This window comes from Empidonax traillii, unplaced genomic scaffold, assembly GCF_003031625.1.
Source record: "Empidonax traillii isolate 1590-97213 ecotype Southwest subspecies unplaced genomic scaffold, ASM303162v1 scaffold226:size936269, whole genome shotgun sequence".
In the NCBI taxonomy this organism is placed as follows: domain Eukaryota; kingdom Metazoa; phylum Chordata; class Aves; order Passeriformes; family Tyrannidae; genus Empidonax; species Empidonax traillii.
Genome location: NW_020955419.1, coordinates 697,443 through 767,358, shown reverse-complemented (window position 1 = coordinate 767,358; position 69,916 = coordinate 697,443). Strand labels below are relative to the sequence as shown.

The 69,916-nt window shown below is 41.8% G+C and overlaps 5 protein-coding genes across 11 annotated transcripts in view; 3 read left to right on the top strand and 2 right to left on the bottom strand.

The window, feature by feature from the left end:
• The window catches only part of LAMP3 (lysosomal associated membrane protein 3), a 16,602-nt gene extending 6,422 nt beyond the window's left edge, over positions 1–10,180 (top strand). The window contains exons 2-6 of the mRNA XM_027887984.1: positions 1–393; positions 1,641–1,763; positions 4,595–4,652; positions 5,893–6,060; positions 8,730–10,180. The exon at positions 1–393 is cut by the window's left edge and continues 335 nt beyond it. Coding sequence (XP_027743785.1) covers positions 1–393; positions 1,641–1,763; positions 4,595–4,652; positions 5,893–6,060; positions 8,730–8,869 — 882 coding nt within the window. The 3' untranslated portion in view covers positions 8,870–10,180. The remainder of the gene's footprint in view (positions 394–1,640; positions 1,764–4,594; positions 4,653–5,892; positions 6,061–8,729) is intronic.
• Positions 10,181–16,141: 5,961 nt separating this feature from the next.
• On the top strand, positions 16,142–35,769 carry MCCC1 (methylcrotonoyl-CoA carboxylase 1). 2 transcript variants are annotated; one of them, XM_027887982.1, is made up of 19 exons: positions 16,142–16,225; positions 17,216–17,262; positions 17,943–18,082; positions 18,503–18,598; positions 18,751–18,872; positions 19,847–19,994; positions 20,790–20,911; positions 22,028–22,139; positions 22,460–22,541; positions 23,281–23,408; positions 25,142–25,325; positions 25,824–25,933; positions 27,234–27,450; positions 28,168–28,254; positions 28,841–28,890; positions 31,056–31,193; positions 32,503–32,610; positions 33,629–33,700; positions 34,866–35,769. In XM_027887982.1, exons 1-19 carry the CDS (start codon positions 16,167–16,169, stop codon positions 34,983–34,985), a joined length of 2,142 nt encoding a protein of 713 aa, XP_027743783.1. In that variant the 5' UTR covers positions 16,142–16,166; the 3' UTR covers positions 34,986–35,769. The 2 variants fall into 2 exon arrangements, with proteins under 2 accessions (XP_027743783.1, XP_027743784.1); XM_027887983.1 differs by lacking the exons at positions 31,056–31,193; positions 32,503–32,610; positions 33,629–33,700; positions 34,866–35,769 and adding an exon at positions 29,243–29,545.
• Positions 35,770–37,406: 1,637 nt separating this feature from the next.
• On the top strand, positions 37,407–61,859 carry DCUN1D1 (defective in cullin neddylation 1 domain containing 1). 2 transcript variants are annotated; one of them, XM_027887989.1, is made up of 7 exons: positions 37,407–37,819; positions 52,539–52,755; positions 54,008–54,176; positions 54,700–54,830; positions 59,304–59,386; positions 59,624–59,720; positions 61,212–61,859. In XM_027887989.1, the coding sequence occupies exons 2-7, from the start codon at positions 52,581–52,583 to the stop codon at positions 61,289–61,291; spliced, it is 735 nt and encodes a 244-aa protein (XP_027743790.1). In that variant the 5' UTR covers positions 37,407–37,819; positions 52,539–52,580; the 3' UTR covers positions 61,292–61,859. The 2 variants fall into 2 exon arrangements, with proteins under 2 accessions (XP_027743790.1, XP_027743789.1); XM_027887988.1 differs by lacking the exon at positions 37,407–37,819 and adding an exon at positions 44,384–44,493.
• LOC114059474 (keratin, type II cytoskeletal 2 epidermal-like) lies at positions 39,502–44,492 on the bottom strand. Its single transcript, XM_027887953.1, has 3 exons — positions 44,235–44,492; positions 43,855–44,184; positions 39,502–39,842 (listed from the first exon to the last, which is right to left on the bottom strand). The coding sequence occupies exons 1-3, from the start codon at positions 44,490–44,492 to the stop codon at positions 39,831–39,833; spliced, it is 600 nt and encodes a 199-aa protein (XP_027743754.1). The 3' UTR covers positions 39,502–39,830.
• Positions 61,860–65,144: 3,285 nt separating the features above from the next.
• Positions 65,145–69,916, bottom strand: part of ATP11B (ATPase phospholipid transporting 11B (putative)) — a 66,501-nt gene continuing 61,729 nt past the window's right edge. For 2 of the 5 annotated variants that reach the window (XM_027887977.1, XM_027887978.1), the window contains one exon: positions 65,145–67,628. Coding sequence is in view for 2 of the 5 variants with exons in the window: in XM_027887978.1 (XP_027743779.1) it covers positions 67,595–67,628 (34 nt within the window). In the remaining 3 variants the exon portion in view is untranslated. Of the gene's footprint in view, positions 67,629–69,498 lie in introns of those variants that run through there. The other 3 variants (XM_027887974.1, XM_027887973.1, XM_027887979.1) reach the window with 2 other exon arrangements.

The window sequence follows — 69,916 nt, the reverse complement described above, 5'->3', positions numbered from 1 at the left end:
ACACCTACAGTGAAGAACACAACCACACCCCCTGTGTCCTACGCACGTGTGGGCATAGCGGTGACAGCCACCAACACGTCCCTAAAACACACGACAGCAAATACTGCTGCCAACACCTCTACAGCCGCCACCATGCAGACAGTCAGAGCCACCACACAGTCAGGAAAACAAACAACAGCGACCAGAAACTCAACAGCCACAGCCATGATCAACACAACAACCACCCGTCCAGGGACCCAAACAGCCACCCCATCTACCGTGGTGACAGTGAGAACCACTCCTGCCCCGCAGCCTTCTGCCATCCCCACCGGCACTTACACCGTCTCCAGTGGGAACAGGACCTGCATCAAAGCAGTCATGGGTTTGCAGCTGATGGGTCAAAATGCACAAAAGGTTAGGTGGGAGCTGAGCTTTGTAATGACTGTTTCTTCACTAGCTGGAATTTATTCTTCTCTCCAAGGCATTGTCAGAAGTTAGTTCTATGATTAAGATAAGTGGTTTGCTGCCAGTAAGGCCCTTCATGTGCCCCAGCATCTCAGCTGCTGAACTTTGGCTTGTATGATGATGCCAGGGGGACATACACGTGCTTTCTTATTTCAGTGATGTACATGTGGGAGCAATTTGGAGTGGCAGATCAGCCTGAAACATTACCTGTGTTTCTTAGAATGGAAGACTAATTAAAATCTGAACTGACCTCAGTGAAGGGCTTCACATTCTGAGTTACAATGAAGGCAAGAAATTGCCAGTTCACAGGCTGGGATTCAGAAGTGGGTTGTCTTGATACTGATGCACTGAGACTTTAGGAACAGAGAAACTTCCAGGTCCTAGGGAGCTGGTACCCTCTCCTAGAAGTGATCCACTGAGAATGATTCAGCAAAAGGTGTCATGCAACCTGAAATAGTGATTATGTCCCTCAGACTTGTGGTTTTGTAGCCTTCCATTAATACAATATGTGCGGTTACATCCTCAGGCTCTGGAGTTCATATACTTTGAGCCATCCCCATTACAAATCCAAATAATCTTGTTAGAGTCTGGATATTTCTAAAGTGGGATGAGTAATGCTGGTAAAAGCAATTTTCATCCCTCATCCTGGCAGAAGCCAGGTAGGGAGCATGATTGCCAACCTCAGCAGACCACAGTCAGATGTTTCTAACACAAAGTGTGTTTGAGATGAGACTGAGAGAGCAAAGCTCCATTCAGGGCTGCAGAGCTCTCCTTTCAGACTGCAGTATGGGTTGTGCAGGACCTAATGAGGAGGGTGGGGTGATATGTGGAGCCAAACTAACCCCTGCCTGCTCCTCTCTTGATCTTTGCCTTCAGGCACAAGTTTCCACTGCTCCCTCCTTATAAATTACCACTTGTACTCATCTGACACTGCTCTGAATCTTATCAGTCCACTGAATGAACAGAAACCAAATATTTTCATATTTTCACAGTTCAGTGATGTGTCAGATGCTGGTTTATGAGTGGGGAATGACCCTGGCAGGCAGCAATTCAGCTGCCACCACCACTGGCCTGTTCATTTGGCCACAGAGAGCCTGTCTGGGGGGGGAAAGGAAAGCAGACATAAATCTCTGTGTGTTCTTACAACGTTTCCCTTCTCTTCATCAGCAGCCCTGCAATGTCTCTTCTCTCTACAGGAGCAGATGGAGTCCGTGGTTGTCAACCCCAATGTGACACAGACATCTGGAAGCTGTGGGATGGTGCAGTCTGAGCTGAACTTAACTTTCAGTGGAGGATTTGTGAACTTCACCTTTGTAAAGGTAATTGCTGCCTTTAGAGAGAAGGAGTGTTTAGGATGGGGGAGCTATAACTTAGGCTCCCTTTGATCCATCTCATCTCTCTCCATGCTTGTTTTCCACCTGTATATAAGGCACTAGTACTCCTGTCCTTCCTAAAGGGGTACACCATAGAACCACAGATTAGTTCAGGTTAAAAAAGACCCGGTCCAACATCCTGCTCAAAGCAGGTCTTGTCTGTTTGAACTTTCAGCTTGGAAAGGTTCATACCTGCAGTGAAGGGTAAGTCTGGTGCCTTGCCATCCCATGACAGAAAGTTCTAGAGAGCAGTGTTAAAGCTCCCCATCAAGCAACACAAAGTCTTCAAATGGCCTTGAGCAAAATCTGAGTCCCTTTTTTTACATAGGTAAATGCCAGGTCTGCTGTTTGCACTGGAGTGGGACAGAGAGAAAGGGTTTGGGACTGGAGTCCCTGCACAGGAACAGGGTGTGTGTGCAGGGAGCTCTGACTCACTGTCAAGATGCTCTTAGTCATTTGCTTCCCAGAAAAGCCAGCTGGGGTTGTTAAATTCGAAGGACAGCCTGTGCAGCTTTAAGTGCCCAGGAGCCACAACACATCCACAGCTGAAGGAGCCTCATTTCATCTAATTTCTGACGGGAAAATTCCAAACGAGTGAACTGCAACAACAAAATTGTAAATAAGTGCCCTTGAAATGCACCACACCTGGGAGACCTACACGTATGCACAGAAACATGGGCAGGGAGGAAAACAGGGTTGGATCCCATCAGATTCTGATGAGTGCAATGTGCATCAAGGCCATGTCCTCGAGCTCCAGAGCTGCATCTGGCCATCACTGCTGATCCAAGCCTTTCAATTAATCAAGCCAAAGTGTCAATCTTACAGCCTGGCTCCAAGCTCAAATTAGAGATAATTAAGAAAAGTACAAATGCTTAGTAATTGTCATAGACAGTCCAAGAGGGAAGAGCAAATTATACCACACATGAGCCATTAATTCTTGAACAGAGACCATATTTCAATTAATAATCATCTTGATTTTAGTTTATGGAAAAAAGCTTTCTGAAAGCCACAGAGGAAAAGCGAGGTAAAAAATGAAGGAGCTGTTTTTAAACAAAGGCTCCGTTCAGACCATGAGTATTTGCTTTAAATGTGTGCTTCCCACAACAAGGGGAGCATTCTGGTGTTACAAGAATCCTTAGAGAAAGGCTGGGGATTCAAGTACCTATGAAAGCCCCAGCCTGCAGCAGTGCTAAGGAGAGTGATGTAACCTTTAGGAGGTGCTTGACCTGTCTTGCCCTGAAAAAGGTGGGTTTGGCACAGCATTAGACAGCTTGCCCTTCACTTAAAGATAAGCCTCAAGAGCCCAGCAGGGCTCGGCTTGGACTGCTTTGAAATTCGGGTTAATAAGAAATCCTGTTGCTGCTGGTTTTTATGTGTTTGGCCCCCACAGCCTCTCTCAGTGCTTTGAACCAGGAGTGCTGCAGCAGTGACACTTCTGGCTGTCCCCATTGCAGAGGACCTGGGTCAGGGGTGGCAGAGGAGAGTGGCAGGTTTGGTGCTCGCCACTGCCAGGGCCTCCAGGAGAGATTGAAATGAGGAAGTTGTGTAACCCACCCACAAGAAGTGAAGTAGGAGCAGGTGTTTTCCCAAGCAAAGTTTTTATCTGTGGCCAAACAGAACATTGTGCTACCTCCCCAAAATGGTCATATTTGACCTATTTTATGTCTTGAAGTTGGAATAATGCTGAGAACCTCTTTGGTGTATTTCTTTCTTAAATTTTCCTACTCCATCCAACCAGTTTTTAAACTGGATGCACAGGAGACATTTGCCTGCTGCCAGTTATGCACCAGCTGCACTCACCAGTCCCTGTGTGCTCACAGCTGGAATTAGGCTGGGTAGTAGGGCTGCTATATATAGACTCACATTATATTCCAACACTGTGACCAGAGAGAAGCTCCCAGGGCTGGCTCTCGCTTTGTCACAGCCCAGGGCAGGACAGTATTCAGGCTGCACCGGTGGCAGGGCACAAGCAGGCAGGACACCTGGCTGGAAATTTTGCTCTGCGTTGTACCAGGTGCTTTCCATGTCAGCAGTCTGCAGGCATATGAAAACAAGCCAGCCAGAACCAACACTGTCAGCAGGGTGGAAAGAACAGTTATTTCTCCCCTACCTGTCCAGGTTGCTGTTTTATGTAGTGACCCTGGTTGGCAGACAAAATAGGAAATGATTGGTACAAGCATGAGATGAGCTCCTGGCTCTCAGCTTGTTGCTGACCTCTCCCAGCTCAAACCAGTGATGGGCACAGAAGTGCTGCTGCTTTGTGCAGTGAGCTCACGGGAGGGGGAATCTGTGCATAAAATACACAGCTCCTGAGAACTTCTTGAAGGTGTGGGGTGGGTCCCTCAGGCAGTCACACTGCAGGGCAGCACGGCTGAATTCAGTGCAGGATTACTCAGGAGAGCACTGTAGGGGCTCTCCATGGATGTGAATAAAGGTAAAATGGCCTTAGCTCATGCCTGTTAATTTGCAATATATACTGTTTATTGGACTTCTTCCTACTTTTGGTTACCACAAATATCTCACAAATGTCCAGCTTGAGCAGCTTGTGTAAAATGATACCTGCATGGTCCTGTGTCACTGAACTGAGCAGAATTTGTGATGCAGCTGAGATCTGGAAAAGAAAAACACATCCAGAAGAGTTGGTCCTTGCGTCTTGCAGGTGATGCTTTGAAATGTGTTTCTTTGGGAAACTGTGACCATTTTTCTGTGGTGAACTGTATTTTTTCCCCTGCAACTATGAGTATGTATTATTAATAAAGATATATCTTCTTTTGCAGCAAGCTCCAAGTTACTTTGTCAGTAACATTGAGAGCAGAATACCGTTATCTCCTGAAGGTCAGTGATTTTACACTGTCTTCATTTCATATCAAGCTGTACTGAATGTGGGATAAGCTTTCATATCTTTTAAAACACTGTCTTTTGCAAACAGGTGCTTTATCTAGTTTTCAACGTGTCATTCATCTAAACCTTAGGGTATGAAAAGGGAAGAGAAGGGACCAGGCTGCAGTTACATCAGTATTGTTACATTTTCCTTTTGACCTCAAAAACTTTCCCTGCCCCACCTTTTTCAGAGCAGAGATTACTTCAAACCTAAATTTAAGATACAAAACAGTTTTTATCTGCATACACACAAAAATGCTGGGACTCCAGTGCAGGTGTCTTTCCAATCTGATCAGCAAAGTGAATGAATACAGTACCTGGATCACACAAACTAATCAGTTTAATCATATGTTTTAAACCCCTCAGCTATACTTTGTGTCCCCCAGAGTGGTGCTGACAAGAGACACTGCTCTCCCTGGCTGTCACTGCCTCTCTGCCAGATGCTGCCATTTCACAGCCCACCAGCTGGATTTTTGCAGTGAGCAAGTCCCTAATTTTCCTAATATAAAAATGACTGAATTAATTGTACCAGCAGACACTGGTGTACTGATTTTGACTGAAGAGGACCAAGAGTATGCACATGATGTGCTGGCAAGATGTGGTTGAGATACACTGAAGCAGAGATGGTGATAGGGATGATTTTGTCTTAAACTGGCCTATCTGCTCTCAAAGGAGAATGTGCACAAAGGATATGCCCAGGTCACAAAATCTTTCCATGCTTGGAGCTTGAGCCATATTTTTCATAAAGTACTGTGACACTTGACACTAAAATATATTTAAAAACATATTTAATACATAAAGTAATACAGACTAGTTATGTTAAATTCCATGCTGGAGATGGTATCTCTTTTTTTGTCTGGAAATAGCTATGCTGGAGACCTAAGGTAGCTGCCTGCTCCTGAGAGGATTATAACCCCTTTGTAGACTCAAGTTGTTAAAACTTGATTTGGAGAAGCGTCTGAAATTTTATCCACTTTGTTAGACACAACCTCAACTGAGTCACCCATTGATACTTAAAGCACTCATTTAAACTTGGAAAAATATAAATTACACTTTATGGGGAAAATATCCATGCTTTAGTCACATCAGTGACTGCTGCTCTGCCAAAGCAACTGGGGACCCTCCCTTTTATCTCAGAAAGGTGTTGCTTCCAACAGTCAGCGTGGATTCTCACTTGCCTCTTTCTGGCCTCCAGGTATGTTTTACTATGCAGCCCTAAATGAGAAGCTGTTTACAACAAAGCTGGGGAATTCCTTTAAGTGTGCCAGCAGGCAAACCTTCACCTTGGAGAAGAATTTCCAGATTCTCTTTGTTCACATGCAGCTGCAGGCGTTCGAGATTGTTGGTAACCAGTTTGGGAAAGGTGAGTAGAAAGATACTTTTCCACCCTTCCAAGATCTACCTGTCAGCACTCAGGTAGCCTGATAGATATAATCTGCTAAATTATACCCATACACATGGGATGATCCTGCTATAGCATAATCACAGTTTTGTATTTGTTCCCAAATAATGTAACCTGTCCCCTGCTGTACTCTCAGCCTTTTCTGAGTCACTTCCAACACAGTGCTAATACTTGTGCAGGATGGAAAAGTATCTTTCCCTCCTGTATTCAGTACCTTCTATCTCACCTTCTCATGAAAAGTGTTCAACTCTACAGCCAGAATTTTATTCTTCACTCATTTCCTCCCAGAGCAAGCAGAGGTGTGTTCACCACCAGTGCACTGCCCAAACCCCCAACCTTACAGTTCAGTCTCAGGTCACTGTTCTCAATATAGTCAGATTTTAGCTATTTTTAAAAGCTCCTGACACTCAGGTTGTCTCACAGCTGCAGCAGCGAAACTGCCAACTAATAAGGGATATTTGTGAATGCAGGATGATACTTTCAGAGCAGCTGTGTCTAGACATGACAAAATGTGCTTCTGAGGAGGATCACAATTGGCACAGTCACGGATTCAGAATTAAATGTGATGCTCATCTCTGCAATTTGTCTCTTTTTGGAGAAGCACCACAAAGAGACAACCAGATCTCTTAGTAAAAGGCAGACCAGAAAGGTGGACTAGGTGGAACCTTGTGGTCTCTTTCAAATTGTACATCTTCTCATTTTTGCGACTTCCTCTCAGGGTGTTTCCATTCAAGAACTCAGGTGAACTCAGGGTTTGCCAGCTCTCCAGCCCTTCAGATGCACTAAAGAAACAATCCCTCTTCTGACACTTGCCTCTCCCTCTACATGCTTACAAAATATTGCCCCTGTATTCTTCTTTTTACTTTAGATCTGTCTTTTGACTCACTTTGGCTGTGCTTGATCAGTTCTTCTTTTAGGTCACCATTTTCTAGAAGGAATATAATGGGAAATGACACGTGGGGCTGTTTTAATACACTGGCCTTTTAAAAGCCACACTGAGAACCCAATTTATGCTCTCATTTTCATGAAGAATTTTTTCATGGGATAGCACTGAGCTGGAGCAATTCCTGATATCCCATCTGGTCTCCACATTCCCATTCAGATTTGTACAATGAGTGATTTCAGTTGTGGCATTCGGTATGGCCTCACCTCTATCAAAGACTGAGCTGAGAAAGATGTTCTCTCTCTGTCTCCAACATCAGACTGATCTCTGCTAACCAATACCATATATCAATTTAAATTAGTTTTGCTCTTAATCAGAGAGCTGAGCAATCAGTTATCACTTCTGAAATAACTCCCTAGTGGCCGTGAAATAGCCATGAAACTGTTACATACCTTGGCAGATATGCAGATTTTGATGGACAAAATCCCCAGTGAAAGAATGACTCTAAATACATCACCAGCCACCTCCCTTGGGTATCTCAAGACTCATAGTTTCACTTCTGCTGGTCCTGGTGTGCTTATCTTTAAAAGGGGGAAGAAAAAGAAAACATTAATCGTCACTGGTTTCAAGTTCCTTACAATTTTGCACGGACTGCAGCAGTGTTACATCAGTAGCTTGGCCTGTTTGAGTCTGGAAAGCTTAAAAGTGCCTTCTGAATGGTATTTCAGTATATCAGAAACAATTCCTAGAGTTCATAGCCCAAGGTTTCATCACATAAAAATGGCCAGTTCAAACATCTCTGGCTTTTACAGTACTTAAATGCAAATATTTTTCATCTCATTTAACAGCAGGTTACATTAACCAGACAAAGCTTTTAAAAGGCAACATCTAGTAGAGTGTTGATGCCTTTGGCTTTGTGGCATCACCACCTGGATTAGAGGAGAAGAGGATCAGATTTCGGGAAGAGCCATGTGGAGGCTCTGGAGCTGTGACATGATGTCATGCACTCCACATGCTCCCTGGGCAAAATGCCCACCGTCAGTGTAAAGATTCCCATGGTGGAGAAGCCCAAGCCAAGCCACAGTCTGTGCCAGCATAGTCACTGGAATAACAACAGGGGCTTTTGTCTCAGAGTGCTGTCAAAACCTGCCTTGGAATAGTCACAGGGAGCGAGAAGGGCAGAGGGTGTTGGATCCACAAATATTCTGAATTAACTGGGAGAATAATTACAATTTGATTTTTCTCAGGAAACACTGACTTAATGAGGATCCTTGCTGAGCTAGTGACTTGGACTATGGGCTCCCTTCTCTGGCCTGATCCTTTTTACTGGGCAGATTAGATTAGATGCCACATAGGAGCAGTTTTTGACCATGCAGGATGTGTCCTGCTCTTTATTTTTAGACTGGCATTTTGTAGTGTGATGCTCCCCATCTGCTACCAGCAAGAAAGCTCCTGCTGTGTGTGTGTGCTGAGTGTTAAAACAATTCCTACAGACATGAGGGAGCAGGGTCACTCTCTAGTGAAGCGTGGAGCTACTGTGAAAGGGGCAAGGATGGTTTTCTTGAGATAAAGTTCACCACAAATAAAAATATCTTAAGTATAGCTCAGGAAAAAGAAAGATAAAACCAAAGGAAATCAACGTTTTGAGAACATTTACCTTGTATTGGCTAACTTTTCTGAAATACAGATGTACTGTCTCGGAGCATGGTGCTCTGCTGTAACACATTCTCTCATCTTTTCCTTCCAGAAGAAGAATGTTTTCCTGATAGAAACAGCAGAGCAGCTCCCGTCGCAGTGGGCCTGAGTATCCTGGGCTTGTTTGTCATTGTGTTTGTCACCTTCCTGATTTCCAGGAGGAAGCCACATAGAGGATACGAACGCATCTGAGGTGCCCTTGTACTTCCAAATGTGTGTAGCAAGCAGAGAAGTCACAGGAGTTTTAGCTTCTGCCTGGCAATCTCACTGCCCTGAAGCCACATTTTTAAGTGAGATGACACCAAGTGTTTAAATGTAATGAATATTTCTGGAAGTTGTTTCTTTAGAGTAGGAAGGAGGCAACTCATACCCTCTACTTTAGGCTATTGTTAGCATCTAATTTAGATGTAGCCCAGATGACCAAAATGAGGAGCCTAAATTCTCTGTGTTATCAACAAAAGAGTTAATTCAGACCACCTAAGTCAGATTCCTAGCGATAGCTTAAAGCAGTAGTGGTATCCCCAAGAAAATCCAGAAGGTTTGTTAATGATAATGTTTAGATTCATTAAAATACATAATTCTGGTGATATGCAAATTAATAAAGCAGAGGTCCAGAGTACACACAATCCTGTTTAAACTAGAGCTTGTGGGAACACTGTGGGTGCCAAAATCACAGGGTAAGTGTCAGTGTGACTCCATTCACAAGCAAGTTCTCACCAGTCCTACAACAGAGTTACACTTCCTAAGTGCTTGGGTTTTTTCCTATTAAGCCCTTTGCAAAGACACAGTGGTAATGTGTGACCCTTACTCTGGAGCTGAATATGTCACAGTCCTGTGAGAGCTCACGAATCACACACGTCCTGTTCAGACATGGACCTGTTACAGTGATCACCACTGAGCCAGTAACTGCCCCTCTACTGAGATGGCAGCACTGGGATCTCTGAATCTGGGAAGATGCCACACTCACTGGAAGTGCCTGGGATTCAGTGAGCACCATTGTGGCAGACCTGCACAAGGTCCATGAGAAATGGAAACCCACCGACACTGTATGTTCAAGGCTTCTATGAGAACTAAAAGCTTGCACAGTCCTTGCACAAACTCTCTGTCCAAAAGGGAATATTCTCCAGCGTGCTTACAGCTGAGCAGCTGGATTTTCATGTGGAAATAATTTGGAGTTGCTTTAAGGCACATTAATTGATACACTCTGCATTCTATTTCCTGCTAAACCAATGATGAAGGCATGAGAGTAGTAATTGCTTTTGAGGTTAAGTCCAGCTCATGTTCTTTGTTGTAACAAGGAAAAGCTCCTTGTCACAAAAGATGTACAAAGCTAACCATGTGCTCAAATGTGCACAGACCCACACACATGCGTGGTGCACACACCACACAATCTGCTCACTGAAGCCAATGACGTCCAAACAATAAGAAATAATGTACGAAACCATTTGCAAAAGAGAAAATAACAGTAAATAAGAGCACATTTTCCCCTAAGGAATCAGGGTAATGGCTGTGGAAATAATTAACTCTCCAAAAATGTTTCCTTTGAATCTGAATGAATCTGAATGAACCAATAAATGAGAAAGATAAAGACAATTCTGAAGCACTTCTGCACTTGGAGAAACATCAGAGAGAAGTCAGAACCAGCTGTGAGCACAGGGGCAGCTGAATACATTTTTAAGGCATATAAAGAAATGGGATACCAAGCACAAGAAATAGGATACCAAACTTTCCAACCTTTAATACAGACACAGTGATTTAACTGTTTTCAGTTTAAAGCTCAGAATGGTCTGACCCTAAGCTGTTCTGCCCAGTGATGAATAAACCTCTCCCACTCAAAGCTGAGTTGTATTTCACATGTTCTTTGGATTGCTGGGTTGCATAATCTGTACAGTGTGTTACTTCTGCTGACAAAGAATATTTGCTTGTTCTGTTCTGTTAATATTCAGTCTTTTAAAATCTGATAATCAGGATGAGGAGTGAAAACTGTTCCTAATGACTGCTAATTCTATGTTCAATCTTGTGACACCCTCTGGCATTACCAGAGATTGCAAGATTAACGTTTTTCCCCTCCACCTTTTTATTTCTACACTGAATTAACCTGGTAGCATTGAACAATGTTTGATTCAGGTTTACCTGATTTGTTCTTATGATTTTTATTGCTATTGTTTGCTATTTTTATGAATCTGCATAGACCTTTCTAGATGAATGATACCCTGGGCTTGCTCTAAATGTCCCAGGGGAAGTGCACAAACCGATGAAACATCTGGATGCTCCCAGGAAACGCTGCCAACATGCAGCAAAATTAATCCAGTGGAGTTAGTGCTTTACAGTAGTAGAAGATCCATTTGAGAATTCCTTACTGCATCAGGAGATCCCAGCCCCAAGTGCAACCTTTCTCCCACCTGTGGCCCAATGTGCATTCCCATCACCTCTCTTCCTGATCACAAAATACAAGCAGCCTGCAGCAGGGATGTGTGTCAGCACACCAGCATAGCAGGGAATGCTGCCTCTTCAAATTTAATGCTGAATTAGAATTAGACAGCCCAGCTGCTCCCTGAGCTGCCAACTGCAGCTTTAAAAGCTGATGCCTGTATTGATTTTCTGCCAGAGTTTAGGTAGATGTTTAGCTGGTACTTTTTTATCTAATGGAGTTGCCTTGAGCTCTTCCTCCCATTGGGAAGATTCTACAGGGTTCATGGGCCTTGTTCTTGCCAGACTTGCTCCTTTAAATATCTTGTCTGAGGAAACATTTTGAGCAAAAAGTCCCTGAAAGAGCACAATATGAAAAGAGCTCTTATGATAAACTAGCTGGACCCTAGGTGGGCCATAACAGTCATACTGTGGGCAGAAGGACACGGTTTCATCTGCTGTGGGAGGGGACAAGGCTGCAGAGGGTCCCAGAGTGACCAGGGCTGGTCTCAGTTTATTTCTTCTCCCAGCTGCAGACTCAGATCAGCCCATCCCTGAACCAGAAGATGCTGATCAGGATGACAAGATGCACCAGGGCAGCAAAGTTTAACTTCTGTGCACACATGTGCTGGTCAGGAGACAGGAATTAGGGGGGTGAGCACATCCCCACATCCCGATAGCTCCTGGTGCTCTGCTGCAGCTCCCACTCCAGACCATCCACCGTGGCCTCTTGTACACCCAAGGCAGACACAAGGGCATCCCATCAGCATGATGATGTCACACTTAGCCAAATATCCAAGGAGTTTACAACAAGGTTTAATTTCTTTCAGTGCTTTTTGTTCTCTGATAGACAAGTCCAGATTAAGGAACAGCTGTTAATTCAGCTGAAAGAGGAAGGGAGATGTAGATCAGCATCTGAAGTGTCTGAAGGTGGTTTGGTTGATCACTTTTGGCTTGCCATAATGTATGGTTGCTAAAAATAACTTGCTATGAGAAGTAAGATATGCTCTTTATTTTTCTATTATTGGTGTTTCTATAATAAAGGTTGTATTTAGTCATTAGAGTGTGCATTGCTGTGGAATTAATTTATCTTTTGAGTGCTGTTTCACTTGAACTGTTTAAAATACAAGTACAAGCTAACAAACAGGGAGGATCCTCTGGGCTCTGGTCACAAACCACTGACACAGTTATGCTTATATCCTAACCATAACTTTGATGATTATTTCTTCTGTGGCTTGGGCAGCTCCTCTGACATTTCTATAATTGTTTTATCAGAATTATTTTTAAAAAGGCATTGAAAATATTACATGATTTTCTGTTAATCTCCTCACAACTTCTAGAGAACCTGAATTCACTGTTTCTTTATACAACCAGATCTCTTCTTTCCTATTGATCCAATAAAAACAGACCATAACTCCACAGCAAAATGAGATGGATGCTTGTTACTTCATGTTTAAACTGTTTTCACAGATAATAATCTTAAAGATTATGGTATGAGTCTTTTGAGAAGAATGCATCCTTTCAGCATGCAGTTATGGAAAGTGGAGGAAATAAATTGCTTGGAAAATACCACACATAAACTTGAAAACTCAGCAGCTTCTATTGTGGTAAAAGGAATTTCCCAAGGGAGACAGGCTGGACAAGATCATCCTTAAAGGTCTTTTCCAGCCCAAACCAGTCTATGATTCTTTGTGACTTTGCTGTGATTTTGCTGATTGTCACATCAATGGGCAGCTTAAAATATTGTAACTGCATGAGGTAAACTTCTCAGTAAAAGGGGGCACTCAAAAATTTTTCAGCTTCATCTTTAAAGATTTTTTGGAGGAACTTCAAACCAAATCTTTCCAGATCTGCATCTGGTGAACAACTGCAGCCAGAGCCAGTTTGGGGTGCAGGTTCCTGTAATGCCTCTAAGGCTGTTGGGGGGTTGTCACATCCTAGATCTGGGTGGAAGAGGACAATACCTTGTCAGTGGTGAGCAAGGTGAGGCTCCAAAATGGCTGAGGGAGTCTCTCTCACATGTCGTGCTCTTCATGGCTAAGGAAGCAAAGGTTGTAGATGGACTGCAGGAAAGCAGAAGATGTGGTAAAGATAGTGGAGAAAACCCCATCTCTCTGCTGTTGGCAGCTGATTGAGGAACTTGGCTGTTGGAGAAGGGCCAGTGAGGGCAGCAAAGGGACCGTAACTTCCCCCAGGGATAAAATATCAGAATTCTGTTTCACTGGTCATTTCTGATGTCAGTCCACATCCCCCCATGATAGAAAACTTATGGCTACAGGCCACAGGTTGAAAACTTCACAAGCCCCTTGATTTGTCCCTCAGCAGAAAAGCAGGGCTATCTGGAGATCAGGGGCAGTTTGCTCTGCTCTCTGGCACTTGCTTGGTCTGGTACAATATTAAATTTGGTGCCAGGTTTACACTTATTTAGTGGACAAGGTTCCTCGCTTATTCGTGTCACTTTTAAAAGCTGGCACTGGTGTGTGTGAAGTAGACCCTCAAGGGCTGCTGGATGTCTCAGAATTCTCTTTCTTGACAAAGTTTAGTGGCAGATGAAGGACGAGTCAACCATTTTTACTTTTAAGGCAAAAAGCCCCCATCTTGTGTCCAAGAAGCACAAAAGTTTGGAATTCATTGAAGAAACCTTTACATGAGAGAGTCTAGAAGAAAACAGGAAGAGTATTTATTGAAGCATCAGTTTGAGCAACATAAGAGTGAGGAGAGAAAGATTTCTAAGGAGTTAGCCTTTCACGACAAAGGTGACAAGACACTTGCAGAGACTACACTTCCTTTCTCACAACCATCAGAACTGCACGCTAACAAGGCAGGGGCATGTGTGTCTGAAGGTTATCAGCCACAACAACATAACACTCCTGGGCTTTCATGAGCGGCTGGGCTTTCCCAGCTGGTCACAAAATGTCACAAAGCCCACATTTCTCCTTTTCTGCAAGTGTTATTGCCTATGAAGTTGGTAGATCCCAAGTACTTTATTAAATAATAATCTAATTGGCTTGGTTTGTTACTTAACTCTTTCTTCACAATTTTAAAAAGGAGTAGGTTGCATTTCCAACATGCAAACCCAAAATAAATGGCTGTTGTAAAAAGGAAAATGTTCAATCTGAGGCAGAGTATCTGTGTTTATTAGAGACACAGATCTTGGTTTTGAAACTCAGTTTTGCTGGGGCTTTCCTATACCACAAAAATTTTTGAAGATTATGCATCATGAGTCCAGCCAAAGTTTAACCTCGTTTATTTTGGCATGGAATGACATTTTTTTCATTTGCTTAAGGAGAATTATTTCATATTTCAAATTACAGTTTACGCGATCTGCTCATGGAAGAAAATGATAATGAGAACACTACTCATATTAGTAATCAAAGCAGCTCTCAAAATATGCCAAACTTCCACAGTAGAATTTAAAATGTTGCCCATCCAACCTACATGCATCACTAGGTTTCATCACAGTGCTTCTGTCTACGTATGTGCACATTAAGCATATTACCGGTGTCAGTGAGAATATTATTATTCCTGCACTTCGATGTTATTACACTGCACTTTCAAACATCTGCATGTACAATCTGGTGATTCCACTTGACTTTGCAAGCCCTAAAAGCCACGCTTGCAGAATGCCTTCCATGAGCAGATTTGCAATATAAATGAGTTTGTCACTTCCATTAGGTCTGTGAAAAGAATCAACTCCTCCACCATCTCTGATTCAGGTATTGTAAAATATCTGTAGCTCTTCCCAATATTCAATAGTTAAGCTACATAAAATGCTGCCATCTTGTGTTTAGAGATAAATATGCAACTTTAAAAATCTGGATTTTGAAAGACAAAAGTGGGATTTACAGTGTCAGCACATTATGTGAAAAAGATTGAAGTGAACGAATTATGAAAAAGTGGAAGCTTCACTTAATAATTTAGCTTTTAAAATTTAATCCTTAGAGCAAGTGCTGAGCCCAACACCTCTTGCAGTCAGGTCCAAGGGACTGCACAATTTCTCCAAGCTGATCTGGTGTCTGTTTAACCTACTTGAACCACCCAGTCCATGGTGTGAGGGGCCACCAAGGAAAATTAAAATTAGCAAGAGTGAAACAAGCAGAGATTGCTTGCATATGAAGAATGGTCCTTATGTAAAAAGCTTTGTTGATGCTTCAGGCTACAGAGAACACATAAGACATGTGAAACGCTGTCACTATTTCAATTAATAGCTTGTGTATTCCTTTTGTGACAAAGCACGGCTGCTTTGCCATTTGTGAACAACAACTAGAAATACTTATTTTGACTGTGCTGGGGCTGGCCAGGTTTAGCAAGGCCTGCAGTGGGGTGAGCTGGGCCTTAAACTAACAGATATTGGGAAGAAATTCTACCCTGTGAGGGTGGTGAGGCCCTGGCACAGGTTGCCCAGAGAAGCTGTGGATGCCCCATCCCTTAAAGTATCCAAGGCCAGGCTGGACAGGGCTCCGAGCAACCTGGTCTAGTGGAAGGTGTCCTTGCCCACGGCAGGGGATTGGAACTGGATGATCTTTGATGTCCCTTCCCACTCAAATCTATGAACTGCAAAGCTCCGAGGCCTGAGGGAGCAGAACGGACCCAGCCGGCTTTGTGTCCATGAGCAGGTGGGATGAGCTGATCCCTCCACTCCGAGACCCGCCCCATCCACACGGCGCAGTTCTGATCCAGGGATCCGGGCCTGAGCACAGGGATGCTGTGGAGCCCTGGGATCCCCGTGCCCTTCCCAACAACCCCCACGTGCCGCTATTCCACCACAACCCCGGATGTCGTTCCCGCCGGAGCGCGCTCAGCCCGCGCACCCATCAACTCGGCAGTCCTTGGGCGGCGCGCATCGCTTCGCGTTTGTAGGAGATTTATTCTGTCTGCTGTCTGAGCGCCCACTTCCTCGGCGTCACCCAACCCCGCCTCCCGCCAGCCATTTCCTCGCTGTCCCGGAGCGGGCACCGGCCGGGCTCGGATCCCCTCCCCGTGACGAGCCCCGCTCTCCCCTGAGGGCTCTCCCCGGACCCGCCCCCGCCGCTCAGCCACTGCGGGCCGGGCAGGGCCGCGCACACCCCCCGCCCACAACATGGCGCTGGCGGCGGCGGCCGAGCGGGGCCGCGGCGGCCTCGGGGCGCTGAGGCGGCTGTGAGTGCGGGCCGGGGGCGGGAAGGGCCGGCGGGAGCCGCCCACAGCGAGCCCCGAGCTGGGCTGCCCGGGGAGGAAGGGAAGGGCGCTCGGCTGGGCGTGTGGGGGTTCACCGGCGCCCCGGGCTGCTCTGTGGGAAGGAGGAGCGGGGAAACCCCCCCGCGGTTCGAAGGGATCGCGGTCGCCGCTGCCGCGGGTGCCGTGAAGCTGCCCCGGCGCTCCGGGGTCCGTCCGCAGCCCCTGCTCACCTGCGTGGTATAAGTTGGGGAAGGGAGAAGTTTGGGAAGTGCGCGAAAATCCCTCTCTCGTTGCTAAAACCGAGGTTTAGTTGGGTGGTGCCTTTTTGCGCCGGCAGCGCTTCAGAATTGGCTGGACTTGATCCCAGATTCCAGAGTTGATTTATGTGCTAATTAAAACAGCCCCGGGAATTCGCCGTCACAGTTTCATCCAGCCGCTTCACCTTGGCTACGCCTCTTTATTAGCATTAGTCGTTTGAGGTTAAGGTTTCTGAAAGTCTCCACAGCTTTTCTCTCTTGCTGCTTTTCACATTTTTTCTCCTGCACTTTTTCTCTATTGAAACATTTCCTATTGCCATTTTGAGCTTTTCTGTTTTGTGGTTATCCACATCTTCTTTCTCGAATACTTTAGATTGGCCTCTCTGGTAAATGCCAGATGTTGGCTGTTCTGTCCACTAAAAGAGTTTTTTTTTTTTTTTTTTTAAGAAAAAAAACTTTAAAACGAACTGTTTCTGTTTTAATGCCGCTAAAATAACAAGGGGATAATTTTTATTTTGTCTAAATGAAAGCACTTGAGGAGCCATCTGGTGAAGTCTGCACAACTTTCCTTGTTGTACCTGAGTATATAAACAGCTGTATCAAAAGCTTCAGAGCTATTCCAGTGCTGTCTTTCTCTCACCTGAAAATAAAAGTAGCTCAGCTGCCACTTCTTCATATGCATTTGTAACACTTCTGTGTGTTTATAATTGTACAGGCAATGGAACCAAGTACAGAGATTTGTGAAATGGGCCTCAACGATAGGTATGAAATTTAATTTCTTTGGCTGCTAGGTTAAACTGCTATGTAATGTGAATGGTTTAACAATTAGTTTTGGAGCATTAGTTGCTGAAAAACTGTAGGGTTTTTTAATAAATATTCATATCTTTGTAGTTTTTTAAAAAAGTAGCCTGTAGCTAACCTTGCAGAAATCATCTTTAATGTTCAAACAACATTTTGAATAGTTTTAGCTGTCATATTTAGGTAAACTGAACTTAATGAAAACTATTTGGTTTTGTGATATTTGCCTTTGCTGATGCAAGTGTTGCAAACTCTGTGAGAATTTGTTTCTTAGGCATAATGGCATTTAAACAAAATATAAAGGAGAATAAAAGTTAGTTAGTCCAGGGAGTACACAACAAAAATATAAGCATCAACTTTTATGTTTAAATGTTATTTTAGGGTTAAAATGTATTTATTGGATTCTAAAAAGGAAATTTTTTTAAAAAGGCTTAAACACACTTCTCCATAAGGACTTTAGGGAAAAAATTCCAAGAGTAGCATGGAAATGCGTTAGGGTGAAGTTTTGAGTGAAACAACTTCATTGTTGGAAGAAGTGCATAAAAACTATAAATTATGAAAAAAAGTCATAATTTAAAAATTGCTGTGTTTCCAGGAATTTTTTTAAGGATCTCTTTCTTACTGTGCTTCATCCTTTTAAACAGGAGGTCACAGCATAGGGAAGATTCTCATCGCAAACCGAGGAGAAATCGCCTGCAGAGTGATGCGAACGGCGAAGAAAATGGGTGTGAAGTCTGTGGCAGTTTATAGTGAAGCAGACAGAAATTCCATGCACGTAGCAATGGTGAAGTATATTCGTTGTGCTTATGCCTTATGTCCACTCACTACAGTATTTTCCATTGACAAATTCCACGTGAAAGCAGATTTGGGTGCTGGTGCAGTTGAGTTTCACCTCTGTGGAGTTACTGCCAAGTTTTCCTTGAGTTGGTGAAAAGTTTGCCTGGTTTCTGCCTCAACACCTGACAGCTTTACAGGAAGGGCATTAAATTTTGGCTCTCAAACTCCAGAGCAGCCGAGAGTTAGACAATGGACTCTGATTTTGGAAAGAAAGAATTTGTTTCACTCAGCTGAGCCTTTCCATGAGGAGAGGCAGCGATGTAAACTGCTGTGTGCCAGCAGTCTGATAAATAATATAATGATCTCAAGAAACTCAGTTAAATTTGCTAATAAACAGTCTGTGCCCTGTGTATTTCTTCTAAAACAGGCAGATGAAGCGTATTGCATTGGTCCAGCACCCTCACAGCAGAGCTACTTGGCCATGGAGAAAATACTGCAGGTGGCCAAGGTGTCAGCAGCACAGGTGAGCAGATCAGGACCTTCTGTTTTCTCTTACTTTCATGTCTTTAGTTCTTTATTTTTACCCATCTTGAGTTTCCTTGACACTACTGAAGTTTCTGAGTTTTCTAAGCTAAACTGATACAAAAATAGGCTGGTAACATTATTCTATTTTAGGCTGTTCATCCAGGTTATGGTTTCCTCTCAGAAAACACAGAGTTTGCAGAGCTGTGCAAGCAACAGGGAATCATCTTCATAGGTCCACCTTCATCTGCTATCAGAGATATGGGTATTAAGAGGTATCTGTTTCTGATTTGTTAATGCAATTTACAGCTTGGCAAAGCTAATTTTGTTAACAAATGACCAGTGTCATAATTGTTCTATTTTGTCAGTTTTCACTGTATTTTATTTTTATGGCTCTCTTCAAAGGAATAAACTCTGTGTCTATAGATATGGGATTCCAACAGACACAGAGACAGTCGAACTTGTTCAGTTATTAGGATTTCAGTAATTAAATAAGTAATGATTCTGCTTTTGCGTAACTGGGGCACTCAGCAGTCAGACTGGATGTTTTGTATATTAGTCAAAAGAGCAGTGGAAAAGAAACACTGTATCATTGGGGTTATTGTGGCTCATGTAAAATGGAGTGGTAAGTTTAGTTCATCACAGAGGACATTATTCTTAGTTACTTAGATCAAAGAAATGCTTTTAGGGTAGGAAGTGTAAATCAAGAATGTGGAAATGAGGTTGTTACTAACACATGAGCTGTATAATAGTAATTTGAGAGAATTAATTTTTTATCACTTTGTAATGTGAGAGTAAATTACCTCTGTAATTTAACAAGCTCTGCATGAGTATTTGAAGTTAGAGTTGTTACACTGTTTGATGTGTGGTGTGAATCCAGCTGTATCATGAAAAGTGTTTTGCCTTTGTACAACTTCAGGTATAATTTTGGCAGGATACGGTGTCGTAGTTTGAAAATTTTAGGGTTTGGCCTCTACAAGGTGGGTCAAAAGACAGGGAAGAACAGTAGAACTGAACCTTACTCCTGCTTTTATGTGGAGGGCTTGGAGAAAAAAGAAATCCCTGTTTGAAGCGGTGATTAATTACAGTCCAGTCCTACATAACCCAACTATGCCAGTAGTCCTGTCGAGGTCTACTGTGGAACTGCTTTCAGGGAGAGAGTTACCATTGGGAACAGTTACAGGCTCGGAGCTTAAAGTAAGAAAAAAAATATTATTGCCATTCTAAATATCAAACTGTTCTGTCAAAGCACTTCCAAAGCTATAATGTCTGCTGCTGGCGTTCCTGTTGTTGAAGGTTATCACGGGGAAGATCAATCAGATGGGTGTCTAAAGGAACAGGCCAAGAGGATCGGATACCCAGTGATGATTAAAGCTGTTCGTGGGGGTGGAGGAAAGGTAAGGAGCTAATCTGCTCATCACGTGCCATAAAGTGGTCGTGTCTCAGTGTCTGAATATTCTAAAAGAAATCTGAAAACAAAGAAACTGGAAAAGGGCTTTTTGTTAAAATTCGTTATTGATGTCCAGTCTAGCGCTATGAAATCTCATTTCCTTTTGTTGTGCAGTCAGGCGTAAGGTAAGGAGCTGGAATAAACTAGAAGAGTTTGTTTGTTTCAGTGGATCTCCAGTAATTCACATAAGCAGAAAAGTTGTCCTATGGATTTGTGTGACAGTAGATAACTTTGCTACTTTGTGATAACTTCTGTTACTTCTTTTGTTACCAGTTTTAAATTCTGTGTAAGAAGTGATTAGAAATACCATTTAAATATTTTTGTCTGGACACTTTTTAAGGTGTGGTGAACTCCCAGTCTAAATCTGATTTTACTCTGAAATGTCTATAAAATGACATGTAGAGAATTTTAATTATTTTCAAAATAGCTGTATTTGTTTTGTAATAAATGAGTTTTTCTTTGCCCAACTTAGAAAATTCCTTTTATATCTGAGAGTAAAATTGAATTTTGTACTCACCCGTATCAGTGGAATGATATATCTATTTTTCACACTTTTTATGGCACTTTCAGGGGGACTTAGAAGGGTTGTATTACTGGAAGCTGATACACAATTTTGGTAAAGTTGAAGAAAGGAGGGAAAAGAGTTATTGTTAAGCTCATTTCTTGCTGTTTGTGTGCCACAAGGATTTTCATTGTATACCCTATTTTTAGACATTAAGAAAGGCTTTTTTGTGTATTTTAGGGCATGAGAATTGCTCATTCAGAAAAGGAGTTTCTGGACCAACTAGAATCAGCAAGGAGAGAAGCAAAGAAGTCTTTCAATGATGATGCAATGCTGATTGAGAAATTTGTAGATAATCCAAGGTGAGAAACAGATGAATTTCAAGATTAACACTGCAATGTTTATTCTGTGGTTAAACAAACATAACTGGTTTAGGAGCAGGATGAAAATTGGTCTTGTATGTTTTATTTGCACTATGGCAGTTTGTTAATTTGGTCAAATCTTTTTATAATGCATTGAGTTTCTTGTAGTGACTTTGTTTTGAATTATAGGAATTACAGTACAGTACAGTGCGTGAGCTTTCTAAACTTGATTTACATCTAGGAAAAAAAAATCACTTTATAATCTTCAACTACAGACCTGAGTCAAGCTGATGTTTCTGCTGCCCTCAGGTGTCCTAAACCAGTTATTTAATCTTGCTTTATTCTGATATTTAAAACAGAAGGGATAGTTTTTATCTCATGTCTGGCCTGTGAAACTAAGCTAATTTATTTTTCATAAAGACCTTCTCACAGAGGTCTGTTTGATAATCTGGCACTTTACATCTGTTTTTCTTGAAACATCACTATAAAGAAAGCATTTAAAGAAACTGAGGGCCTGCTTATGCTGTCAGGTGGGCATGAGAAAAATCTCATTCCTGGGGGATTTCTTTCACCAGTATCAGAGGATTGTCACAATGATGACTTTTTTTTTAGCTTTACACACAGAACAAAATTCTGCCACCTAATAGTTGTCCTTTGAAGTGGTGTGTTGAAATAAACACACCACACAAATGTTATTCCTGAGCTGGGGCTGCTGCTGCCTCTTGTGCGTTGCTACACAGTAAATGTGGGGAAATCATCACTATCAAATAACAGTGAAGTGCTTTTACTTTGATAATAATAACTAAGAAAACAGAGGCAGCCTTCAGATATGTACCTTGTTTATCCCCCAACATACAAGATTTCAATGCAGTAGCTGGCATTTAGAATCCTGTTTCATTTGGGACATCAAGGAAGTCTAAAACAATTGAAATCTTGCCTAATGGCATCCTCACCTCTATATTTTCAGCATTTCTTTGAGGGCAGACACTTAAACCTTTGAGGAGTCCTCCTGGAGTGTACAAGGCCACATAAAAGTTCTGAGTCTGTCTGAGTGAAATCAGTCCCAGGATTGGGGTTTTACTGAAATACATTGAAACATTTATGTTTATGGAACAGGCACGTTGAAGTCCAAGTATTTGGTGACCAGCATGGCAATGCAGTGTATTTGTTTGAAAGAGACTGCAGCGTGCAGAGGAGGCATCAGAAGATCATTGAAGAGGCACCAGGGGTGAGAAGAAAGTTCTTCTTTTTATGAACTGACATATTTTTAAAGTAATTAATAATCCCCCATGAAGTTTATTTAGTTGATAGTACTTTATTTGTAGTTCTTAGACCTGTTTTAATTTTGCTGCAGAAAATGTTCTAATTGAAAAAAGCAACTTTCTCTAGGGAAAGGATTCTCAAGGAAAAATTATATAGATGTCAAATATAACAATGATAAGGATTTCACTGCAGTTGTTAAATACTGCAAAATATTCACATATACTGGGTTTGCTGTCACCAAACGTAAGAGTAATTTATAATTTTTTCCATTATTATTATTTGCAGCCAGGAATTAATCCAGAGGTTCGGAAGAGACTTGGAGAAGCCGCTGTCAAAGCAGCCAAAGCAGTGAATTATGTCGGAGCAGGTGAGTCTGGGGAGGCTTTTAACTTCATGAGACTTGAAGTCTCCAGCAAATGGCATCTGATTGTTCCAGAGTACGACACACATCCCCCAAGTTTTTTGAGGTTCAAGCAAGTAATCACATAGTTAGTTCTGATATAATTCCAAATTTAAATTAGCATACCTGAGCTCAAGACCAGTGGCAGCTGAAGAATGGGAATTAAAAATTACGGAGCAGATGATCCAATCAACTCGACTGTTGGAAACTGAGCATTTTGAGTCAGTAACTTTGAAAAATAATTTCATTATACAAAGAATAATCCTTTATATTCAAACACCAAAGCCTTTAAAAGAAGAACACGAAACAGTGTAAAGTCCACACTGTTTCCCAGATGAAAAATAACCTCCCAGAATTATCTGTGACTCTGTTTTCTCACTGCTTTTTTGGTTACTTATTTTTAAAAAATAACTACACACTCTATAAATACTAACGGTACTTTAGAGAGTCTTGATGCACATTTTAAAGTGCTAATGAAATGCAGCTTTTGTTGTAGAGAAGAATGGCTACTAAACAGCACAGGCCACATAAATGTACAAGGAAACAACCCTTCTGTTTCAGACCTCAATTTTGTGACCCTTTTAGATAAATTGTATAGAATTTAATGAAATTTAATGTATCAGATTTGGAAATAATAGTGTTTTCCTGGCATAATTAAATTAAGTGTCTTAGACACTAGTTGGTAAAGTGTCCTTCTGTACTTCAGGAACAGTGGAATTTATTATGGACTCCCAACATAATTTTTACTTCATGGAGATGAACACCAGACTGCAAGTAGAGCACCCAGTGACAGAGATGATCACTGGCACTGACTTGGTGGAATGGCAACTTAGGGTGAGTGTTAATTGATTTTACATGTAGGGCTCCTCCTGAGTGGTGAGTGGTGCTCTGCCTGTGGAAGAACTGTTGGGTTTCCAGATCCTCATCTGCTGTTCAGCTCACAGGGTAAAGTTTCCTTTGCTCCAGAGGAACATCTCACATTGCTGTATTTGATGGGAGCGTTGCGTAGATGCTCTGAATTTCAACCAAGTCTTCTCCCAGTTGTGTAGAGAAAAAACCCCTTTTTTCTAAAGTGTATTTAGAGACCTTGCAGAGAATGTGGAGAGTGGGAGTAGTAGAGTCCTGATCTTTCCTTTTCTATGCTGAAAATTTTCATAAAACTCAAGTTCAGATATATCTTTGGCACAAAAATCATTCTTGGATCAAGCAGTATGAGGAAAAGATCTCCACAAAATCATATGTCTGGTGTTATACCAGTACAGTCACATTCTAAAATAAATGTGTAGTTGTGTGGACTGGAAGCAGGCAGTGGCAGTTTCCTCACACACCTAATTTGCAGAAAGACTGTTCACACACTGAAATGATAACAGCAAGTTTTGGACCTTGGGGAAGTAGAAATGGAAACCAATTCTGGTTGGATAAATTCAAAAGTGAGAACAGCAGCCCACACTGAGCTTAAGTAGTGTGAGCTTAAGGGTGGGGAGGTATTTACTGTAATCAGGAAGAAAATTAAAGTGGCAAATGCTGATGCAAGAAAAAGGAACATTTGTCTTCCTGATCTGGGAATGGAAATTGAATGCTGAGTTGGAGCAGGGATCAAACAATACTGGAAGAAAGCAGGTGGAAAGGTGCACTGAATGGTCTTGGCATATGGCTCAATGAGTTAATAGATAAAAAAATGTTAGTTCTTGGAGAGATTATTTTTGTAGATCTGTATAGTGACTACTCTTTCTTTGAAGACTAAGTTATAATCTGCTGACTCTGCTAAAATCCAGAGCTTGGTGGAAAAAGGCCACCAAAAAGGGTGGAAAATCCTTGACGTTACAAAAGAAGATGAAATGTTGCTACAAATTTTTGAATAGGAACATGTATTTTCCCTTATAGCTGGAAATTTTGGTAACAAATGGTCTTGTCTCCACTGCAACAGGTTTCTTGTTACTGTTTTGTCCCCAAAAGCCCTGGTTTTTTTTCAGTCTCAGACTGGTTTGTTGCTGATCTTTGCCGATATTCCTGTATTTGCAGTGTTAATTCCTCTGAGTAATAAAATGATGCTTCCTTTCCCATTAAAGGTTCCCTGTCAGAAATCCCCTTAGAGAAACTTTCCCTTAAATGTACAGGCTCCACAGCACAGAATAACCAACAGTTTGTGCTGGTAGTGCTGGCTGCCAGTAACCCATTTTATCATCTGCTTTTGGAGCAACTTTTATCTAATAAAATCTTGTCTTAGTTGGCCAGGCTGTAACTTAAAGAATTAATTATTTTTTGACATAACCAGTAGAAAAACATTAGACTGTTTTTTTTTTTTCCATTACGTTTCAGCTGTCTAAAATATTAGGCAGTAAATTTACACAATCATAATTCAAAATCCTTTGACTGTTGACTTCCACAAAAAAGGAAGGAGTGACTTCAGAATGAGCCTTTTATGACTTACCTTTTTTTTTTCTCCTTGTGCTTTTTTTAACGTGCTTTCTAGTCCTTCATGTTTAGAAGAAAGATATTTAATATTTCATACATCAGCACTCCAGAATATTGATCCTGCATTAAAGAAAAAAACCTACTGTTTTCAGGTTGCAGCAGGAGAGAAGATTCCCCTAAAGCAGGAAGAGATCCTGCTCCAGGGCCATGCCTTTGAAGCTAGAATATATGCTGAAGACCCTAATAATAACTTCATGCCAGGAGCTGGGCCATTGTTGCACTTATCCACCCCTCCTGCAGATCGTTTCACCAGGATAGAGACTGGAGTCAGACAAGGTAAAACTGCAGGCTGTGATGTGTAAGAAATAATTAACATCAAAATGTTGTCTTTGTAAGCATTTCCCTCTTTGGCCTACATAAGTTAGTCTGACAGGGTGTTGCTACAAAGACAAATCTGTACAGAATTATTCTTCCTTGTGACTCTCCATGTATTTTTGGGCAATCACTGGTTACTTTATTTACCTCTTTATTTACCTATATCCATATTGAAGTCCATTGGATCATGCTGCCTCCTTACAATTTATCAATCCTGCATTCTGATTGCAACAAAGAAAGCTGGATTTGAGTAGCGTTATGTCTACAAAGTCTGTAGTGAAGTTGTCCATGAAGTTCAGATGCCGGGTCACATCACTGTGTCCTCGAAGAACTTTCGAGAAACTTGGCTATGAGTTGTATCCCCGTTTGACGCCATGTGGTGTCCAGTACTTTGCATTAACCAACTTTCAGAAATGCTTGGGTTGGTGTTCCAGCATTTCTTTTGCTCACATGTTTTAGGTGATGAAGTTTCTGTTCATTACGACCCGATGATTGCCAAGCTGGTTGTGTGGGCTGAGGATCGGCCAGCGGCGCTGAGGAAGCTGAGATACAGTTTGCACCAGTACAATGTAAGTAGAAAGAGCCCAGTGTGTGATTTCAGATCTTGAGCTAACTTTGTCAACACCTGGAGCTAACAAAGTATGTAGAAAATAAACAAAACAAAAATAAAACAAAAGTGGTTTCTAATAGGGAGCCTGCATTGCCGCTACCGTTTCAAATTCATTATTTGTTTGCAGAAGTTGGCTTTTTTCCTAAATGCAGAATGTTTGTGTAGGTGGTGTGGGTAGAAATAAATGTGAAGTCCAGTTTTACGCAGAGATTTTTAAGTTTGTGATCTCTTCAGCTGGGTGATGCACCTGAGGCTTTGTAGAAGAGTAAGGCTAACAAAAATTTTCAATTATAGTGTGAGCTCTCTCAAAGGAGTGGAATTTGTGTCAGACAATGTTTGCTTGTGATTTCTAATTTATAAAAATAACTAAATTTTTAGACTATATGTGTGGTAAAGAAATATGCTGTCAGTTCCTTTTAAGAAACTTTCCCTTGTGTCTTTCCAAAAGCGGAATTCAGGTTTGACTTGACATGAGACTGTTTGTGCAGTTTTATTTTTAATAGTTTTTTAATTATGCAGAATTAATTTACACTTTTAAACCAACAACATGAGTGTGACCGAGGTACTGAAAATATTTGGCTCCTTATTGTTTTAGCTACAAATGAAAATGACTTCAAGGGAAAAATACAAATTCTGGAAAAACCCAAGAGCTTTTTGTTAGCAGTTCTGTCAGTACATGTTGACAGCATTTACATAGTTACCAGGTTTACTAATTTCTCTAAAATAATTACGTTGTTTGTTTAGGTATTTTGCAGTACAGGAAATGGATAGTATCTAGTAAATTTATGAAAGTCCCTGTTCCCACATGTTACTATTAAAAGATCAAATATGGGATACTGACACTATTGTAACTCATTTTTCATAAGCAGCACTTGTCAAGTTAGGAACGTTCTGTTACGTACTCAGAGTGTGCTTTTCTGAAACAGTAGAGTTTTTTCCTAGATTACCTCCCTCTACTGTTGCTGGGAAACTTTCCTCAAACTTCACAGTGGGCCAAGGTGGTATTGAGAAAACAGAGTGCTTTTGGCAAAGCAACTCCTTGGGTTTTTTATTTGGCTTGTTGTGTGGGTTTTCTTTTTCGAGCCATTGGTTTAACTGGTAATAAAACAGCAGTTGAATGAATTACATTTTATTGCTGAACTTTGCTTTGATGGCGCTACCTGAAAAAAATACTCATCTCTTATCTGTACTTAAGTTGAGCAGAAAGTTGCGTGCTCACTCATAACTTCAGTTTGCAATATGCTTCTGTTTCTTTACAGATTGTAGGATTAAGCACTAATATTGATTTCTTACTGAGCCTGTCAGGACACCCACAGTTTGAGGCTGGAAACGTGCACACTAATTTCATTCCTCAACACCACGATGAACTGTTTCCAACCAAAAAGGCAACTCCACATGAAGTCATGTGTCAGGCAGCTCTTGGGCTTATACTGAAAGAGAAAATGCTAACAGATGCTTTTAGAGATCAGTCAGAGGGTAAGGATCATTCTTTTGTTTTATTTTGTGAGCTCATGTGCAATTACTTAATTTGCATGTTCTTTCTTTGACCTACTTTGTGGCTGCTCAGGGCTCTGCATTCTGGCCTGTGTCAGGTATTCACACAGACTCTGACTTCTGTGAAGGGGCAGACATGGAATGTATCCCCACTGTAATGTACTTCCCACAGCACTCCAGATAGGCACTATCTGGAAGGCCTTGGGATTCCTAGGCAGTGGCACTGTGTGCTCTTTGCTCTTGACAAGCACAAACTGTGGCCATCTGCCTGCACTGTTCCTACAGCTGGCCCAAGGTCTTCAGATGTCAAATTGACTCTGCTCAGAGTGGGAGAGGCGGTGGGGTTTGATGGGACCTTCACCTAAGGGTTAATCAGAATCTGCTGTGGTGGAACTGAACTCCCATGCATTCTTGTCCTGTTCAAGGATGTGTTCCTGGAGAGCAGCCAATGCTCCCCTCTTAACTGCTGCTGTTGGTGTCATGTGTTGTGTAGGTTACAGCATCAGCTTGTGCAGTGTTGAAGGCCGAGGGATTGTCACTCTCAGTGACTGCAGGGGCTCCCCAATCTTTTCTGTGCAGTGTAAAACCATAAGTGTGATGGTAATAACAGTAAGACAGTGATTTTATGGTGGAAGTTCTGAGTGTTGTGTTTTGTCGAAGCAGAAGGAAAGTAACATGTCTGTGTATTTTGTGTTTTAGATAAATTCTCACCATTTGCATCCAGCACTGGTAGAAGAATAAATATATGTTATACTAGAAAACTGTCTCTGCTGGATGGGGAAAACAGTAAGTTAATAAGAAAGTGTGTGGAGGGAAGGGAGGCACTTGATGGATAAAATTATTTCAACTGATGCTTGAAAATTCAGACTAAGAAACAGCAAATAGAACCAGCATTAATTTTATGCAATTTAAGCTGGGAATTCACAGAAATCCATGTTTAATCCACACTATTAGATCTTGAGGAGATGTAAACCAAATTCAATTGACACAATTATTGTTCATCATTTAAATGAATAAGGTTGACATTTTAAAAAGAGCTGAGTGCCACTGACTTTTTTTTTTTTTTCACTTCCTTTTGGTGTGAAAGAGCTCAGCACTTTTTCCCATCACAAACCTGTTTTCTGTCCAGATAACACAATACAGATTTCAGAGCATAACTTCAGGTGCTCATCTTTGAAAAACAAATTGCCTCGAATTCAGTATGAAAGCTGCAGTGTCTACAAAGCTAACCTGAAAATACTTGTTCTTTTCTTAGTGCTGGAAGGTCTTGTTTTTATTAAGGAACATAAACTAAGTATTGTGTCTAGGTCATCATTCTCTAGATACTGTAATTAATCTACTCACATAATACATATTTTGTTTTATTCAACAGTTGTGGATGTAGCTGTAAGTTACAATCAAGATGGGTCATACAAAATGCAGGTACAAGTCCATTTTTTCAAACATTTCATTAGATAAAAGAATCTGTTTCTTGTAGACTTATCTTAGTATTAACTGTTAGTAAAGTTGCTTGGTGATTACAGATACAGGATTCTATTTTTGGCTTACTTGCAGCCATTGCTGTAGACTGTTATTTTAGGCTGAAATTATCTTTGCTACATGCTGGATTGGCATGGAAGAGCTACTAAAATACTTCTGAAAATATGGCTAAGGAAAGTTTGTATTTTCAGTATTTAAAGGTCTTATTCTTCATTTTCCTCTTCCTTAAATTTGTCTGCCTAAAACATGGTAAGTTAGATTTAAATCTGCATTTAAAAAGACTTTTTTTCCACAGGACTTGTGTGCATGAGATGGATCTCCTGTGGGATAAATAAAAGCTTTCTAGAGCATTATCTGTAAGATAATACCTATTTTATTTTGAAGATGGAAATTGAGAAGTGATTACCAAGTGGGATGAGGAATCTTCTGGTCAGATAATTGAATGATACCCCATAGAATTGGCTTCTCTGTCTGTGCTATAGAGCTCCTATAGGATACAACTCCAGATGCTTTAAACACAGATAATTTTGTGTGTGCACATGTGATAGTCTCCAGTTGTGTGGCTTATGTGGGTTGTGTTTTGCTGAGTGTTAAACATCCTTCTTGCATCACCTGTAGTCCAGTGCTTTTTCTCTCAGCTTTGTCACCCAGAATGAAAGCGTGCTGAAGAATGCAGTCTCTCTGTAGTTCAGCTTATTGTTCCCAATATTCAGAAAAGGGAAACTGGGATAATAAGTATGAACTGCTTAGACTGTGTAGAGATGAGCCTACCAAGAAAATAATGAGAAAACTACTGCATTTTTGAGGGTGTAACAGCACCTTGGGTAACTCACACCCTTATTTCTGTGGATACAAAGACTGAGATAACCCACATCCCTCCAGTAATACCCGGGTTATTTTGGTGTATTAATTACCTATGTGATGCTGCTCAGCTCTTACACTCGAGGCTTGTCTCATGTAAGCCACGTCAGCAAAAGTAAAGAGAGGCTGGAAGGGATGTAGGGCCCATTTGTGGGGGGAAGTGCAGCTGGGAGAATGTGGACTGCTAGGGAAGAAGCAAGAATGGGGGTTGAGATGGAAATGGAGAGAAGATGGAGATAAAATATGGAGAAACATAACTGGGAGCTGATTCTGAGGAAGATGTTGCCTCTGCAGTGTTACAAAACCTGTGCTGAGGCCAAGCAGCCAGAGCAGGCTGCTGGGCCATGGATGTGGCAAAGCACTCGGTGCTTCCAAGGGTGTTGCCCTGTTTGTGCCCCTGCTCAGGATACTCATCAAGCAAACGATTTTCCTCTCAGGGATAAGAATCAGATCAACAGTATCCTTTCAGTGCATGTTTTCAGTGGAAGGACAGTATGTAACTATATAATAAAACCTCAGTTTTATTTCAACTACTACCACCCTGAAAGACCAGCAAGTCTCTGATTCCTTGCTCTGTGATGGCAGACTTAGAAACAAACATATCAGTTAAATGTAATGCACTTATGTTTGTGTTCTTGCAATCTTTGTATGCTGAGGTTGTGGCACAGGTGCAGCTTCCACTGATGTAGATGGAGAGTTACTCAGAAATAAATGACCTTTCCATCTAGTCTGTCTTTTGCAGTTCTGGTGTCTAATTGACACAGTTTCCATTGCTTGCTCTGCTCCTTTGTAGGTTTACTGACTGTGTTCTTGTATTGTAAGCTTCCAAGGCAGAGGAAGTGACCTGTGTTTTGGAAAGCATCGTGGAGCGTGATGTCAGCTGAGCAGTGTGGATTTTCAGTTTGAAGAAAGTCAAGATGCTACAACAGATCAAAAATATTGGATTTTAGTAGCATCACTAAACTGAATATTCTGGGGTTTTTTTTGCTCTTCTTGAGAATTAGTATATCTTTGTTTGGGATAAAAACTGTCCTGGGGGAACAATTTTCTGAGCTGTTTGTATTGGATACAGAATACAGTCTCCTAACTGAAAAACAAAGGATACACAAGATTTATAAAGTATTTTTTCTTTTAATTCCAAAATTGTCTATGAAGAATCACAGGTTATGAGCGTACAAATGCTGTCTCTTAGTTTTACTGGTCATGAAGGATTAACCTTTGTCCTTATAAAAGCATTTAACTTTCAGATTCAAGATAAAACGTTCCTGATTTCTGGAGAGATGTTGAATGAAGGTGATTCACTTTACTTGAGGTCTTCAGTAAATGGAACAGTTTGTAAGGCCAAACTGGTCATTTTGGACAACACCATTTATCTCTTCTTTCCGGTAAAGTTCCTTTCTTTATTATCACAAGTTTAAAATTTCAGAATTTCATATGAAAATGAGGAATATAAATTGCAAGAGAATGTGAATGATAATTTCAGTTTCTTACTTTGACCTATAAGGCTTTGACACTTGCTGGATTTATAGGTCTAATTAGAAGTTCGCTGCTTATGGTCTGTGAGCGAGAAAATTAACTTGTAGAAAGATAAAATACAGTGAGGTGAATTGCAAACAATGGCTTAGGAGGGGGGAACACAGAATATTAAAATTGTCAGGTATTTAAGTTTGTCATAGAGCAGTAGCGATAAGTTCAAACTGACAATTATTTGTAAGTGCTTGTAACTTAATTTTTTTTTAAAATTATATGACAAGAAATAAATTGATACTGGTCTGAGGAAAGATAACTTTAGCTAATATTAAAAGAATGGAATTATGAACAAACGTGGCATTATATCTGTTGCATGTGTGCAAATGGCATTTGAAAGAAGATGTACCCTAATTTCCGTTATTAGGCTGTTAATTTTTTATTTGCAGGTAAAAAGATTGCAAGGCCCTAAAGTAACTCAATAAAAATGTAATCTAAATAAGTAAATTATGATGTGTTAGTTTCAGTAACTAACCCCTAGCCCTGAGCCTCTTAAGACTTTATGCAGAACGCAGTGAAAACTTTGCTGCTCCAGTGGTGAGGACAAAGAAACTCCTGCTGGAATGGCAAAGCTCAGATCTCCTGTGGCATCACAGTGGAGTCAGAGGGGGGGGATTTAGGAGAAATCACAGCAGTTTTAGGGCATGGGTAGGATGTGGGGGAGAATGAGTCTTTAGGAAACTCTGGGCACCAGGTGTGAGAGCACTTACAGGATTTGAATAAGGGTGAGAATTTTTCACTGAGTTAGCACTGAATTCATGTTATGGTAAATGGCGAAGCTCTCCTTGGCAAGGAAGATGCCAATGTCTCTGTCCCTTGTTGCACAACCTGCCTGCCCCTCGTGCTAACAGCCTTTATACATTTTTGTAAAACCTTCTGCACTGTTGTTGCGTGAATAGGGGAGGTGCAAGGTGTGTTTTGTACCAAGATCCACGTGGAGCTGCTTTTGCACAGGAGCTCCTTCCCTGCTGACCCTTAGCAGCAGCAGCCTGAGTTTTAAGACCTCAGACATTGGCAGAGCTGCTGACAATCCTCCTGCTGCCATGACCCCAGGGCTCTACCACCCTCAGAGCAAGGCTAGATCTGTTCGTTCCTGTGTTTCAGAACATGTGCTGGTGGTGGGATTTTACGCTGTTCACTCACCTGTCCTGGATTTTCTCCCTGCAGGAGGGCAGTGCTCAGATCGGCCTCCCCGTTCCCAAGTACTTGTCTGCAGTGAGCTCAGGGGGAGAGCAAAGTGGTGCTGTAGCACCCATGACAGGCACAGTGGAAAAGGTAATTATAATAACATGGGTGGGAAGGGAATTCTGCAGTAGATATACAAGCTCACTCTTCCAGAAATGGGGCTTCTGTACTGCCAGGAAAAAAATCAGAGCCTGAAATGTCAGTGCTGGATGACTTCTCCTAATTGGAAAAGGCCTTGTTTACTCTGAGTTTTCAGCAGCCACCCAAGAGTTTTTAAGGCTTCCAGTCTTCTTTCTCTAGAGCTCTGGAAATTCTGAATATTTAACTAATGCTACTGCTTAACTAATTTTTTCTTCATCTTAATTACTTTCTAAGTTGAAGTGCCCTGAAGTGTTAGAAGCTGTTTGATTCATTTCATCTAACAAAAGAGAGAATTAAGAGATGCACTCGCAAAAAAAAAAAAAAAGAAATCCTCGGAAACACATTTTTGTTAAGCTTTGTGTTTGTTTCTTTTTCTTTAGCTCAGCAAGTCTCGTGTATTTCTCTCTACAGTGACAAAGTTTCCACAGAAAAGAGATTTCCAGGAGAGTTTAGTGGTTAAAGGATTCTGGTAGCAGTGAGAAGGCACGAACCCTTTCACAGAGTCGAGTACATTGAACATGGATCTCCTACACTGAGTGAACCCTCTGAATCAGTTGGAGTTGAATAACAAGGTGGCTCTGCCATCCTCTGTCTGGGTGTTGTTTTTTAAAAGGCTTTAGGGACTGGCTCCAGGAGGAGGTCCTGCACTTTCTCAAAATAGAAGTGCTTAAGCCAGAAAGGGTCAAATACACATCCTCTCTTCTAGTGTTCCATCTTTGATAGGTAAATGTCTCCCTGCTCGTCCTGGCAGCTGGCACTGAACCTCTCTCTGGAGCTCTGACTTCCCTTGAGTGTCATCTAGAGAACTCTCATACCCAATTCAGCAATAATAAAAATAATATGAGGCTGTTTTGCAAACCCACAATCACTCTGTGGATTGTGCTAGTCAAGATCCAGCTGATGATTGTTAATGGCATTGACAAGAATGATTTTTTTTGTTTTTTTTCCAATTTTCTCTTGAATTTAGGTGTTTGTGAAGGCAGGGGATAAGGTTCAGGCTGGAGATCCTCTGATGGTTATGATAGCTATGAAAATGGAGGTAAGTGACACATAAAGGTTTTAATTACTTAGATAATAAAAATCTGGTCAAAATTTAATAATTTTTGGTTGCATTACTGAAGTATGAGGTAGCTTGCAGATGTCACTATCACTTCATCTGCTATGAAGTGAGTGTTGCGTCTGACGATTTTAGAGGATTATATTTGCTGTTATTTTACTAACAAATGATGATTATATAATCCATGGAATTCTTCAGCTGTTTTAACGTGCGTTTAGTGAGCTGTGTCAGGCCTTCTCTCCCCTCCTCTCCTTTGGCTTTTCTAGCAGAAGACTGTCCAGGTATCTCCTGCTCACTGATTTGATCCAAGCATGTGGAATATCTGCAGTTACTTCAGGCAGAAATTTAGCCAGTGGAGACTTTGTAAATATGTGCAGGGTTCTTTGTGTATAATCTTTTAATTATTTACATAAAGTTTTACCAAGGGTACACTCAAGACTCTTTGTAATTGTCCACATGGCATTCAGTGGACCAGCACTTTGGCCATTTTATCTTGCCAGACATGAGGCTTAGATGGGAGGATTTAATATCTGGTATTAAATGTTTTGATACTAGACTAGCCCTGGGTAGAAAGATACCAAGAAACAAAGCTACAGTGGAAAACTAACCTGGTCCAATAACAAGCAGACCAGTTTGGGGGTTGGTGTGTAAACATGCTGTTCCTTCACTGTCATTAGTGGCTGTGTTTGTATTTCATCTGGATTTTGCCAAATATCTGCTCAGTAAAGACCCCTCCTGGCCAAAACCCAAAAATATCTGTAGCAAATCTGCAGATTCCTCTTCAGGGAACAAATCTGCTATGATTAACATTTTGGATTAAAACTGTATTATTTCTGCTTGGTATTTATTACGATAACAAAAACAATTAGTGAAGTAAAATAACATTCAACTGTTCATACTTCATAATATAACATTATATAGCAGTTTTTGTCCCCAGTATACTTACCAAATATTCATGAGAAAACTTGAAAATGGACTAGTATAATGGTTTAAAATAAGGTTTAAAATAAAGATATGTGTCAGAGGAAGAAATTAAATGTTTTTCAGTTCTAATTGCACCAAAGAGTAATAATAGCATTTGCTGGAGAGAGAGAGAAGGCAAGAAGCCAGGTTCTCTGCTGGCTCACTCTTGCTCTGTTTTGTGCAGCACACCATACGGGCTCCAAAGGCAGGAGTGATAAAAAAGGTTAATTTCCAAGAAGGTGCCCAGGCCAACAGACACGCTCCACTGGTGGAATTCGTGGAGGAAGAAGCCAAGTCAAAATAAAATTCAAGGAAGGTGCATTTTATTTTTTTATACTTTGCCGATTTTCTCCCAGGAGAAGACTACTTCATATTTTCAGCAAACTGTTTTGTAAGAGAGACTGGGGAATTGGTTTCCTCTGCACTTCCTGCATAGTCTGACTGTAAATTATGCTGACTTCAGTGGAATTTGGGTATCACTGTCCTGTAATCGTATTTATAACCTGTGGACCTATGTGATTGTTGTTCAGTGGTTGTGTTTGCCTGTGGAAAGACATTGGACTGGAAAAAGATGTGGAACTCTCAAAGGATGGGAGAGGTTAGTAGGGACTGTAAGGGATAGACAGGTTGGGTTCTTCTTCATTCACAGCTGCCTTTTTCCCTGAGATATGACAAGACTGATTTGAAGGAAATCTAAAGGAAGACAATTGTTTATGAATTCATTTTCTGGCAAAATCCCTGATTGTGGTTTATGTTTTTGCCTTAAACAGGGAATTCAGGATTGTTTCTTAGCCCTGAATCCCTCTCAGTCATTTCTGTTACATCTTTTCTTCCCTTTTACCTCAATGAGTAATGAAAATTTGCATTTCAAGAATTATTTTAATATACCTCAAAACATCTGATATGAAGCATTTTTCAGATATATTTGCTACACTTTACCGAAGTTGGAACATAACTGGTTTCTAAAAATATCATTTGAACTTTAAATATGAAGTAGTAACATAAAGATAAGCTTATTTATTACTTGGAAAATGTGCCAAAATAAAATACTGACTTCAAAATCCTCAATGCTGTTCCCATATTGTTCATGTTCTGTGTGAAGTACACCAAAAGTCTTTGTAACAACATGAAATATTACCATGAATAACAGGTATTTTTTTTTTTTTTTGTATCTGCAGGGTTTCAGAAGGGAAAATTGTTAGGTTTTTTTGATATGCAAAGAAAATACTCAGACTAAGCATATTCTGATCATTTGCCATAGATTTATTTTAACTTATTTAAAAGCCCCTCAGAGAAACGGGAAAAGGGAAAGAAAAATATGTTTTAATTGCTGCAAACTTTGACTATATTTTTACCTTTCAGTTAATGTGATGTTCTGGTTGTCATGTGAAGCTTTGATGTGCCAATTTAATTCAATAATATGGTCTATCCTGCAGAAAGGAACACATCAGATGCTGCAGTGATCCCAAACTTGTAGTCAGATCTGTGCAAGTGGATCTTTACACTTACCTAAAATCTCATTTCTGAATCAGTATACAGCATCATGGGGATTTCTCTGATCTGCCTCTGTAATTGTGCAGCCTTGCCTGCAGTGCAGAAAAACATTATAAAAAACAACTGGCTCTGGATGGACTGTATATTAAAAGCATACTGTAATACTTTTCAATTTTCCTTGTAATCCTATGGCCACCTAGCAAAAAATTACAGTGATCATCTTGCAGAATATTGCCACAGTGATTTTTGTTTACTGCCAAATAAAAATTAAGCTTAACTTTGAATGTTTGTTTTTATTTTTCTCCATTTTGTTCTTTCCTTGGTTGCTTCTGTCCATGCATTAGATTAGAGGGGTTTAAGCAGCTGTTTCTGTATCATCATCTGATGATGACCACAATCTGCAGACCACATTTGGGTGGCAGAAATCCAGACAGTTGTGATGGGCTTCACTGCAGGTAAGGTTAGTGGCTTGTTTTATCTAGAAATTGGATCTGCATGTAGAAACATGAGCCCCTGCAGCCTGGCATTTATTTTTTTGCTCTCTGCATGACAGGGCTGTGTTTCTAGACCTACTTTCCTACACTGAATCTGTACCAAAACCCTGAAACTCCCAGCGTGAGGTTCTGTGCCCGCTGAGGCTGCACAGCTTGTGCAGCCAGTGAGACAAGAACGTGTTCCCTGGAAGCTGACAAAATGTCCTCCCTGAGGAACGAAGGGAGACAAATAATGTTACCAGTTTGCATTTTCCCCTCACTTCTTTTTTCTACTGAGATTGATTTTGTGTTTATTTCAGAATAAAATCTCTTGCAGAAGTCACTGTCACAGTTTGCACACTTTAGATGTTTTACTGCAATGTGATTTAATTGAACTTAGAGGTGCTCAAAGAATTAGTAAAGTAAGGTTTATCCTCTTAACACAGAATGTACAAAATATTTATAAATCCTTGGTTTATTACAAATAAAATCTTGTGTTATAAATATGATCTGCTAAGGAGCACATGATAGTAACAGCTGGAACTAAACTGTTGTCTCTAGAACACTTAGTGTTAGATTAAGAAAGAAGAAAACGTAATTATTTAAAATCAGTATTTATTATTTGAGCTAAAAGGATCATCTCTGCCTGTGATTTGTTATCAATATACCTTTTCAAATCGTGCTGTACTGGATGTTCCAGTAACAATGAGTCTGAACTGATTCTACTTGTAATGATTTTCTCTTGCTGCCATGGGAGAGAGGAGGCCGGGTCACAGAACGTGTAGTTCAGCCACAGCTGATTGTCCCCAGGAAAGAAGGAGGGTGCTGATGTTCAGACTCAGCTTCTGTGAGCAGGATCAGGGAGTAACACTCTCCATGAGCCTAGTGGTCAGCCTGTGGGATCAGGTGCGTGTCATCCTGCCCAGCAGTGGGAATGTTACCAGACCAAAATGAGAGCCTTGAGGAAACTTTGGTTATCCACTGTGGGATCTCCGTCTCTCCTGCACTCTCCGGTGGCTGCCAATTCCTGTGGCTTATACCCAGGGAAGATATGTGCTCTGGAGCCTGAGTCAGTGATTAGTGGAGCTGGATCAGTGATTAGGACACAGGGACTGGAAAGCAGGAGGGCAGAACTGTTCTTATTCCAGCCACTGATTCATGGTGACTTCAGGTAAGCCACTTGGTAGATATTGCCTCTGTTTCCTCTTATTGAATAAGGTTGATAGCAACCAAAACACTGCAAAATTGGTGAACACAGTGATTTATAAATAATTTTCTATGCTTGTTAGTAATTCCAGATGTAGGCAATTTGTACTTGTAGGTTGTTTTTTAACCTTTTATACAGCAAATATTGATACCAAAGTTATAAAGCTTCCAGTGTGTATTGTATCCTTTGTTGTAATGGTTTTACTCGGTCCTTACCAGAAAATCCTTGCTTCTGGCTTAATGCTTCATGCTGATTAAAAAACCAAATATTTGAGAGTTTTTTGGCAGGACCTTTAAAATTTAGTCAATAGTAGGGAAAAACATCGGTTGATCTGGGAATACAACTCTTTTAGTAAAGTAAGTTGTACCATTTCAAATGACATATCAACCAGTGCACTAACACAGGTATATTAATTTCTGTTGATAATCCTTTTCAGTCAGATCAGGAGGTATTTGTGTGTGTTCTGTCTGTTCTGTTTGTAAAGAGCTGCACAGTGCTGTGTAGAATGTGTTTCCTGGACAATGACAATGGATTAAGGTCTGAACTTCCAGCTTTTACACGAGGTATATTCTCAACAGATACTTTAACTGCTTTGTACAGTTGTGTTCCAGATACAGATTTTTACACATGAATGCTTCACAGGTAAATATTATTTAGTACCTCTGTGATACTGGGACAAAGCCTTCTGCATAAGAATTCCGTTTGGAAAATAACACACACAAATGATGCTGTATTAAAAAAACAGTATCACAGAAATTGATAATTGAAACCTTGACATTTGTTTTTATGTGGAACTGATTGTATTTCTGGAGAGAAGGAGGCCTGGATTCTAAAAGCAAATTTTTGAGACATTTTATGTTATCTTGAAACCTGTTGATTATACAATGAATCCATGTTAAAATAAACACGGATGTTCTGGTTGAATATCCGTATTTTTTGTAATAGGAGTAATAGGCAAGTAAAACATGTCTGGAGTCCTGCTGGGCTTTAAAATTGTGATAGCTGGATTTTAGCTTTCATCTGTGTCCTGGTTTCAGCTGGGGGTTACCTTTCTTCCTGGTCACTGGTACAGTGCTGTGTTTTGAATTCAGTGTGAGAATGATGTTGGTAACAAACTGCTGGTTTAGTTGTTGCTCAGCAGTGCTTTGTCTAAGGAAAGGACTTCTCAGTTTCCCACGCTCTGCCAGCGAGCAGGTGTACGAGGAGCTGGGAGGGAGCACAGCCAGGACAGCTGACCCAAGGCAGCCAAAGGGACATTCCATACCACGGAACACTGTGCCCAGTGTGTAACTGGGAGAAGTTGTCCAGGAGCCACTGATTGCTGCTTGGGGATGGGGTGGGCATCAGTCAGTGGGGACTGAACACCTGTACTGAGCATCACTTGTCTGTCTTGGGTTTTATTTCTTGCTCTCTTTTTGTTGTCTTGCTTTTCATTACAGCTGTAGTATTATTTACTCAATTTTATTTAAATTATTAAACTGCTCTCTTTCCCATTCTCCCCCTCCCAGCAGGAGGTGGTGGGTGGTGAACAAGCAGTTGTGTGGTACAGAGGAGACCTCGTTGGTGGCTGGAGTTAAACTATGACAGTCCTTTTTGGCACCCAGTGTGGGGCACAAAGGGTGGAGATAACAACAGATCTGACCACAGCGTGTAAAACGAATTTATTGTAAACATTCATGATATTAATTTAATAGTCACTGGTCACAGCGTTGATTTGTTTGTTCTCAGAGTTGTTGCTCTTGTTCTCAGGTTTGCGTCACTGCCTTACTTGGTGTGTGTGTTCCCTTTGTGCTGTTTATCACCTCTGGGGGCTGGGCTAAGGTTGATTCTGTTGTACTTTGTAACACTGGCTTACGATATGATAGAATTGCTGGATGTGAATCAGAGAAGAACAATCATAAATGGAGGTTCTTCCAGGAAAGTTGCTGCTCCAGTGTCCAGTGGGCAATTCCAAGACAGAGAGGAAGGGCTAATCTTACTCCTGATCCTGTGGAAAGAAATTCTAATCCGTTTTTACTGGAAGTAGAGAATCCTAAAACCAGTACTGGAGGGGCCCTGCCTCCAGCCAGGTGGAGGGGAGGGACAGCTGAGTTTCCAGGATCAGATGTCCTGGCACACAGACCCACAGGAGTGTAAGGCTGTAGGAGATACCTGTGCACAGTGTACGCTAAAGCCATCAAGCTATAAGGCAGCAGAACGCTTTTTCCTTCTTTCCCCATCCCACTGGATGTGAGTGAGCAGCTGCATGGGACTCAGCTGCTGCCTTGGGTTAAACCATGACAGGCTATTTTCCATATAAATAGTTCTGGTGCCAAAAAGTTGCTCTTGAAATGGTAATTGGTCTCTGTGAATGGCAGCCAACCTACTCACTTAAAAAAGCAGGGAAACCGGGAGTTGTTAAGTACTGAAGTCAGCAAAGCTCCAAAGAGTGTTTGGTGAAAAAGACTGCTGCTGAGAGCTGCATCCCTCCTTTGCCTCTCTGAAAAGGGAAGAGGTATCTTCTTCTGGGCTGTCCTGTCCTGCCTTGGCACGCACAGGAACACTCAGTGATCAGTATTGATGTGGTAACTCCAGCCAAAGACCCCAGGCCTGCCCAGTGTCCCGTTCAGCATCCCAGAAACGTAAGACACAGCTCCTGCTCTACGGAGTTGTAAAATGAGATAAAACATGAACTAGAATGAACCAATTTAAACCCAGAACTGTTATATACAGATGTGGTTAATGCAATGTTTTCCTTGAAGTCTGCCCCACTGTATTGATGCTGATAGCCAGGCGTGGGCATGGAGGTTTCAATTTGCTGCTTAGGTAGGAGAACTGGCTGGGTTGTGTAAACAGGATCCACAAAACCAGTTTGCTGGACAGTGAGAGGACTGGAAATGGCTAAATGCCTGTGACATGTATGACAGGAGTCATCTTACTACCCTTACTTTGTACGTCTGCATTACTCCTGCAGTCTGCCTACCTCCAAGGCAAAAGGCTCTACCTCCCATATATGCAACTTAAATTACTGTTTTGTATATTAATATCAAAATCTGTGCTCTGAATTGGGATGGCTTATTTTTACTAAATAGCACAACTAAAGATGGAACATACAGAAAATCACTGGGATAGGGAAATAAGTGTGTCTCAGTCTCCTAAAATCTTGGAATCAGCCGTAATTCTTGGTAGTGAGAAGGGAAAGCTGCTTACAGTTAAAAGGTGTAGGTTTTAATCTTGAAGTTGTGATGGCACTGTCTGGATTACAGCTTGGGAAATTTCAAACCAATCTGGCTACAAAAGATCATACCTTGTTTTACAGAAGTTCTGAACTAAAAAATGTCTATATCTCATAAAAATCAACCTGCTATGTCTTACTGCTCTTCATTTCTTAATCCATATTACGTGAAATGCCTAGATTTTAGTATATGTATCTCAGTATTAGTGAGTTAAAAACCAAAACCCAGAAGTCCTGCATCCTGTTGTCTTTTAGGTGTCCTGGAAAGTTGCAGTTTATTCATGCCTGCCAGGATATGAGAAATGTTCAGACTTTCTCAGGCTCACTGACCTGACTTTGCTTCCTTTGTCTCAATAATCTGTCCTGCTCCCTCCCAGAGACACTGTCATGTGGAACGTGGCTCCTAGCAGTGCCTTGGACTGGGTGTAGTAACTTGTTAACCTCTTGTGTAATGCAGGAAGGATGAAAAACTTAATAGAAGGTAAACACCCTTCCTTGCAACCTATTAACAATCTTCTGATATTGGTGGTGTCACTTTGCACCTTGAATTGCTCAGACACCTACAGGAGGACTCACACTGTTTACTTCCTCTGTGCTTCTTTCAGAGCAGAGAAAAAACCATTATGGGCTGATAAGGACATTCCGTCTGTACCAGCTGAACAGCAAAACAGAGCAGACCATTGGGTCCGTACCTGTGGATGCCAAGGAACTTCATGCCTTTAGAGTGGCGTTAAATCTCCTTCTGCAGGACAGTTCATGGGACTTTGTTCTCTTGGTTAAACATGTGGGCAGTTTGCAGGCAAAGGGCCTCAGTCATAACCACTGTATGACTGCCACATCAGTGTAAGATGAATTCATGGTTTCACTTTTTAGTGCATAAAGTAGCTGACAAAAAGATGTGGGGGTTAGAAAGACATTTCCAGGCCAAGCTGTCCCAGGTTACTGTTACACTTCATAAAGCTTTGGGCCTCTTCCTCAGAAAGTGCTGTAAGTGGAAGTTCTCAGCAAGGAGATTACACTAAATAGATTCTGCACTGACTAAACACGAGACTTGCTCCTCTGTCTGGGTAAAGCAGCTCAATGTAATATTCAGAGTTATGCATTTGACACACTTGGATTTAAAAAAAGATCATTGCCTGGTTCTCCCAGGGTTCACATGAGATGATAAAACATCATTGGCCCACACAGCAAAACAAGGCAAGCGTGTCAGCCTTAAAATAAATTAAACAAGTCATCATGTTAGTGTGATCACAGTGATTATGCTGCCTGCAGATTGCACAATGAATATTTCCTTCTACTCTGTATCACGGGGTGCACGTGTCATGTTTACAAGCAGCAGAGCTGGGTGTCCCTGCCCTGACCTGGGGTTCATCCTGCAGGGAGCTGTACAAAAGGGAACCCGAAACAAGCCCCATTCAGACACCTTACTCTGAATATGAACAAATACACTTTTTGGTGGCCTCTCAGGTACAGTTTCACCTTATAAGTGAACTTAAACAGGAAAAAAAAAAATCACAAACCAGTAGCATGCACAGTGGGAATAGCATCAATCTGCATTTCACATATTTTTTTTATATTTCACCTTCATATCACTGAATCATCTTTTTATCTGCCCTGCTTAGAAGCAGTTAAGTATGATTTTCCATACCTTACACAATGGGAATTCATAATATAGAGGGATTTAGTAAGTTAGGGAGATCAAAGCACAAGTCAGTCAAAAAACTAAAGGCAAACACAGCGTGCCGCCAGACACTCCAAAAACCCACCAAGAGACTCTTCAATACAGAAAAGCAGCAAGGCTCGCAGGCATTAGGGAAAAATAAGCCACTTAAAAATCCTGTCTCTGCCCTGAGGAATCCACTGCAATCACAGCCCGTCTCTCAGTTTATTGTTACATGTCGCAATAATTTTCCAGAAGGTCTAAACCGTGTCTCCAGATCGCAGGAGGGCTGTCACAGCATGTCACAGTGATGGCAATTAGGTAACCTGATGAGATAGATTTTCAGGTTTGGCTTTGCTTCCTCTGCCATGGTTCACATGGACTGGGCTGGTGTGCGAGTGTTCGTGGCTGTTCGCACTGGCCACTCTGCAACCATCCTCAGTTTCAAAACCATGCTTTTTGGGAGGGGTCAAGGTATGAAGGCAACTTCAGTCTCTCAGGATAGCTGCATTCACACTTATTTCCATATGTTTAATATCCAGACAATTTTCCTGTTTCAGAACACTAGCACAACTGGACACTTCACAGGACAGGCCTGATTTTCCCCAGCAAACACGATTTAACTCCTCACACTCCATCTAAGCTTTTCTTTGATTTTTAACAAAGTAAGCAAGTAGCAAATTAGACCCCTTTCTATAAAAATACACATATGAACCCTGAACATCCATGATGAGGAATGTTTTTTTTAAGTCTTAATTTCCTTCTAGTGTGTGCAGTCATAGCAGTCATGTAATATAAATACAGAAGCTTACTTTAACAGCTCCCAGCTCAGCAGGAGATGAGAGAATAAGATCAGATCTCAAACCTTTGTCCTTCACAACAGCAGTTTGCCACTGCTGTGAGTTTTATCAGCAAATATTCTGCTTCCCCAAACTTCTTCAGCTGCCAAAAGCCTGCGGTAGGTAGAGTAAGCTTTCCTGGGAAACAAACAACTGTCTGGGATGCTGGTACAAACTGTGATTTAACCACTGCAGCCTCTTTTGACAGTAGATCTGAAGGGCTGCATCTGTCCACAGCGCCCAAAGGGCATCCCAGCCAGGAGCAGGGAAATCAGGGAGATCTTACAGGTGTGGAGGCGCTCCCGTACGAAGATGCCCGAAAGGTGCTGCTCCGAGGCCTCGCAGTCCCCCGGTCTCCGTGGCTGCTCCGCAAACGTCCCTCAGCCTCCCTCGCGAATCCATCCGGGAAGGCCCGAGGGATTTTCCCATCTCGCCCCATTTCCAAGCCCAGGCCCCCCAGGAACGGCGGCCACGACCCGGAGCCCGGCGGGGCCGGCACAGGCGCTCGCACCTGACCCTTAACTCTTGATATTGAAGAAATAAGAACGTACAAGGAGCTTTCCCGACAGAACACCCGGTGCCGGTGTGAGGAGCCGCTGGGACCTCCCACCCCCGGCTGCCCCCTCCGAGCCCGCCCCCGACATCCCCAGACGGCTGGGGGGGGACTCTCCGCTTCCCTCCCCGGGCCGAGCCCCCGGTGCGGTGCCCCCCCCTCAGCCCGGAGCTCCGTCCGCTGCCGGCGCTGCGGGCACAGCGGGACGGGCCGGCCCCCGCCAGGGCTCCCGGCCCGCACTGCGCATGAGCGGGGGAAGGCGGCGGAAGGGCCCGTGAGGAGCCGGAGCCGCCGCCGCCGGAGGAAGCGCCGCCGCCGCCCTCAGAGTCCGCCCGAGCCGGGAGGGGAGAGGCCCGCACAGCCCCCACCATGGTGAGCGCCCGCCTGAGGCCGCTCCCGGCCCGGCGCGGCGCCTCGGGGCCGGCCGGGGGCAGCGGGGCCTGCTCGTGGCGCGCTGGGTGCCCGGGAGCGGCCGAGGCGCCGGTGCGGGGGCTCCGCAGCCCGGCACGATGTGCCGGGTCGGGGGTTCCGCGTCCTCCCGCCGGGCAGGGCCGGGAGGGCGCGCCGGGGCCACGGGGAGCGCGGCGGGGGCTGCTCCGGGCAGGGGCCTGAGCGGGGGGCGCCGGGATCCCGCCCAGGCCTCCGGAGGCCCCGCACGGCGGGAGGGGCGCGCTGGCACCTGGTGCGAGGGCTCAGCCCCGCCGAAGGGACGGCGCGGGGCAGCCGAGCTGGGCAGCGCGGTGTGTGTGCCCCGAGCCTGCCCCGTGCCCGCGGCAGCGCTGGGAGGGAGAGCAGGGGGCTGCCAGGAGCCGGGGGCTGCCTGGGGTTTTTCCTCAGGATTTCGGGCGGCTCAGAGCCCATTAAGTGCTGTCGGTTCGCGGGGAAAACTTGGGCGTGTTGATGCTCCTTAGGCTGGGGTTATGTTGGAGAATTTTTGGATAATTGTTCTTCTGTTTTGGGGAGGCTCCTATTCACAGAAGTGTTGTAAAGGAGGACCTTGCAAAGGTCTTCCCAGTGAAGGTCTTGGGACCTTGTAAAGGCCTCTCTTGCATTTTCTCTGTAATATTGCTTTCATTGTAGGTGAGGATTTGCCGTGGACTCCCAAATCAACTGACTTTCTCTCTTCCCTCTTCTAGAGGGAAACCGCAGTGGTTGGAACAAAATTCACTATTTTTGTTTGTCTAAACAAAAGAAAAATACGTTCTTTTGCTTTAAATAAGAGGGGTCCTTGTTGGTTTCTTGCACAGTGTCTCTGCAGCAGATGGAACAAGTTTATAGTTGTACTTCTAAGCCTTCTCTGTATACAAACGTTGTACAGCTTTAGCTGCACCTGTACAGTTTAAATTAGTACTTTTCTATAGCAGCAGTATTGTCTTAGGAAGGGTGTAGGAGGGAGTCTTAAGATCTACTGGTGTACATTTGCTGGTATAAGGATATCTTACACCTGCTGTTAATACTATTCTGTCAAGTTGTGTTAAAAACATATTAAAAAAATTACAGTGTCACCTTTAATTGATGGAGTTACGTTGGCATAAAAATTTGGTTAGCCAGCATTTAAATTAGTGGTGTGGAGACCTCTAATAAACTTGTCACTGTGTTACTAGTGTAATTTTTAATTGAATATTTTGATGTAGATGTTCACTTGCGTTTTTTATGAGAGCTTAAGAGTGGGTAAAGGTGTCTTACTGTAATTCTTCAGGTCTGGGACTGTCTCAAATAGCACTTACACAGTAACGTTAACACAACTCTTTATGAATACTTTTTTCCATAAAAATTACCTAGAGCTGTCTCACAGTGTATCTAGTGTAGGTATGCAAAGTAAATACACTGTTGATGTCTTGTACATGCATATTTTATTGCCTGGCTACGTGGTTAGAAATTTAAATTGAACAATGCTGTAGCAAGTGGCCAAGTTACAGAAATAGTGAGGGACGTTATTCTGAGAATAGCTTTTTGTGAGAAACAGCAGAATCCTATCTCGTGCTTGGTCTTCTTGGAAACACTAAACTGAAGAACCAGCAGCCCTGTTCTGTGTAGCAGTTCTATACTGATGGATTGGTATTCATCAGACTGGAGGGAGAAGGTGGATACTCCAGTCATGGCCCTGAGCAGAGTTGTTCAGCCCTGTGCAAACAACTGTGACTCCAACACCCGGGTGAAAGGATGACATAGGCGCTGAAGTGGAGCTAAATGACAGGCTGCAGCTTGTAGAAGTACTAAATACAGGATTGTTTCTAGTGCCTGGGCACAGGATTCTGTACCTCTGCTTGTGGTATGTCAAAATCCTCTCCTTGGTTAGGAGAGAGGTAGGGAGACTTCTTCACAGAGATCCAAAGGTGTCCCATTTTCCTGCCCTTGTGCCCTACTGCTCTGGCTCGTCCTTCCAGTGGCTGTGTGTGGTTCCTGGGGCCAGGTAACTTGTCCAGCATAGTAAATGCTGTTATGGTTTGGGGCCTGGCTCTTCTTGCCTCTGTAGCACTGCCAGTTGGAGCAGTGCTGGCCCTCACTTGGTCTCACCAGTGCCCAAATGGCCAGTGCTGTCAGAGCTGAGGCTTCCTGCCTTAGAACTGCCTGTGTGCGTATCTGCAAGGGACACCCCACAGCCTGGTGGGCTCACTCTGGCCTTTTAGGGAACTTGCACAGAGTTTCTGTCCAGCGCTCAGGGACACCCTGGCAGTGTGGCTGGGATTGCTGAGGCAGTCTGCCTCTGTCACCCACTCTTTGGAGCTGGCTGAGCAGCTCCTGTGGAAGTGGTGTCCTTCCCTGTTAGGGTGTTACTGCTTCACCTCATCATGAGGACGTGCTGTGCCCACAAATCAAGGCAGAGCAGTAGGCTGGTCCATTTTACTCTAGGCCATCTTCTGTGAGGAGAAGAGCTACTACCTGTACTATTCTGAATAATTTAAGGAATTTAGGACTATGTGTGATACCCCAGGCAAGTTTGTGAGAATCCATATCTATATCCAGAGCTGAATGCTAACCTTGTCTCTGTGTACATTATTTATCATATTATCCAATTTGTGTTCTCTGAAGAATATTTCTATGCCGATAAATACTTAATTTCTTACTGTAAACCTCAGCTGACAGGAAGTTGTAAAATTCAATATTGCAAGAATTCCATGTCAGATGACGCTGTCTCCTGTAATGTTATTGTACTTCATGACATTGTTATGCAGTGTTTAACTCAACAGGCTGTTCTGCAGGGCTATTTTCTGTGGTGCATATTCATGTCTGTAGCAGTTTGTTGATATTAAATATTTTGGGGTTTGGTGTCCCGTAGTAAAACTTGTAGATTCTTGGCATTGCACTTAGAGCAGTCTAAGTAAGTGCTAGACAAGATGGTGCATGATCTTGTTTCCTCTCTTAGCTTACTAGAGATCCCTTTGAACTAAAGCTGTAAAATCACTTTTAACTAGAGCCATGAAAAAATTATTCAGAAATATGAACTACTCTGAGAACAAGGTGTGAAATTTATTATGTAGCTCTTGATATTTTACTGATGTTTTATGGTGCCAATGCAAATAGATGGTATGAATGCAGCTTCTAAGGGCTGAATAGAGCTTGTGCCCCAGACCAGAGCTAAGAATGCTAAACAACTGACTGCTTTATTTTGTCCTTTTTTATTTGGAAAAGCCATGATTTTTGGTGTTTCCTTCACTGTTCAGGTAAATGTGAATTACCACTACATCTTCTGCAGTCTTCTGTGTGGCTGTATATTGACATTCTGCCTGCATGCAGATACTAAAATGATTTTATCCACTGAAAGAACATTGGAAGGTGTAAAAAGGAACTTTAATTTTATGTTGCTTGTGATTTTTGCCTTGGGTTTTGTATCTCAGCAGACTTTGTAAATGTTTAGATTTTACTCTGTTCCACTGCAGACAAATGGATTTCCCATCTGTTTGAAACTTGAAGCTTAAAAATGTCCTGATTGTCTTACTTCGTAGAGAAACTGCTTTGGAAAATAAAATATAGTTAAAGGACATGTTTGTTTACATTGTGCAGAAACTACGGCTATCTACTTTAATTGTTTTGTCTTTAACTGAGATTTTTTTTTTTTTTGGTAGTATACATGTGTGCCATCACACTTGGTGGATTAAAATGCACTCCAGTGTATTCACAGATTTCTGTTGTGATTAACTTTTGTTTTCTTATCAAACAAAAACGCTCCCTGTTTTGCCATTTAGGCTTTAGCCGTGTATTTATGAGTACAAGCAGTAAACGGGGCTATCTGCAGGTGTCTTGTCGTGTCCTTTAATGGATACGGCCCGAGGTGGAGCGATTCGGGCGCTGTGGGGGATGTTTTCCTGACCATTAGTGCCGCATAAAGCCTCGACAGCGCTGGAGTCGGGTGAGGTTCCGCGATGCCGAGCCCGTGGTGTGCGGGCTGGTGTCACTCCGGGATTGACCTGACGTCAGTGGGGTCCTTAGGAAGTGCAGGGATGCTTCCCGCAGCCAGAGCTCTGGCTGGAGTTTAAATGCAGGCAGTACAAAGGCCTAGACTTGGTGGAGGTTGATACTATTTTAGAAAAGGCTTTTACCTGTCACGTGTGTGAGAACTTAACAGGCTTTTCTTTGAGTCCTGCCTGAAACAAAAGCGCAGATGTCACATCGTGCAGATTCCCTGAGTTAGCAGTGAATAGCAGGAATGGGATCAGCTGTATTGATGCCTGGGAAGGGAAGGGTGGAAGGCAGTCACTGGAGTGACTGTGTGAATGCCTTCTTTGGGGGCCGGGAGCAATTTGGGGCAGCAGAACTGATCGTGCACTGCCTGTCCGGGTGGTGCACGTGTGACCTTAGAGCAAAGTCCAGGAGCAGGTTCTGGGCAGGGATTCCCAGCTCTCCAGCCCAGGCAGTGTGGGATGAAGGTCGTTGTTCTTTCCCATGGACATTATCCAGGAGAGTGGAGCCCTCGTTTGGACATCAGCTATCCAGAAAATGTTGTTGAGCAGTGTGCAGAGCTGATATTGAAATCTGAGCTGACTAAAAACTGAGTGTAAAGATACGGAAAAACAGTGTTGTGATCAGAGTTGGTAGATCAGTTCCAGCATTTCTTGTTCTGTAGAGAAATAAAAGCCCAAGGTGTTTTGTTTTGTTTTGTTTTTTAAATTTGTAATCTCTCACTGAAGTATCTGATCAAGGAAAGGTTATTGAGTTAGAATATTCAAACTTGGTACTTCATGGTAAGGGGAAGATTTTAATTTTAAAATTGCTGTTGTAGAATCAGATGTTCATTAGCATTAGTGTAGTTTTATTAATCTGCATAATGCAGCTTTTCATTTGGAGAAGTTACTCTGTATTTGAAAAGTAAGGTCACCTTCTCTCTCTTGTGACATCTGTGTTATGAAAGGTAGCTTGGGTACCACACAGATTTGATCAAAGGCTTGAAAATCTGAATTTTTCCTTTTACCCCTAACCCAAAGAGTAAGACTAGGAATTTGTTTTATTTGTTTTCCGTTGGTTTTTATTTGTATATATGAGCAAGACGGATATCTGTTAAATAAAATTCTGTCTTTTCAGCTGGTGTTAAAGTTGAGATGTTTTAAGTGGATTGAGTTGCATTACAGTGCCTTACAATTGCAGTGTAAGGTATTTGTTGCCTGATGACTGTAGAATTAAAGGTTGTGGGGTGCTCTGACTGCTGTGTTGTACTTAAAACAATAACAGACTGTTAGCACTCGGCTTCTAGAAATAGTCCTTAAAAGTGCAGAAGGTTTGGAACCTGTTCCTGCTTGAAGTGTGGGTTTTTAATGTGCTGAAGGAAGAGCTATAATGGGATAATAAAAACTCAGCAGTAATTCCACCCCTTGCTGTCCTGTAGTGGGCCTTGGAAGAGTGTCCAGTCACTGAGGATATGGAGCTGCTGTGGAAACATTCATCAAATACAGCAAAAGGGCTTTGGCACTTCCTTACTAAAAATAAACTCATATTTGACCAGCAAAAATATGATTATTCCAGAAAAAGATTATGGCTGAATAGTGTGATTTATTGCATCTTAATATACTACCAAATGCTGTACTGGTTAGTGTAATTAGCTGCTTGAGTCTTGGCACTTTTGATCTTTTGAAAAGGTTTTATGTTGTTACGATGAACTTCGGGAGCCCCAAGCACGGGAAAAGGTCATGTGCATATGTAGGATTTAAAGGTTATCATTAAAGGGATTTAAGCTGCAATTTTTGGTAATGAATTGCATTCTCCTTTTGTGACAACATGCGAAACACACCACCTTTTGTGGTCCTGAGCATCGTCAGTGAATCCCTTTCAAACCTTTTCCATGACTTTTAGTGGTATGTCACTGCTTTTAGAGTTCACCCTTGCCAGCAGCAGGGCAGAACAAAGTCTCTTGAGGCTTTACAGAAAACTCACCATTAAAAGGTCTGTGCGTATTTACCTGTGCATGTTAAAAAAAAAAAAACACCAAACCAACAAAAACCTAATGATTAAAGGCACGAGCTTTGTTTAAAAAAAAAAAAAAAAGTAAAAAAGAAAGGCAAAAAGAAAAAGAAAATAAAAGCTAAGGTAATTAAGTGTGACTGCCCTGTAGTGCAGCTGAGCCTGGTGATGCAGCAGTCTGGCTCTGTGGAACCGATGAGAGGAAGCTGGTAATTGATAGAGGACATTAAATTTGGGATTGTTTCATCTTCGTTTGGGATTTCATTCAAAGGTTTGTTTTCATAGTTCTAAGCTTACAATACATTTTTAAAAACTGCAGCTAAAAACGGAATAGTCATTTCTGGAAGTCGTTCCACGTGGATTTGTCAGCGCAGTGATTTTGGGGAGCTCTGAGCTCACTTTGTGAGGTGCTGAGTGTCTGTTGTGGAGCCAAGAGTGCACAGACAGGCAGCACTGGGGCTGCTCAGGAACTGCTCTCCTGGCCTGGCCTTTACCTGGAACCGCTCTGGAAAATCTGAGTTTCAGAAACGTGTTTGTAGTAAAAGATCCAGAAGGTTGTTCAAAAGACTGAATTAAAGCAGCAACACATCGTAACTTTAAAAATGATGTAGCCTAACTAATATCACTGTGTTAAGTTTGCAGCATGAGCTAAAATTTTGGCTTCAGCAAAGTGCTGAAGATGTAGGGTGGGTTTGGTTTAGGGGGGCATTTTTTGTTTTTTTTAAAGGGAACTTAAAGGGTATTGGTGTCTTCAATGTATTATGTGGGTATCAGTTTAAACCAGATGTGATGCTCTTGTATTTTTTTTTTAATGGTATAACCCTGAAGCTGGTAATTTCACTATTCTTACAGATAATAGTGTTCACACTCATTGTTATCAAGCCACAGAAAACTATATCTGACTTTTAGGACAGATGAATTTGTGTTCTGAAGCATTAATTCTTTGTTTTAGTGATAATGTGCTTGGACACAAGTTACCCTTTGGAATGAAGAGCTAGAGCTCATTCTGCTCCTAAACCATTCATTTTTTGGCTGAGGATAGTTTGTCATGTCTTGGGATTTTCTTTGTCCTTTTTCCCCATACTCCTTGAGAAGGAGCCATGGAAATTACACAATGAACAGAACATGCAAGTTTGGGTTAGAATACAAGGTAAACTGGAAATTAAATATTTGCACCATGTAAGAAGTCCAATGCTGACTTAAAATTTTGTCAGAACTTCTGTTTACCAAGTTGTAGTGTTGGGAGTTTGCTTTGACTGTATTGAGTGAACTTCAGGACTGAATCAGGATGTAGCTCAGTGTGGTTGCTCTCTCCTGATCAGCACTTGGTTTTGTTTAACTCATACCCTTGAAATGCTGCGTGTGCTTCTCCTCATCAGAAACGTCCTCGGGAATCCCTCTGTGCCGATCAGTTGCTGGCAGCAGTTCTGTGCTAGAGCAGAGGGATGGATGTCTCTGGCTCTGGGCAGGAGGCCTGGAATTCCAGAGCTCTCACCTTGGCTACTCAACTCCCCTGCCCGCGGCAGAGTTCCCTGCCCTTTTTTTTTTTTTTTTTTTTTTTTTCTTTAGCTTCGGTTGCTGCACCTGTGAAATGGAGACAATGCCTCCTCACAGGAATGTTTTGCAAATTATGTAGGTGGAGTTGAGGACTTTCAATGTGAAAAATCTCTTACTAAAAAAAAAAAAAAAGTCTTTAGGGTATTTCAGTGTGTAGCTCCCTGAACTGGATGGCCCAGCCTAGTCCCGTGTTGCCATCAAGAGGCACTTCAGGAGATCCTGTGCCAGGACTGACCCTGGTCCTGCTGGGAGCAAATGGACACCAGCCTCCTGCTCAGTGATGGTGAGCTGTTCAACAGCCTGCTCTGCCCCAGCCTTGGAGCCAGCTCATCAGATATTTTGATATCCTAATCGCTTGGGAAAATTATAGAAGTCGTGATTTAAAAAAACATAGGACTGCTTTTTCATTTATTTGCTTTTTTCTTCCAGTAAATATTTCTATTTACAGTATCGTCTGTTTTCACTAGAACAAGTTGAAATCATCACAGAAGGATAAGGTGCGTCAGTTTATGGTCTTCACACAATCCAGTGAAAAGACAGCAGTGAGTTGTCTCTCTCAGAATGACTGGAAGTTAGATGTTGCAACAGACAACTTTTTCCAAAATCCTGAACTTTATATACGAGAGAGTGTTAAAGGATCATTGGACAGAAAGAAGTTAGAACAACTATATAACAGATACAAAGGTGAGTACCCTGAATTTCAAGGCTTATTTCCTTGTTGTATGTCTATAGTAATTACAGTGGATTAGTGCTGCTGTGCTCCTGTGCTGGGAAATCTTAACTGACTCTTTCAGCTTTGTTTCTCTATTATTGATAATACAAATTGGAAGGGGAATATGTGTAGGCTTCTGCTTCACAGGGATTACATGCAGGTGCTTTATGTGCTCCAAGTGTAAGTACATTTACACAAGATGAGGGTCTGGAGCTGGAATTGTGTGTGCAGTGAGAAATTGTAGTGGTTAGTGAGGATTTCACGTGATTCTTTTGGGGAAATCACATCATTCAGGACTTGATCCTGACAAAATGAAGGATAGCATACCAGGGGTGAGTTCTACCTTAATTTTTATTCACCTTGTGCTTATTATCAAATAATTACAAACAGAGTGTAACAGAAAACATGGCCAGTGTTGAACCGTTGATACCGTCCCAGAAATAGTACAGTGGATTCAGTGCAGTAGGACAAATCCTGTGTTTTAGCACTTGGAAGGAATCTGAGTGCTGTGTTTTCTGTCAGTTTTCATATGTGTGCATAATCCAAATACCATTTTCCTGAAGTCTTTGTTGGCTTGCATTAGTAGATCTTTGTTAGTGCAGTTGAAATATGAGTATCTCACTTCCAGACCAGATGTTGATTCCTTCGTGGAAAGAGGAGTGTGGCTGGCTGACTTGGAATCATCGGTAACGGGGCAGCGTAACTTCCCCTTGGAGGTTACCCTGTCCGACCTCCTGCATGCTGGTGGTGCCAGGAAATGCATAAAACTACAGTTTGGGGCAGTGGTTGATGGGCAGATTTGGGTATTAGTACAGCTTGCTAAGGGACACTGCACAACTGCTAATAATGGAACACAGATCATCAGCCTTACCAGAGATGCCAATAATTGAGTGTCCTGGGGGGAGAGAACCACTGTGCTCTGTGTGGAATGAGTCAGAATATCATGCATAGTATTAGGCAGAAAACAAATGTTTGTGGTGCTTTTTTTGTCTCTCAGTGAAAATAACATGAGCTTCATTGTATGGGAGGCTTTATTGCAGTAACTGCCTCAATTGTTAAAGCTTAACCATTGAGAACACTAATTTAATTTTGTTTTTGAAATACTCGCTTACAAAGGCTGATCCCCAAAATGGCTTCTCGAAAAAGTTTCCTTATCTTAAATTGAGCAAATTGGCTTTTTCAAATACCTGTTTTTTTCTTGATGCTTACTTTTATGTCCCAAAGATCCTCAAGATGAAAATAAAATTGGTATAGATGGTATACAGCAGTTCTGTGATGATCTAGCTCTTGACCCAGCCAGCATTACCGTTCTCATCATTGCATGGAAATTCCGAGCTGCAACGCAGTGCGAGTTCTCCAAGCTGGAATTCATGGACGGAATGACTGAGCTGGGGTAAGTGTTCAAGAAGTGTTAGATGAGGTGATCCAGGGTCCTGTTTTGGGGAGTTCTCAGTCGCGCTGCCCTCTCAGAGACTTTTGAGAGTCCAGCATCACTTGTCTGCCTCTCTAAAAATGCGTCTGCTGTCTGTGTGCTGGATCTGTGGGGAAAAAGGGAGGGAGCTTTGAGTGCCCCTGGCCTTGGTTGTGTGAGCATTCCGGGCAGTTGGAGCTGCTCAGGGAGATAAAGCAGGGATGTTGGTTTGCAGTCAGGCATACCTGGGTTTTCTCTTTATCACATTTTTGTAAAAATCTTGTGGATTACAGGATCTGACGCATCAGGTAGTGTGTGCAAATGTAACGTGAAGAAATAACAACAAAGAAATGAAATATCGCTGCATGGGTGCAGACTCATGAAAGCATCCTGAGTTTTGTTTTGATAATTGTGTTCCACAAACAGTTCATAGATTTTTGTTTATAAGTCATGTTTTTATGGTAAAATGAGTAATTCGTGAATAAACGTGCTTCTTAAACTGCAGATGTGACAGCATAGAAAAACTGAAGGCCCAGATTCCTAAAATGGAACAAGAATTAAAAGAGCCAGGAAGATTTAAGGATTTTTATCAGTTTACTTTCAACTTTGCAAAGAACCCGGGACAGAAAGGTTTAGGTACGTATTCTTAATCATAAACATTTGTTCATAAATATAGGAAATGACTGATTAGAGCAGGAAGTGAATGTATTATTGTGATCCAGTGAGTCTGAAAGGTAATCACCCCTGGGATAAAATACGTCTCTGTGTTGTGAAAGATAGATGTCAGTTTAAGGTGTTCAAATTGAGAGAAATGTTTGCATCATTAATAAAGGCTACAAAATTTTAGGAGAGAGAGTTTACTCTTTCACTGTGTGTGTGCAGTTCTCAGTGAGCACAAGGGATTATGGTCTTACATTAAAGACATAATTGCACAACTTAGAATTTGCATCACTGAACAGATTAATTGAATTTTTACTTTTAGGATAAATTGAAGCTGTAAAACCTATTTAAGCACACTTGTGCAGTCTCTTGCAACACCAAAAAATGCTTGCAAGGGTCTTGGCAAAATAGAATTGGAATAGTACAAATGGATTACTGGATCCTGAGCCTGATACCTGTTTTTATGCTGTTGGTAATAGGTGTCTTCTTACAGCTTTTTTCTCTCCCTTCACTTCACTGAATCCTTTCTTATTTCAGGGCTCATATGCTGACTGTTTTTTTGGTTAGTGTAACAGGTGAAGTGGAAGAGTCACTTATTAAAAATAATTTCAGAACATCACAGTTCAGATGGAACTGATTGAAAAACTGGAGCTCTGTCTACTCAAAAATGAGGGAACAAAAATTTCTTTCGAGCAGTATTGTTAAAAAGCCAGAATGCACATTAATTTATATACAGTGTAATTGAAGTATCAGCCATAAACTAGAATTTCATGATGCTGTAGCTGTTAACTTCTTAACTGCTCTGCTTTTGAGAAAATGTAAAACACTGAAGGACGGGTACTTTCTTCCTTGGCAACCTGTGAGTTTGTTTTCCTCAGTAAAGAAAATGCTCTAAAACTGCCACAGAAAACCGCCATGGCTTTGTACTCACAGGCTGGGTAAAGATGAGCCTTCTGCTTTAGTTTTATTGGCTTTTATAGATGGACCAACTTTTGGCCTAAAATAAGTAAATAAGCAAAAACTCTGTGTCTTGGTTTCAGCTGCGTCATTGTTTAACATCTTTCTGTACCTTGTTTTTTGTTTTCAATTGGATTGTGAATTTCATTGTCTTTGAAGAAGCTTAAGAGCACTGTGAAGGAGTAGGAAAATACTTGTGCATGCTTGTAGTCAGGTCTGAATCATGCAAGGAGATGAATGGGCTGATTCTTATGTCTTGTACAAAGATTAATTTCTTTTAGGCTGCTACAACACGGAAAATGTGGGAAGGTAGATGTTAGGATGTGGAAAGTGTCAGTGTAGAGTTTGTCCTGCAGTATGAATGGTTGCAGGGTTTTGTTCTTCGATTATTTTTCTTTATGGTTGCCCTTGGAACATCTATATGTTGTTTTCAATCTTTAAACAGCTTTACACAACCAGGAGCATTTTGTACATTCCCTGTAGGGTGGTAAAAATGAACAGATTGCAACGATACCATAATTACATGACCCTTTTTACTTAGTTTTCTCAAAGCTTCAAAATAACAGAACTCTTTGATTTAGTACGTACCTTTTATTTTCTTTTCCATATTTCTAAGGTGTAAGGAAGACTTGCATTCCTTTTCTGAATCCCTCCCAAGTCCTGCATAGAAGTAAACCTGTTGAGTGTCCCAGATGGAACAGACTTCCATAAAAATGACTTACCGGGAAAACTTAATTCCCTTGCTTTATTTCTCATTCATCATAAAGCTTCTTTGTGCAGGTTAAGCTCTTAAGAGTGATAAAGTGTAGTTTTCTCCGATCCACATAGCACATACAGAGTATAAGGTGGGTTTTCTGAATGCTTTTGTTTCCAAGTCTGGGTCTGGAAGTGATGTAGAACTGAGCTTAAAATCTGGATGCTTACCAGCCCTTTTGGTGCTCATAAATACACAGTTCTAGGCATGAATTTACAACAGGGCAGAGTAATTCTGGAAACCCTGAAGGAAAAGAATACTGGGAGAAGTACAGTGCTGCAAAGTAAGTGCTCCTAGTTAGGCAATTCATTTTGGTGTGTCTAAATAACTGCTTGTAGGAACTTGCAAATTGATTTTAATGTATATTAGTCTCTAATCTTGCAAACATTGTGCTGTAGTTCAGGCACAGTTCTGGAAATGTATTTCCTTTGCATAATTCCTTAGTACTGTGGATGTCTCAAAAGTTCTTGTGATTTTTGGATATCATTGGAGAACACCTTGTAGCTGATGTTCATCTCAAACACTGTTTGCTTCTCTTGCATGTCTCTGGGCAGAACTCAAAATGGAGTAAATACTTGGAGGCTTTCCTGTTTGATCCATGAGGATTTTCCTGAGCATTCTTACATTTATGAAAACCTGTAAAACCTATATCTTTAACTTCCAATTTTGTTATTCCATAAAATTTCTTTCCAAACACGTAGTTTGTCCCAAGGCATTGTGTCTACTCATATAGTGAGTTTGAGGTTGCAGTATCCTGAGATTTTTTTAATAGCCTGTGCTTACCCACAAGAATTATCTCAAATTTCTATAAACATGTCAAAATGCACAGTTTGTTTATAGGGATTGCTTACAAATCACTGTTCAGACCTTGCATTTCTGTGTGCACACCATTAATGCAGCACAGGTAAATAAAACTTAGTTTTCTAATCTGTCTCCTCGAGGAACTGATCCAGCTCCATCTGAAGTTTGTATCTGTTAATTTTTAGAAAGACAGTAGTTTTAGCTGAGAGCTAAAATGCATGTTTTTGTATCTGAATCTTCTGTTAAAGAGAGATGCCAAACCTTTGCAGTCGTGAATTATGTTTGCCGTTTTCACACACAGCTTATTTACCGAGGGGTAGTGACTGTCTTTCTAATCTGTCTCTGCTTCTCGAGGCTCAGACTTACACTTTGGTCTGAAATCACTGAAACCCCTTTGCAGTTGCTGGAAAACCCTTCCTGAATTTTATTCAGAAGCATTCTAATGTGGCTCTGCTGTTTGAAAAGAACTTTTAATATCAGATATTAAACAGTTCAGAAACTCACAATCACCATTCTATTTTCCCTTCAGCAGTGCAGATTTCATGCTTTGTTTTGTTTGCTGTTGATTTCATCTCCAAGATCTGCCTCCCTCGGTTTTTTAAAGTATTTGGGCATCCTGGGGGAAGGGAGTGGTGGTGTTGGGTTGTTGGTTTGGGTTTTTTTTTTTTCTTTTCTCTTGAGGTGCAGTTGATCCCGTGCATTTTCTTTCACAAGAGGATTGTTCATGGAACAAATTCGGGAGAGTGCAAAATATATAAGAGCTTTTTTTAAACAAAGAGGCCACTTACATGGGCAGCCTTTTGGGGTCACTGTATGTACTTGGCTAAGGATGCTGACTTTGGGAATTCACAGTGAGGAGTGTTTTGTTGTGCAGCACAGAGGAATTGCTGGTAATTCCTGGTAACGCAGGTGACAGTGGGCACAGAGTTACATACCTGGGTTCTAAATTGCCTTTGTCAGCTAACAAGGTACTGTCTGCCACTACTAAACAGTAAATGCATGTCAGTTTAGCCCTTGGCATGTGCCAGGGAGGGGAGTTGTCTTTCTTTTCCCTTCCATGCCAGACTAACCAGGCTCATTTTTTAACTGCTGTCCTCCTAACAGCACCTGGGGCCTGAGGGGCTGCTCTGAAATGGGTCAGGGCAGATATCTCAGCTGTCCTGAGAAACTGATTCCAAGCAAGCAGAAATTAAACAGGAATCTTCGGGGGAAAAAAACAAAACAAACAACAAAAAAAGCAACACGCAGAGACTCCCAACAAACAGCAGAAAAAACCCAAAACAATCAAAAAATACCCTAAGCCACCAACAAAACATCCCAAAACAAAACCAAAACCAGCCCACCAAAACAATGCCAGCAACAAACGCCATCAGCTGTCTGTCTGCCTAAAGACACTACTTCAAGATTTCCCCCCCCCCTAAGAGAAATCTTACTGCAGAAATGAGCACTTGACAAAAGCCATGTTACAAAGGCAGCACCTGTAATAAGGTTACTCTAAAAATGAAATTATGAAAGGCCAGTTTTATGTAAATTGTATTTTATGTATGTAAGAAAAAAATTAAGGCAGACCTCACTACAAAATACTGCAAATTTTCTTTTCACGTCAGTAACATTTCTAAACCAAAAATATTTCTCTGATTTTTAATGATGTGTTGCTGTATAGCAAAAGGCACATGAAATGTCCTTGTGTGTTTTGGGTATGTTAGATATTAATACAGGGAATTTTCGGTTCTATATTCAAGGAATAGCATAAAAATCTAAAATAGTTGTGTAACACTTTATTTATGGTTCCTTTTTGTGAAGGATCCATGAGTATATTTGCATTAGTTTAATCTTTTCACCTTTATGAATATATAGTTCATCCTGGTGTTAGATACTTGAGGAGATTATATATTTGATATGTATATCTCTAAAAGTAATATATTTTAATATTACAGATTTAGAAATGGCCATTGCCTACTGGAATTTAGTACTTAATGGAAGATTTAAATTTCTAGACTTGTGGAACAAATTTTTGTTGGTAAGTTTAAATCTTTACATAAGCTGGATTGCAGTATTTTCAGAACTTGGGAGATAAACATGTTTAAATTATCAAGTAGATGAAATAGACTGTCTTGACCCAAATCCCAGTTATTCATAGCATGTACTAGAGAAATATGTTTTGGGGATATGGATGTGTCCAAGACAGTAAAAATGAATGTGTAATAGGGTTTTAATTTATTTTTTAAAAATATAAATTTTCTACCCCTCTGAACAGGAACATCATAAAAGATCAATTCCTAAGGATACCTGGAACCTTCTTCTAGACTTTAGTACAATGATAGCAGATGATATGTCTAACTATGATGAGGAAGGTAAACATTTCCATTTTCTTTCATTACCTTCTAACTGTGTTTTATGCTACATTCATTAACGTGTGTCTGCTTTGGCACAGCTGTCTAATAACAGCACAATTACAATGTCCCCAGTGATCTAAAGCCCAGTCAGAGCTGCTTTAATGCATGTTGTAAACATCTGTTTGTTTACTGCAGGTTTAAAAAAGAAATGCTGAAACTTTCCTAGAATCCATTTTCTTTTGTTCCTCTGTCTGAGCTCAGACACAAATTCTGTCTCACTGAGACCAACCCTGATATTTGTGCCTTTGAAACCCGTGAATTCTCTGTCGGTGGGAGCAGTTCTGGGCATCTTCATCCAAGGAACTGACCCACGGCCCAGGCAGTTCTGTGTAGGGTCCTCTGGTTACTGCATTTCGAAGCTGGGAATGTTTTTTGTCTCAGTTCATGGGAGGGTTGGCCATGCAAGGATACGGAAGTGAAGCTGGCAGCACACAGGGATTTCTGAGCAGAAGTCACTTCCTACCAAATGTGTTTCTTGTAAACTTCTGTATCGATCTGTCCTCCCTCAGTCCCATCTGTAGCCAAGAACAGCTGATCACCCTCAGTGCTTGGCAGCACATCAGTTCACTGAGGGGAGGAAACTGTAAACTTGGGATACCTCCAGAGCAGAGGGGAGCAAACCTCTACAACTTCATCTAGTAATTGTGGACAGTTCTCATTCTCCTGTCATCGGGAGAATGCTGCTGCCTGCAGTCAATCTGTGTCACTTAGAAAGACTAAAGGCAGTAAATATGTTGGAATGATTTGAAATAAAAATATCTGAAGGAGAAAAAAAACCCACCAAAACCCCACTCGTGATTATTTTTAACCTTCATGTGACCATCATGTGCAAGACTGGGGCCTCTCTGGTTATGGCTGCCCATAGTGTGGGAAATATTGTTCTGTATTTCAAGGGCCTCCTGGGAAGGAATGTTGGAGGGGTGTATGGAGTGTAACAGGAGCCTTCTGGGGTATCAGACTGCCAGGGTGTGCTTGGCTGTGCTCAGGTGTGGCTGAGTGTGCTGGTTCTAGGAGGTGATGAGCTTTGCATTCATGCAAACCACGCTGTGAGCAGTAGATGCTGTAGAATGCTCTGTTATGCTGCTGCTCCATCCAGTGTTCAGCACTCCTTAAGCAGCTACTGCCATCCTGCAGGTCAAGTTGGAGTCCTAGTGCCATTGTCAGGTTGGCTTTTTTTATGGGAGTGGAATTTTTTTGTTTTATTTGGTCAGGAAGACGTCCTTTGAAAGAGATGTGTATTGAGTGGGTTTAAAGGAAGTAGAAATCTTTAACCAGCTCTTAAATTTCAAGCAAGAAAATCAAATTTTTTTTTTTTTTTTTTTTTTTTTTTTTCCAGAAACTCTGCCTGGTTTAAGACTGGAAAGTAAAGAGCTTATTTGGAACTGAAGCTTTTTTAAAAGAGTGGCTTGTTGAACAGGGTTCTTACGTTCTGGTGTTTTTATCTTTTAGGGGCTTGGCCGGTTCTTATTGATGACTTTGTGGAATTTGCACGCCCTCAAATTGCTGGGACAAAAAGTACGACAGTGTAGCACTAAAGGACCCTTCTAGAGTGTACATAGTCTGTACAAATACCTGAAATGGAAAATTGCACAGTCAATTTCTGCTGGCTGGACTGAACTGAAGATCAATCCTCACGATGTGGCTGAGGGTTGAGACAAACCTTTAAGGATACATCTTGGACCATATCATATTTCATTCTTCTCCTGGTGGTTTGGGCTTTTCTTCTAGTCTGGACCACTCTTGCCCGTTAAAATTCCAACATTGTGGATTTCATCATGGATTAATTTTTTTGTTGGTGGATCACCCTAGTTTCATCTCCCATAAGTCCTAGAAGCTTTATAATTATTTTGAGGTTTCTGGTTTCACATAAAGCACAATGCTGGTCATCATCAGACAACTGTTGTACGGCATCTGAATTATACAGATCAACATCGAAACCATTTTTCAAAGAATCTCCTTAAATATACACTTGGGGCTGGTTGCAAAGACTGTACTGAGAGCACTTCCTGCAAGAGTGATATATTTAAGTGTCCTGGGTCCGAGTTCTTTTCTTTTCTGGATAAGTGCAGGTATTGTCTAAGTGAGTTTGAGTATCTGGAAAAAAAACAAAAACGCAGAACTAAGCCAGAAATCCCAAGGTGGTTGTTCCTGGGCTCTCTGGGTGCCTCCCTGCCTGGTTTGATCGTGTCCCAGCTGGCTGTGAGGGCAGCTGAGCTACGACACAACTCTGTGCACTTACAGCCACCCTCGTGCGATGTCAGAGCGCTCAGTGGCATCAGTGGGATGAGCTGTGTGTGTCCTCATGGCATCCAATATTCCCTAGGTTACTGTCTGAGAAACCAGATTTCACTGCAGTTCTGAAATGCTTATCTGTCTGTCAGAGAAAGGTTTTTCATTTCTGTGGAAATCGAAAACTTGAATATACTGAATTTGTGTCTTAACTGTTTGCTACACAATACAGTATTTTAAATTGAGATGTGTAACTTTTATGGTTGAGGTATGATGAAGCAAATGGCCCTGTTGTACAAGAAACTGGTGAGTTTGATGTGAATCTGGGTTTTGAAACCATTATCCTGATAAGTAAGGTAAATCTTTGTAACATAGAGGTACTGCCGTTACGGATGACACCCTTTTTTCAGTTATTTTGTTGAGTTTTCCTTAAATTGACATATCACTGTGGTTGCCAAATACAGAAATTAAGAGTAAAGCTTTCCCAAACAAGCACAGATCAGATACAAACTACTACACTGGCTTTGTTTGTTTAAATTATTTTGTTGATCACTACTTCTTACTGTCCTACTGTGTTTGACTAAATCAAGTTCATTTGGTTCAAAGCAGGTTGTATCAGCTGCAATTATTCTTTAATATTACAAGAACTCTTGAGCTGCTTTTGGGGTCTTTTACTCCTCACTTAGTGACTTGTGAAGAGGTTTGGTAAATCCTGCTCTGTAAAAGAAGCTCCAGGAGAGGAGACAGACCGGAGTTACAAGTGAGGAGAGAGGGTTGAGTTTGTGCTCTGAATAGTGCCGTGATAAGGCCAGAATTATTTTTGAGATGAGTCATTGGTACTTGCACTAAACAGCAGCACACTTTTATGCAGATGCTAAAAGTATTTTAGGGAAAAATTGAGAAACATTAAACGGATGAAAATTTTTTATTTGTAGTCCCAGACGTTGCCCTTAGGGCTGGCTCCCCTTTTAGCAAATCCACTTGTGCATTTATTCCAAAAATACAGCTCCACAAAACCATTGCAAACTTGCTCCAGCTACTGGAATTGGCTATGCCAAAAACTGTGTGTTTTGCTGCTTTCAGTATTTCCTTTTGTGTAAATATAAACGGGGACTTGAAATTAAGGGGGTGGGTGGGGTGGAAAAAAGCTCGACAAGGTTATCTCTGCGTGCTGTTTTCTGTCTTGAGGGTTTTGGTACCGTTTCAGATTGATTAGTTCAAGTATTGCTGTGTTTGGAGAGGAGAACTGACTTGCTTTTTATCCCAATGCAGACTTGTGCCTCCAAAAAGTCTGAGATTGGGCAGTGGCGAAATGCCGTGGTGTTTTAAAGACTATTCCTTTTGAATGCAAGATCTTTTCAACAAAATAGTGTTGTCATCAGTTTGGTACTACATGCTTATAATTACTGTGTAATTATAAAGAAATACATAAAACTTCGACTTATTATGTTGCAGAAAAGGGGTTATTTGTGCTATCATGGCATCTTAAAAAGTTTTTCAAAATGACTGAAGTTGAAAGAAACATTGATTTAACAGGGTGTTGTTNAAAAAAAAAAAAAAAAGGCAAAACCATCAAGTTTGTAACCTGTTTTTATACATTAAATATGTGCAAAATTAGAAGTGCCCTGATATAAAACACTTAATCTTGAGATTATATTTAGTAAAAAAAACGTCATTTACATATCTCTGTAAGTTCAAATGTAACTTCTTACAATCCCTCTCATTACCAACAGAGGCAATAAAGCTCCAGTGAAATTGCCATGACTGAGGCTTCTCCTGCATTGTTTCAGTGTATTATTTGTAAGATTTATTTCTGGAATGCTCTTTTAAGGGGGGGGGGGGAAGCATGGAATATTTCTGCAAAAAATAGAGTTTTGTGGTAAGTTTTTTTTTTTTTCTTTTTGGGGAAAAATAATCTAAAAACTGCTGCAACACCTTGCCTACTGCTTGTTGTCCATGTTTACGAGTCCCCTCGGAGCCGGTGTTCCCAGCCCTCGGCACTGCCATTCCCTTGCATGTGAAGGAAGACACCACACACTGCAGTGGTTTAAATGGGGCTGAAGACCCTCCTACAGTAGTGAAGTGACTTTTTTTTTAATCGACCTGTTAATAAGTAACTTATGACTTGCTTCAAAACTGTTTTACAATGAAATCCATGCTGAGAAATCCTTATTTAAGAAAGATCTAATTTTTTTAAGAATGCATTTAATAAACTTTTGTCATTCACGCTTTATTTAAATACTGTTGCCAGAAGTCTCTGTAGATTTTGTTTGAGTATGGGACAGTGACTGTGTTTGGGTTTTTTAAACCGTGGTGCCCTTGGCACAGCATTAAATACTTAATGAAATTATAATTTCATTTAGCAGGAATAGGCCTAAGCTTTGTAGAACTGTAGCTGGTTCAGTACCAATGAGTAGAAGTATCTGCTTGAGTAAAGATCAGGAATTTTGCTCTGACAGTTTTAACAGGCACCTGTAACTCCAGGCCCCAGTCTGAGCATGTAAACTGGAAGTTCTTCTGCTAAATGGTCTTCAGGTTCTCAGACTTAACAAAAACTGCCTGAATGTAATTTGAAGATTTTGCAAGAAAATTAAAACTCCTCCTTTTCTACATTCAAATTGTATGTGTTCATAATGTAACATTCTAAGCCATCCTCAGAGTTCAAAGGACAACTGGCAGAGGGACTCCTGTAAATCAAAGCAGGACCAGGAACCTGAGAGGGTGGGAAATGCTGGGGCTGTAAAGGTTGTGTGTGGAGAGGAGCAGGCTGTGGTTGGGCAGCTGAGTGACCGCTGGGTTACATTTGCTGCTGGAGAAATGGGAATGACATCCAGGCTGGAATTCATCACCGATCACCTCATGGTGGGCTCCAGGCAGGGCCAGCGGGTTCCTGGGTCAGCTGATTTGAGCTCAGCTGCTGGAGGGGCACCCCTGCATCCCCCAGCACACACAGCTGTGGGGGGGTGTAAGGGTGGGTGTCTGTGGAAAGCTGGGGGGGGGGTTGGTTTTGCTTTGCTTTTCTTCCTGGTAGATTTCTCTCCAGCCTGAGACTGCTGGGACTACATTTACTGACTGATCCAGGTCCTGTGGCACAGCAAGCCTGGCTTAACGCTGCCATATTCTCCTCTAACACATAATTAAAACAATGACTCGGCTAGAAGTGAAAGTTTTATTTAATAAATATAATTTTCATAAACCATTTCCAAAACAACTTCTACTGACCAAGCTGTACAAGGAGCAAGCACACAGCCTCGCTGTCAGAGGAGCAAAACCAACATGAGGCAGCCACAGTGTCAGAGGTCCAAAATTCTTTGTACTAATTATTGCTAGTTTCCAGTTGGCAATGCCCTTTATTTGCCTAAAACTAAGGATCAACATCTTTCAAACAGTACTTCTTGCAGAGATTTTATCATTCCAGTTTTTTTTTTCTTCCTCAGAAAGGCAGAACTTGATCACACTTCAGTGAAAAAACAGGAGATGAGATGGTCTGTTGTTTTTGTATGCATAGGACCCGAAATCTCTCGTGGGACTGCAACTAGGAATTGTAAAATCTGTTCTTTGAGATAAAAATAAGATACTCCTGCAGCAAGGTGAGACTCATTTTTAACCATTTCCCCCAGAGATTATCTTTTAGCCCGTTGTCAAAATGCAAAAAGGTTGAGAACCTGCTGATGGATGAAGTAATTTCCTTTAACCTGCTGAGGAAAAATTAATCCACCCCCCCAACCCCAGGCCAGGCCAGGGTTTCTTTCAGACAAGTCCCACTCTGTGCCACAAACAGCATGACGTTCATTTCATCGCGTTGCAGGCACAGCTTCGGCCCAGGGCCCCTCCGCTCACATCGGTGCATTTACAGCCTGGAAACCACCGCGGCCCCTCTGCAGCGATGACGGGACCGACCGAGGGCAGCGCGGCCGGAGCCCGGGAGCGACGGGAACATCCCTTCAACCAGCACCACCCGCGCTCCCCGCCGGGACAGTCCCGATGCCTCCGGGAGCAGGATCGAGCTGAAGGAAAAAAAAAAAATCTACGGCAAGCAGAAGCCTCGCAAATACCGATGCAAATGCGCTGCTAAGACGACTGATGGCAAGAGCTGATAAGAGCCACGAGCATCGCGTTCTCTCCTCCTCCTCCTCCTGTTACAAACTGAGGCATTCCCAGAGAGCAGAACCCAGACAAATCATGCCGCTGGAAGCAAACAACAGAAGCAAAGAACGTACAGAACAACCAACAGTAAAAATGTTTGCAGAAAAAAAAAAAAAAAACCAAACCAAACCCAACCCAGATCTGCAAAGAAGAGAGTCTAGCTGGGAACTAATTTAGGAGCAGAGTAAAGGCTAAAATTAGTCCCTAGTGAGTGGTTTGCCCAGTTCGAGGAACAACGGTAAGCAGGGACATCCGTGTAACAAACAAGGCAGTGGTGAGTCCAGCGATGATGGCGAGTTATTAGGGATTCTACACCCAAAAAATGAGAATCCCAAAGTAGCTCAAAAATAAATGGTTCAGAAGCACATATTATGCTTGAGCACTTTAACACTGAATTTCGCCAAAATCACAACTCCTTAGAAGTACAGAAGTATCAAACTATGAAAAAAAATTTGGACTACAGCTTTGAGACACCTCTATCACTGGAAAATGATATTTTATTCCAATTATATAGAAGTTACACTGTCATAAAAAACATGTTTGAAAGTACTACCAAAGGTTTTCAGTAAGAAACTGTAGTTGCCTAATATGCATTCTAAATTGCATGAGCTTTTCTCAAATTACCTTTTGCACTCGAAAACAATAAATCACTCTGAAAATATAAAGCCCAAGATTTCAGGATTCCTTCCTTTGCAGTTTTTGTTCCCCCCTCCCCACCTGTAACCTTAAAAACTATACAGAATACTTTTAAGCAGAATATTTACATTTTAGTTTGTGAAACAACTCAAAACACCTTCCCACTGAAGTCTTTTCCACCGCATCCTTTTAAAAGCTTAAGCTTGGCAACTAAGATTATGTTTTCCTAATTAACAAAACCAAACCCTGTTTTTCCCAGAACGAGAACTGACCTGTTGGGAACGCAATCCCATTTGGGAGGGGCCGTGGAGAAGGTGCTTCTTCAGAGACACTGCATAGTAAAGCAGAGTGTACACCACTCCTGCTCTGAACTACAAACACCTCCTGCAGGCTTTTATGGATTTCAAGGCTAAGGGAGAATAATAAGACATTTCCTCCCCGTGGCAAATTGTCCCCCACCCCGTCCCGCTCTGACTCGGGACGATTGCCAGCGTTACACCGAATTAGCTGGATTTTGTTCTGGCTTCTCCACGAAGGATTCTGCACCGTGCCCAATGCACAGTGAATGGTTTCCTACACTTCAGCTGTCAAAGAAATACACAAAGTCCTTCTTCCTTGAATAGAAGCGTTTTTAAAAGCTTTGTGACATCAACACAAAACCCCAGTCACTTCTTCCATCCAAAGTATTTGTCACAGCAAAAAATCTGCTCTAATGCAAACCGTGTCTATGCTCTGAATGAGACATTAGTGACTTAGATTTACTGCAAATAGAAAAATATACCTTGGCAGACAGATGGATTCTTAAGTTCCTCCTTAATTGTTTAAATGCATGTTTCTTCGGTAACCTTACAAACACTGGGAAGAGGGAAAGGAGGGGGGGAAGGGAGGGGAGGAGATGGAAGGTTTTAAAGAAACACATAATGAATGTAAATTATTCTTCAAATATAGGACCGTGCTGCTTTTGTGCAAATATAATCAACACATTTGTGTGGTAAAAGCCAAAATACATCACCCCCAGAGCTGAGCCAGTGGAAATGCTTGGAGTGGGGCCGTACAAGGCCTCTGCTTCCTACTGCACAAAGTTAACCCCCAGTCTGTGTTCTGGTCCAGGACACACGAGCCACACGGATGGATGAGGTCACACAGTCACACACACTGACGGGACAATGCTGTGGGTGACACGGACAAACAGGCACTGCTGAAAGGTGGAACACTGTGATTTAGGTGTAAGAGAGACAGCTAAACAGCAGATATCTGATGAGAGCACGTAACTCTGCATTTCCTAGGTAACCGTGGCAGTGGGAAGACTCTTGAGAATGAGGAACTGCTACGAAGGAAATTATTTTAAACCCAAGTTTAATATTATGGATATCAAATATAAAATTACAGGGGTAGGTGAAATCCAAGTGTATTTTGCTACTAGTGCATATCTGGATAAGGTTTTTTGGGGACTGGAGACACAACAATCAGCTTATTGCACCTCTGCACTGGATCCAGGTTTCAAGCTGACTGCAGGGGGGTGAGTCACATGTTCATACCTGCTGCACAGAGAAGGCAAGGCTGTTTTAGTGTTTCCTCATCACCTGGACACTCGCTGGGGGGGAACTGCTGTACACCTGACATTGTCAAGCTCAAGCTTCACTGCACTCAAGCATCTGAAGACACGATACAGAAATGAGCTATGAGCGCTGAATTAACGTTTGCTTAAAAGGAAAATCTGCTGTATTTTGTTTCTTCTGTTTTGTAATTTATTTTCAGAGCTTCCTAAATTGTGAATTGGTCTTTATCTATAACACTGGGACAAAACCCTCGTGTGCTGCACATTCAAGGCACTATGAGTTTAACAACAAGGTTGCAATGACAATTTCTTTAGTACACAAATGTTGCCTTGAGCACTGAGATGTTGGAAAACCCCACAGTACCCACAGCATTCAGCTCGGAGTGAAGCTGTCAATCACTAATGCAAAAATAAAGCTCCAAGATGAGAGCTGAAATAATACCAGTTAAAGTCACAAACAGGAGTAATTAACAGCAGAGCTGCTTTTAGATAAGGCACATGCAAAGGATCTGATCCAAGGAGTGGGACCTCTTCAGCACTCCCTCTCCTCATTGAACTTGGGAGAATTTGGGATGAGGGATTTTAGAAGGAGGGATACACTCCTCTGGCAGCAGCCCAGGCCCCACTGAGATGTCACCAGGAGGGTGGGATGTTCCTCCTGAATGATGGAATACAAAGGATTTGCTGTGAAATGGCAGCACTGAGGGCAATGGCAGCAACTCAGCCAGGCAGGGGGAAAGCGGCTTTGTCCCAACCCTACCCTTCCCCACACCTTTACTGAAGAAGTTCTGGTGTTACTTACAGTCAGTGTTTGATTTACAGTTTATTCTACCCCGAGTTAATTTTAAATACACAGCTTTACATCTTTAACTGCCTGACAGGGACAATACTGAAATTATTGATGGGACTCGGTGTCAGAGACTGACTCCAAACGGGATGTCCCAAAGCAGCAGCACTTTCACCTGCCTCCAGCCACAAACCCCACTGTGCCCCAGGCAGTTCTCTGCAGCCATCCCTGTGGCAGCACTTCCATTTCACCTCCCACTTCCAAAGACAACCGTCCTGGCTGAAGGAATAGGCAAATGTTGCTGCTGCCCAGCCCCAAGCCTGCAGACATGTCTATACTGGGACAACAGAAGTACCTGCAAGATGCACCATTCAAACCTCCAACTGTGCAATTTGCTTTTATTGGCATACTCGGGTATCAAAACATTGCCATCGAGGTCTCGGATCCTTCCGATATACGAAGATAATTAAGCATTAATTATATCTCCAAAGTACAACATGACCAAATATAAATACATGAAGAAGAACAAAACACGCAAAAAATTCCCCAACTTTAAAAGATTAATAATTCAAAAAATTTATGCTAGTGAGACTTCTGCACAATCCACCAATTCTTAAAACATTTTTCAATGTCAGGATCCAGAACTGTTAAAAAACCCACACGTGGCATAATAAAAGATGACTGGCTTCTGAATTATACTTTAAGAAAACAGTGAACTGTTATATGCCTTAGTATTCCAAATTATTGATTTGTCACAGTTAACAGCATTTTTCAAAGCAATGACTACTGTACTGCCAC

Coding starts and splice junctions, on each gene's coding strand:
- LOC114059474 (XM_027887953.1), bottom strand. CDS start 44,492: ATGGTGGGGGCTGTGCGGGCCTCTCCCCTCCCGGCTCGGGCGGACTCT. Junction 44,185..44,234: donor CCCGGGGAGGGAAGCGGAGA/GTCCCCCCCCAG, acceptor CGGAGGGGGCAG/CCGGGGGTGGGAGGTCCCAG.
- MCCC1 (XM_027887982.1), top strand. CDS start 16,167: ATGGCGCTGGCGGCGGCGGCCGAGCGGGGCCGCGGCGGCCTCGGGGCG. Junction 18,599..18,750: donor CCAAGGTGTCAGCAGCACAG/GTGAGCAGATCA, acceptor ATTCTATTTTAG/GCTGTTCATCCAGGTTATGG. Junction 22,140..22,459: donor TCATTGAAGAGGCACCAGGG/GTGAGAAGAAAG, acceptor TATTATTTGCAG/CCAGGAATTAATCCAGAGGT.
- DCUN1D1 (XM_027887988.1), top strand. Junction 54,177..54,699: donor GACGGAATGACTGAGCTGGG/GTAAGTGTTCAA, acceptor CTTAAACTGCAG/ATGTGACAGCATAGAAAAAC. Junction 59,721..61,211: donor GTCTAACTATGATGAGGAAG/GTAAACATTTCC, acceptor TTTATCTTTTAG/GGGCTTGGCCGGTTCTTATT.